Source organism: Rhineura floridana, chromosome 3 (genome assembly GCF_030035675.1).
Source record: "Rhineura floridana isolate rRhiFlo1 chromosome 3, rRhiFlo1.hap2, whole genome shotgun sequence".
Taxonomy (NCBI): domain Eukaryota; kingdom Metazoa; phylum Chordata; class Lepidosauria; order Squamata; family Rhineuridae; genus Rhineura; species Rhineura floridana.
In genome coordinates, this window is record NC_084482.1 from 210,485,741 (window position 1) to 210,547,997 (window position 62,257).

At 45.6% G+C, this 62,257-nt stretch overlaps 1 protein-coding gene across 1 annotated transcript; it reads left to right on the forward strand.

The window, feature by feature from the left end:
• Nucleotides 1–1,954: 1,954 nt before the first annotated feature.
• On the forward strand, nt 1,955–52,743 carry LOC133378935 (zinc finger protein 91-like). The gene is made up of 15 exons (XM_061613548.1): nt 1,955–2,260; nt 7,288–7,370; nt 7,491–7,633; nt 7,906–8,032; nt 18,490–18,572; nt 19,078–19,204; nt 20,566–20,643; nt 22,466–22,549; nt 23,333–25,662; nt 41,001–41,088; nt 41,382–41,438; nt 43,923–44,005; nt 44,498–44,624; nt 47,497–47,574; nt 49,082–52,743. Exons 1-15 carry the CDS (start codon nt 2,070–2,072, stop codon nt 51,382–51,384), a joined length of 5,982 nt encoding a protein of 1,993 aa, XP_061469532.1. The 5' UTR covers nt 1,955–2,069; the 3' UTR covers nt 51,385–52,743.
• Nucleotides 52,744–62,257: the final 9,514 nt, after the last annotated feature.

Genomic DNA, 62,257 nt, shown 5'->3' on the forward strand with positions numbered 1-62,257 from the left:
GCAGCAGATGTCACGGGAAAGTCTACTGTTTCAGGACAGCGGTCAGGTCTGTGGAGAGCATGCCCATCTCTTCGTGCAGGTTTCGCAACGTGTAAGCGCAAGAACATAAGAGCCCTGCAGCTGGGTAAGGCCAAAGGCCCATCTAGTTTAAGACTCACCCCCTTGATGGTGATGGTGATCTGAGTCTCGGAAGACCAATCTATGGACTCCTTTATCATGAACAGATCACCACCTGGTCAGGTTTAGGCTGACAGGGACTCCTAAGCTATGCAGGCCTTGATGAGCTAAGGAGAAAGGTCTGCCCCTGGAGTCTGATGGGTCTGGATGCTTTCCCGACTGCTCCGGGGGATTTCATTTGCCATTTCAGCAGGCGCTTCTGCCCAAGATCTGGCCCATCCCAGGAAGAGGAAAATACTAACAGAAGTGAAGGTCACCAGAACATCACCTCTTCCGGTTGGTTTGATCAAATTAGGAGTGCCAGTTACGCACTGCCAGAAAATTAGACAAAAGAAGACATACATTTGCCTAAAACTGACATATACTAATTTATATGCTTAGATATGAAAATTTAGAAATAATTAGGCATTTAGATGGCAGCTAAAACCATCCTTAATATTCTAATGTAGGTATCAGAAAATGTAACACATTCCCCAAATATTAGAGCGTCTGCTTTGTACCCAGAAGGTCCCAGGTTCAACCCCCCCCCCCATCTCCAGGTAGGGCTGAAAGAGAAGCTTCTCTGAAATTCTGAAGAGTTGCTGCCTGTCAGTGTAGGAAATATTGGCCTAGGTAAGACCCGTGGTCTGACTCAGTATAAGGCAGCTTCCTAGCCTCCTAGACAGAAAATGCAAAATGACTTCACCAAATTGCAGCACTAGCTGGGAGCATGAATGAATGAATGAACAAGGCTGGCTGCTGGCTGCACAACTGGGGGATCAAATGGCTCCTGCTGATGCAAAATCACACCCATCAACTTAACTGAAGCCGAGGAAGTGAAGTGTGCTTAGTTCAGCCTGACCCAAGTCCCAATCCTGATGTTTGATCATCACAGGCAGGAGGAACTTAGCCCAGATTTGCATCAAAACCAGGGAGATCAGAGACCTGAAAGGGGGGACAGAGCTAGGATTTTTGTTGCTACAAAAGCTCACCTCCCCCCCCCAACCTCAGTGCGGTCCAGTGTTCTTGAAACCAGTAGCAAAAACCTGAAGCAGGGGGTCAAAGGAAGGGGTCCCCTTGCAGCTGGAAGGAGGGAGGGAGCCTAGGAGTCGCCCGCCCCACTGATCACCCCCCCCAGATCACCCCCAGCCCCACTTATCCGCCGGGCCCCTTTCAATTCCAGACAAAGAGCAAAAGCGCATCCCAGAAGGGAAAGAGCTGGAAATGCAAGGGGTGCCCAGAGTGATGGCGGGGGGATGGCCAAATGTGTACACCCAAGAGCCCCAACACGACAGCAGGGAGGAGGATTAAACTGGTGGGGAAGGAGGGGATCTCAGCTCCAATAAATAAGCAGGGGGGGGAAGGAGGAAATCTCCAGCTTTCAAAGGGTGGGGGCTCCTGCCATTCAGTCCTCCAATGGGTCAAGGAACCGAGCTCTGGCTCCTAGAGAGGCAGGAAGTTTTAGAGGAGGAGGAGGAGAGAGAATAGTGAAGGGGAGGGGGTGGGGAGGCCTCCCTTTGTCACCCGGGGAGAGAATTAAGCCTGGAGAGGAGGAGGAGGAGAGGAGGAGGAGACTCGGGCTCCCAGAGGACAAAAAGGTGCAACATGCGGGGGGGGGGGAAAGGATTTTTCGGTTTTCTGCAGACAGTGGAAAGGGGAGGGGAGAGCAAAAGGGTTGAGGGAAAAGGTGGGAAGGAACTCTCCCCCCCTCCCTGTGGCAACCCTGACGAAGTACAAGCATCACGGCGGGTGTGGCGCGGGAGGACGGGAGAGGCTCTTCCCGGCCTTCTGAAAAGCTTCGAGGCGGAGGCTTGGAGGAATAAATAAACACACGCGCCTCCCTCAGCTGGACCTGGGGGGGGGGTGTTAAAGGGCCTTCTCCAGCCCTCCCCTTCGGAGCCTGTTGGAAGGGAATGTCACAGCCCCCGCCCGGGTGGATCTCGGGCGGAGGGGCCGCCTGTGCTGGCGCTGCCCGCCTCCCTTCTGCCCGGCTTCACCCCTTGCCTTGGGAACAGCCACGCTGGCGGGAGGGTCTTCCAGGTGCTATAGCGGGTCCGTCCACCGTACAATGCCTAGCAGGCAATGCTTGCAACAACCCTGTGAGGTGAGCCCGGGTGAAAGGCTGGGTATAATGCCCCTGGGCTAGTGCAGGTGTGGGAAACCATTCCGGCCTGAGGGCCACATTCCTTCACGAGCAGCCTTCCAGGGGCCACTTTCCAGTGGTGGGCGAGGCCAGAGGCAAAAGGGGGTGGAGCAATGTGTGACTCTTACAGTAGAGTAAATTTTAACCCGAGGCAGAAAGTGTATACACACACACACACACACAGAGAGAGAGAGAGAACGCTTTAGGAGGGTGCAGAGTAATACACTTCGATTGGGGGATGGGGTAGAGATGTGACAGCTGGGGGGCAGGGGAAATCAGAAGAAAGATAGTTCTTCCCCTCGTATTTTTCCAGGCATTTTCATCTCTACCAGGAAGACCCAGAATCAAACCTCCGTACTCAGCTGCACAGCTCTCTGGGTCACCCTGGGCCAGTGACTATTTCTAAGCCCAGTCTACCTCACTGGGTTGTTGTGAGGTTAAAAGTGGATAACTTTTATCTCCCGCTGTAAATTTTGAACATAGTGGACATCTCTGTAAGTGTGTGTGTTATTATTAGAATTACTTTCCAGGTTCAAATCACCGCTTAGGAGTGAAACTCAGTTGTTGACCTCAGCCCAGAGATAGTGTTGTTGTGTAGACAACGGGAGGAGGAGTCAACTTATGTTGCCCACTCCTAGATCCTTTGAGGAAGGCCTGTGAAAAATATTAAAACATAATGAAAATACTGCTACAAATATATGTAAATAAATCTCTTATCTTAGTCACCAAAACTACAACCCTGTAAGGTAGGCAAAAATGCTGTTAAGCTGTCCACCTTGTATACCACCTGCTCAACTTGGAACTGAATTCTGCAACTTGGTGCCCTCCAGTTGTTAATGGATTGCAACCCCCATCGCCCCAGCCACCGTGGTCAGTGGCTAGGGATGATGGGAGTTGTAGTCCACAACATCTAAAGCAGGTGTGAGGAACTACAACTCCCGTGATCTCTGACCATTGGCCATGTTTGCTGGGGGTGATGGCAGTTGCAATTTAGTAAAGGCTTCCCCATGCTTGATCTAAAGTATAACTCAGATTATACAAAAAGATGATACCAGCCATTTGCCCTGCGGTTTTTAGAGTAGATATATTGCTCGGACACTTTTCATTGGCCAGTGGGGTGGACCGGACTGAATGCAGCTTAGTGTTCCTTTCCCCATATTTCTGATGGAAGGGGTGGAGGCCTTCCCCATCCCCGGGTAGCTCCAAGATGGTGCCATTGACCTCATCCACTCTTACTTTGCAATATGTACAAAGAATACTCACTGCCAACTCTCAGGAACCCCATACTTGATTGATATGCACACAGGTTAAGTTTTTAATAACAGTGTTATGGGATTGTGGGGTGGGGATGGATAATGTCTTCGGGTCCCCTTTCCAGCCTCTGACTTGGAATCTTTACAGCAGGAATAGTGGCAAAGAAACCTGCTCCACTAGTCAGACTAGTTCCTTTCATAAGCTAATGGATCCAACCAGGTTTGTTAAGTGGCCCCCATTAGCATGTGTCAAGATTTGGCAGTGGGGCAAAGTGTTGCCATAGGAACTCTTTCAGGAGAGAGGGCCCCCTTCCCCCCTCCCCTCTGGGTGGAGGCACCCTCATTCTAGAGCTAAGAACTGGTCTGTGCTAGAGTTAGTCTGAGGTGAAGCTGGAAAGACACACAGGGAGGCCTGCTCCCTGCTCAGTCCCAAAGCTATGGCTTTGGGGGACTCCCCTAGAAACCTGATGGGGAACCAAAATCTGTTGAACTGTTAATGCTGAGAACTCCATCTTATGCTCAGGTTGTATATATGCGTAAATTAAACCATATATACTAAAGACACCACAGTGTCCACTGACCTTCATTCTGGGAAAACCAAATGCTGGGGAAGCAGTGGAGCCTCTGGAGGTCTCTCATTGCACGGAGATTGGGGTGCGTGCAAAAATATGCAGAAGAGACAAAGCGGTGGTGGGCAGGAAAGAGACGTTTTGCAGACAACGGAGTGGAGACGAGATGGGGGGAACCAAGATGGCTGCTTTGACTGAGGGTGGTGAAGGAGGTGAGCATGGAGGCTAGTCTGGAAAAAACTGGGGAGGGGTCTGAGAGAGATTTGGGGCCTAAAGGCCTTTTGTAGGGCAGACATCCAGAAGCAAACTGAGCATGAAGGGAAACAGCAGAGGAAAGTGACGTCCCTTTTATTTGTTTGAGTTTTTACTGTTTTGCACAATCTTTGGGCCACTTATAATATTTTCAGCCCTTACCTCCACATTTGCATAAAAGAGACCATTCCTCCTATCTACGGTTGCCAGACCTCCGTTTTTCAGCCTGAGACTCCGGGTTTTGGGGGTCGCCTCCGGCTCTCCAGCTGACTCACCTTAATATCCGGACTTTCAGCTTTCAGCTAAAAAAAAATTAAGTTTCTAGGTGGTCTGGTTCCAGAGATACGCACCAAAACGTCAGCCGCCACCCCCACCCCAACTTCTTGGTTGCTCTAAGTTCTGCTCTAATCCCTGCCCCTGCAGGTTTTTAGCCAATAAGAAATCAGGGTTGTGATTGACAAGGATAAAGCCAAAAATGTAGAGTCAAATTGAATTGTCTGCCTTAAGTCGATTCTGAATTATGGCGACCCTATGAACAGCGTTTTCATGGTAAGAGGTATTCAGAGGGGGTTTACCATTGCCTCCTTCTGAGGCTGAGAGGCAGTGACTGGCCCAAGACTCAGAAACGTGATTTTTCCTGCTTTTCTGAACATCTCACAGATTGAATAAGTAAGCTTTCAGTCTTTCTCTCTCCTGTGTGTAGGAGTCAGACAGGTTTAAATTTTGAAGAGGGTAGTGTTTTGCAAACTTCCCAAATTGAAGCTTTAACCCTCTTTTCTCTTTTCCCAGGTATTTTAACAGCATTTGAATAACATGTGTTTTTAACTTGCTTATCTGTTTTTATGGGTTTTAATGGTTTAAATTTATATACTTGTTTTTAATGTTTTTAATTGTTGTAAACCATCCAGAGAACTTTGGCTATGGGGCAGTATATAAATGCAATAAACAACAAGAACAATAATCTAGTACTTGATTTTCCAGAGTAAACATACCCAGAGTAAACCCCATTGAATTCAATAGGACTTCCTTTTGAGTAGACATGGTTAGGATTGTGCTGTAAATTGATGGGACTTTTGAGTGAACATAGGAAAGAATTGTGTTTGTGTTGTATATCTTTCCTCCTCCAATCCTATTTTTAAAGCAATTAGGCAGGGCTTACTTAGGTATCACTGTTTTTATTATGTTGGAAACTAATACTGATTTAATTTTTTTAATGTTCTGCAATGAACAACTGGTTTTGACAATAAACTATTATATGGGGTGTATGTATTTTTACATTTCCAATGTGTGTGTGTATATGGGAATCTTTCCAACAACGCTGTGAGGTAGGGGTGCAGTCTGGAAACCAAGGCAGCTCACAATAAGAAATAAATCCCTTTAAAATCCTATAACCATAAAAACAAGTATAAACAGTTGCAAAACAGCTTAGAGTGGCATGATTCTGAATTTTGGGTTGTGTGAATGAAGTTGCTTATCGCTTGAGGTTGCAGTTCTGTCCCTGTTTGAGTGAGCCCCAGTGAATACACTGGGACTTGCTTCTGAATAAATAAACGTAGGATTGCACTATAAATATCTTTACAGGTTGTGTAAATAATAAATATATTTGATAGTCTGCTTATACAAATATTTCTTCATTTATCATATTTTTGATTTTTGGTTAGGAATCCTGACTGGTTGTGAGGTGCTTAGTTTTCTGCCTTACTCATAGGAATCTTGTGGTTGGTATGGTATTGCATTTAAGAAATCATCACTGTCTTTTGTTCTTTTTTTTCTGTTTGCATTTCATTTACCTTTATCCTCACTCCCTTTCATCCATAGAAGCAACAACAGTGGTTCCATGCGCTCCGCTCAACCTTCTTAAACCCACTGATGATTCACCTTGTTGTTTGTTTCTTGTCCAATAGTGGTAAAAGAGAATTCACATACTGGGCAGCTTAGCTGCAATTCTTGTTGTTCCTAAGCTACTGTCTATGAAGGTAGACCAAATCATGTGTGCTTTCTCTCTGTCAATTATATTCACTGGAATTGGGATGGCTGCTAAAGTGAGTTTATAGCAGCCCACAAGAGAGACAGAAAAGGGTAGAGAATCTTCTTACTCTTACTCATTTCTCAGACCTCTTTCTAAAGTGAAGTGTGAAATCTATAAAGAAATTTGGATGTTAAAAGGTAGGGGCAGGGCATTCCAGGCAGGGTGTTGCCAACCCTACTTGGATATGGATATCTTTGCAGAGGATCCCTTGTCAAGCTTTACCAACAACACAATCTAAACCATATCTACTGAGAAGTAAGTCCTATTGAGTTCTATGGGGCTTAGTCCCTCTATAAATGAGTTTAGAATTGCAGCTCTTTGGGGGCATCCATCTTTATTCCTGGGTGCTCCCATCTAATCTCCACAACACTAGGCTCCTTTCTTCCTACAGTGGCCTTCTGGTGACTGGCCTGGCCTGAGGGCACTTGAACCCTTTTTGCCAGAAGCTAATTGGCTAGATTAAATGTTCCCTACCCAGGCTCCATCTTTTAGCTAAGATTTCTAAATTTCCAATCAGATGAATGTTTTTGTATGAATTGTATGTGCCAAGCAACTGTGGTTGATGCTTAATGTATCATGCTTAATGACATCACTTGGACCCGCCCCATAATGTCATTTGGACCTGCCCAATGATGTCACTTGAACCCACCCTGTGACATCACTTGGACCTGCCCCATGACATCACTTGGACCCGTCCCATGACATCATTTGGGCCCGACCCCAAAATTTCAGGGTTTGGGATGCTTCTGACCTGGCAACCCTACTCCCATCTTCTGTCGCTCCCCTGCAGGCTCTTGAGAGCTGCTTCCCATCGTGGCAAAATTTTTGAGAGTCCCAGAGGTGGCCTAGTTGACGTCTCCTCCTCCTCTTCTGTCTTCCCCACAGGCAGCGCAATGGCCTCACAGGCACTGTCCGGATCATCTCTTCTTTGGGGCAGAGTGGAAAGAGGTGCTGGGCGCCCACCTCAGGTAAGGGAAAGTTCTCCGGGAAAAAGATAGAAGGGAGATCCTGGGCACCTCTCTCTGTGGTGAGCGGGAAGGAGCTCTGAAAGAATCTGCCTTTTTGTCTCTACTTTTAACGCTACCTAGGAACAGCCCTAGGACCAGGCCAAAGGCGCATCTCATCCAGCATCCTCTTCTCACACTGGCCAACCAGATGCCTACGGGAAGCCCCTGAGCAAGCAGAACCTGAGAGCAACAGCACTCTCCCCTCTTGTGATTCCCAGCAACTGGTATTCAGAGGCATACCGCATCCAACAATGGAGTTAGAAAATAGCCATTGTGACTAGTAGCCATTGATAGCCTTATCCTCCATAAATTTGCCTAATCTTTTAAAGCCGTCCAAGTTGGAGGCTGTCAATGCAAGATCACAAAGTGGCCTAGTTATAGAGGCTGATACATCAACAAAAGCCAACATGCAACTACCCTGTGACCCCATCCCCTTTCAGACTGGGAGGATGGTGCATGTTGGAGAAATTACATTTTCCTCCTCTTCTTCTTCCAGGCTCCCTTGACCTTTGGGGAGGTGGCTGTGTATTTCTCCGAGGAGGAGTGGGCTCTGCTGGATCCTGAGCAGAGAGCTCTGCATAGGGAAGTCATGGAGGAGAATTACAAGACGGTGGCCTCTCTAGGTAAGGGCACTCTTTGGTTTCTTGCCTGATAAATGTGGAAGGTGTGAATTTATCGTTTCTGCAATTGAATCCTGCACTGCAGGGGTGTCTGCAGGGGGGTGATAGCAGCTCACTGGGAGAGCACCTGCTTTGCATGGAGAAAATTCTTGGTTCAATAGCTGGCATCTCCGCTGGGGTGGGGTGGGGGAATGAACAGGTAGCAGGTGGTGAGTAAGGTCTTTGCCTGAGCTCCTGGAGATCCCTTGTCAGTTGCAGTAGACAAGGCAGGACTAGATGGAGAAAGACTCTGTCCTGCTCTAATGCAGCTTCCTAAATTCTTAAATTCCAAAGACCTAAGGCAAAAAGGCCCGTGAGGCTGTGCAGGGGGAGAGGGGCAGGGCCTTGCAGAGAGGGAGGGGGAGCTCCTGCCATTCAGTCCTCCAACAGGTCAAGGAATCTAGCTCTGGCTCCTAGAGAGGCAGGATGGTTTAGCGGAGAGGGGAAGAGTATATTAGGGAAGGAGGGACTCGGGCTCTTCATTCCTAACCCAGGAAAAAAAAGGGATGACAGACTCGCTTGTGGAATCAGTCCTTCCAGATAAACATCTTTGGGGCTGGGTGTTGGAGATTTCTCAACCTGTCTAACAGTCTGCCAGCTAACTGTCCTCCAAGCTCTAGGGAAGGCTGAGAGGATGTACTAAAGCTTTCTGCCAGCAGGTCTTTCCTTGGCCTTGCTTCCCCATGAAGCTCCAGGACAGTGCGGGGCCTGGAGCGCGCAGAGGTGTGGCATGTGGGGGGTGGGGCGAGAGAACAGATTCGCTTTCCCCCCTCCTGAATCCGCAGGCACTGCAGTGGAGAACGGAGAAAAGGGGCAAAAGAAAAAGAGGGGGTTTGGGATCAAAGGAAGGAAGGGACTCCCCCACTTGGGGATTGGGTCAGAGCTCAGGGGCAGACTGCCTACTTTGCATGCAGAAGATCCTACCCACGGCATCCATCTCTGGGCAGGGCTGGGAGAACTGCTGCCTGTCAGTGTCGGCACTGAGCTACATGGACTGCAATGCTCCGACTCTGCAGGTTCCCTGCCCCCTTTCATAGGCACAGGGAGGCCCTGATCCATGCAGGCCCGCTGTAAAGGGCCCCATGGGCTGCAGGGTCTCCAATGCAGGGTCCTTCTTTTGAAGAGATCAGCCCAGCCAGCCCTCCCCTCAGGGGATCTGCAGCCCCAGGGGGAGGGGGCAAGGGCCCCTTGATGCAGAGGAAGCACTCTTCTTGGGAGGCACTTCCTGGGGTACGGATGCCGCTGTGCCTCGTTTGCCCCCCCCCCACAGCTGGGATAGACGCACCTTTGGATTCCAAGAAAGGAAGGAGAAATTAAATGGGGGGGAGGAATAGGGAGAAATTGGGAGGGGCATTGGCCTTGTGAGATTCCTTGGCAAATGGGGGAAGGTTGAGGGGCCAAGAATATGCTGTGAGGTGGGCCAGGGAGAAAGGCTAGGTATAATGCCATAGTGCAGGTGGGGGAGAGCTTTCTCCAGCCTGAGGGCCACATACCTTCATGAGCAGCCTTCCAGGGGCCACTTTCCAGTGGTGGGCGGGGCAGAGGCAAAAATGGGTGGAGCAAAGGATGTGATGCTTACAGTGGGCTTCATTTTAGCCATTCAAAAGTCAGAAGGTTTGTCTGTACATACACGCACTGGAGCCCTGGAGGAGCCCCGGAGGAGGGTGCAGAGTACTGTACTTGGACCCGGGATTAGAGATGCGAAGGCTCAGGGGGAAAATCAGGGGAAAAACTTCCCCCCCTGCTATTTTTCCAGACATTCCCATCTCTACCAGGGAGACCCAGAATTAACCCCCCTACTGAGTTCCTCAGCTGCCTGGGTCACCTTGGGCCAGTGACTATTTCTAAGCTCAACCTACCTCACTAGGATGCCACTAGAGACCTCCTAGGATGCACACCTTTACTTGGTGCGGGGGTTTGAGAGTGTTGAAGAAGCTGAGAGCAATGCAGTCAGGAGTCCAAGGAGACCAAGAGGCTAGACTCCTAGCAGGGGCATCCAAGGCGGAATGGTCAAAGCTGAGACACCAGGCTAAGATGCATCCAGACTCAGAGAAAGGCAATGGCAAACCATTTCTGAATACCTCTTACCAGGAAAACCCTATGAACAGAGTATCCAAAATGCAACACGAGATAGTGCTGGAAGATGAGACCCCCAGGTCAGAAGGCACTCATCCAGCTACTGGGGAAGAACAAAGGACAAGTACGAGTAGCACTATGGCTAATCACACAGCTGGGTCAAAGCCGAAAGGAAGCCCAGAGGCTGATGCGCACAGATGCGAAAGGAGACTTCGGAGTTGTACGACGCACACAATAGGAACATGGAATGTGAGAAGCATGAACCAGGGAAAGTTAGAAATTGTCATGCAAGAAATGGAATGCAAAAACATTACAATACTTGGCATGAGTGAATTAAAAAATGGACGAGAATAGGACATTTTCAATCAGGCAACTACAAAATATTTTATGCAGGAAATGAGAAATTAAGAAACGGTTGCTTTAATAGTGCAAAGTTATGTAGCAAAAGCAATTAGGAGTTATAACACAAGGTCTGAGCGAGTGATATCAATGAGATGTAACAGGAAACTTATTAATATTTTTAATACATTTTTAACCCTTTTTTAAAGATGTTTTTAAAGCTTTTTTAAAAAGTTTTTAACGTTGTTTTGTTTCAGTATTTTAAGGTCTGTTTTTATGATGTTTTAAAGTGTTCTTAGCGTTTCTGTTTGCTGCCCTGGGCTCCTGCTGGGAGGAAGGGCGGGATATAAATCAAATAATTAATAAAGAAATAAATAATAATACAACGATCATGCAAGTTTATGCTCCAGTGGCAAACACAGAATAAGAGGAATTGGAGAGATTTTACGAGAAGTCCAGGAAGAAATTGATCACACACCAAAACAAGATGTTCTGATAGTCATGGGGGACTGGAATGCAAAAGTAGGGAACAGAGAAGAACTAGGAATTGTGGGGAAATGGGGCTTAGGAGATGGAAATGAAGCAGGAGAAAAACTTACTAAATTCTGTGAATCATTAATTTGTTTCTTGCAAACACATATTTTGAGCAACCAAAAAGATGTCTGTATACGTGGACATCACCAAATGGTCAATATAGGAATCAAATTGATTATATAATTGGTAGCAGAAGATGGTCTTCTTTGTCTGCGAAAAAGGAGCAGACTGCAGTACAGATCATGAACTGGATTGAAAATCAGAGTAAAGCTAAAGAAGAACAACAAAACAATCATAATTCCAAAATACAATTTAAATAACATCCCAGAAGAAGAGAAAGATCAAATAAGGAACAGATTTGAGGCTTTAAACTTGGTTGATAAAGAACCAGACGAACTATAGATTGAAGTCAGAGACATTATCAGGGAAGAATGTAAAAGGACAATACCTCTAATTAAATGGATGACTGACAAAACTCTTTAAAATGGTTAAAGAGAGAAGGAAAGCAAAAGCAAAAGGAGACAGAAACATGGTTAGAACCCTAAATGCAATAATACAGCGACTAGTACGTAGGGACAAAGAGAACTATTACAATAGTTATTGTATAGAAATAGAAGAGAACAACAAAACGGGAAGAAGAGCTCTATTCCAAAAAAAAAAAAAATTGCCTTCAAGTCGATCCCGACTCAGAGGGGGTTTACCATTGCCTTCCTCTGAGGCTGAGAGGCAGTGACTGGCCCAAGGTCACCCAGTGAGATTCATGACTGTGTGGGGATTTGAACCCAGGTCTCCCAGATTGTAGTTCAACACTCTAACTACTACACCACACTCCAAAGGTTAGAGAAATTAAAGGGAAATTTAAGAGTACGGATGTTGAATAATCCACAGGGGAACACACTGACTGACCAAGATAAAATAAAAGATGGAAGCAATACACTGAATAACTCTATAAAAGAGATGCAAGGATGACAGATTCATTCATGGAGGAACCCTATGATGAAGAACCAGAAATTTTAGAATTTGAGGTGGAAGCGGCTCTTAAAATACTTGGAAGAAACAAATCACCAGGAATAGATGGCATACTACTACAGTTGCTACAAGTGACTGAGACTGATTCTGTCCAAATGTTGACAAAAAATTGTCAGCAAATATGGAAAACTAAACAATGGTGAACAGACTGGGAGTGTTCAATATACATCCCAATTCCAAAGAAAGGGGATCCTAGGGAATGCAGTAATTATCAAACTATTGCCTTAATATCCCATGCAAGTAAAGTAATGCTCAAGATTCTACAACAAAGGCTCTTACCATATATGGAGCGAGAAATGCCAGATGTCCAAGCTGGATTCAGAAAGGGAAGAGGTACCACAGATCACACTGCAAGCATACGTTGGATAATGGAACGGAGCCAGGAATTACAAAATAAAATCACCCTGTGCTTTATAGATTATAGCAAAGCCTTTAATTGTATAGATCACGAAAAACTACGGAATGCTTTAAAAGAAGTGGCGGTGCCACAGCATCTGATTGTCCTGATGTGCAACCTATACTCTGGACGAGAGGCTACTGTAAGGACAGAATATGGAGAAACCGATTGGTTCCCAATAGAAAAGGGTGTGAGACAGGGGTGTATTTTATCACCCTGTTTGTTTAATCTGTATGCAGAACATATCATACGGAAAGAGGGATTGGACCAAGATGAAAGAGGTGTGAAAATTGGAGGGAGAAATATCAATAATTAAGATATGCAGATGGTACCATACTCTTAGCAGAAACCAGTAATGATTTGAAACGAATGTTGTTGAAAGTTAAAGAGGAAAGCTGACTTCCCAGGAGGATCCCTACGCCTGTGCAGCCTCTGAGACGAGCTCCGTCTTGGATGAAACTTTTCCAGTTTAAATTCAGTCAGAAGGCTCTTTTCTGACTGGGAATAATTTCTTCCGGTTAAAGAAGAAACGTGAGATTTCCCACATAGCTTTGTTTTGATTGTTGGAGTCTGGAATTTGTCAGAATTGTCTGTCTTCCAGCAGCTCAGACAGAGCGAGGATTTTTATGCTAGCTCAGCTGGATAAGTGACCCGTTTTTTTTTATACGGACTAACAGGCAAACATCCTCCATCATTTTCTTATCTATACAGCTAAAGAGATTTGTCAAAGTAACAGCAATTGAGATAACCTAGGTGAGGTAAGACTTTCCTTTTTTTATTCACGGAACTAAGGGGGAAGAAAATATAAATAGCTTATCTTTGTTTTTTTTTACTGCAAAAAGCTGACATGGAAAATAGCATTTTAAAGGTTACAACGGACGAGAGATTTCTGATTGGAAGAGATAAGAAATCTTTTTGATGTATGGCTGGGACTATTTTTTCTGATCTACTTTTTTTTTGACGAATCTGCTCATTCTCTCTGCTACTAGCTATTTCGACGCTGTGAACTAAAGCCGTTCTTACACTTCCGGGCAGATAAGAGATAAGGGCTGTCTAGCATGTGACGTTAGTTTGTTGGAAAGATTAACTCCTTTGTAACTGGTTAAAGAAATAAGCTGCTCTTTGTTTGGGACATTGAAAATTGAAGGAGTTTTGTTCCTTTGGCTTTAAGAATGACAATTAAGAAGATCAGGGATGTACAAGAAGGGACTTTATCTCTAGACATGTTTCAGAAAATAATGAATGGGATTAACTCAATAAAACAAGAACTGAGAAATAGACAAGCGTGGAGAATTGAATTTCACGAAATGAGACAGGAGCTGAAAGAAACTCAGGATTCTATGAGAAAGGAGAATAAAGATAGATCTGGAAAACAAAAAAAGGATGAAAGAGAAATTAAAGGCAAGGTTCAAACTATGGAGATTGGCTTAATTATGGACATGAAAAAAGATTTGGATTTTCTGGCTGTGATGGATCCTGGAGACAAATATTACAGTTTGGAATTCAGCGCTGTCCCTGAAGGAATTGAAGAGATTGGAGATAAAGATATTATCGGTTCAAAAAAATTCTTGGACTGGAAGGATTTGATGGAACTTGAAATGGAGAAAGTTAACAGAATTAATCCCTGTTTTGTGTGAATGGAAAAACCTTCAAGAGATGTACTAGTGTATCATGTGGAAAAGAGGAACAGAGATGCGGCTTTGCAACAATACTTCAGTGATACGTTTGGATTTGATGGCAAGAAAATATCTGTGATGGAGGAAATTCCTATCAGACTTTTATTATATGACTATGACAGCAAGATTTTTGGGTGCGTAAAGATGGAAGATGGAAGATGGACCCAATATGGATAATGACAGATGAGCGATTTAAAATTACTGGACTTAGTAGATTTGATGAGTTGGATTAATTGATATGTTTATTTAGAAAAAAAATTGATTGACATATATCTCAAGGATTGGAAACTTCTCTTGACTTTTTGTGGAAGATTAAAATGATATGATGTTAATGAGATTTGAAACCAACTAAGATAACCGTTGGAGGAAGGTGATTTTATAATCTATTAAGAGTTAGGTTTGTTATATATTATAGATTTATAGCTGAACTATGACAAATCGGAAGTCAATATTCTTTCTTTTTTATATATATATATATATTTCTTTTTGCATTGTACTAGTTATTGATTTGTGTTGTTTTCTTTTTGTATTGTTTTGGTTTTGAAAATTGGAATAAAAATTAATTGAAAAAAAAAAAAGAAAGTTAAAGAGGAAAGCACAAAAGCAGGACTACAGCTGAACGTCAAGAAGGCTAAAGTAATGACAACAGAAGATTTATTCAACTTTACAGTTGACAATGAGGACATTGAACTTGTCAAGGATTGTCAATACCTCGGCACAGTCATTAACCAAAGTGGAGACAATAGTCCAGAAATCAGAAGAAGGCTAGGACTGGGGAGGGCAGCTATGAGAGAACTAGAAAAGCTCCTCAAATGCAAAGATGTATCACTGACCACTAAAGTCAGGATCATTCAGACCATGGTATTCCCGATCTCTATGTATGGATGTGAAAGTTGGACAGTGAAAAAGGCGGATAAGAGAAAAATCAACTCATTTGAAATGTGTTGGAGGAGAGCTTTGCGGATACCATGGGCCATGAAAAAGACAAATAATTGGGTGTTAGAACAAATTAAACCAGAACTATCACGAGAAGCTAAAATGATGAAACTGAGGTGATCATACTTTAGACACACAATGAGAAGACATGATTCACTAGAAAAGACAATAATGCTGGGAAATACAGAAGGGAGTAGAAAAAGTGGAAGACCAAACAAGAGGTTAATTGATTCCATAAAGGAAGCCACAGACCTGAACTTACAAGATCTGAACAGGGTGGTTTATAACAGATGCTATTGGAGGGCGCTGATTCATAGAGTTGCCATAAGTCATGACTGAGTTGAAGGCATATAACAACAAAACCTCACATTATTGTTGTGAGGTTAAAGGTGGATACCTTTATCTCCCACTCTATATTCTGGACATAGTGGATATCTCTGCAAGTGTGTGTGTGTGTGCGCACATGCGCGTGCGTGTGCAGGGCCGGCACCAGAGGGTGGCCAGATTGGGCCCTGGCCAAGTGCCCCTTTGGCCCAGAGGGGCCCCTCCTTAAGGTGGGGTAGCGCTGCCAGTCTGTGATCCTTGGCAGGGTTGACTCCCAACACTTCCACAGATCACAGAAAGAGACCTCCCAGTCTCCCCCTCAGACAGTGGGCCCATGGCGCCTACCTGCTCCATCTACCTCTCCTCTTTTTCTGTGAATGCCCTGTATGCTGTGTGGACAGCTGCCATCCACCAAGGTGGCGGCAGAGGCTTCTCTTAGGAGCTTGTTGATGGTAGGCATGTGCGTGCAAGTAGTGTAGCATGCATGCATGCCATCAACCAAGATGGCAGTGGGGCCATCAGCCCCTTAGAGAAGCCGCCACTGCCATTTAGTTGATGGTAGCAGCCTGCGTGCATAGCGCACAGGCCTTTCAGAAGAGAGGTAGGTGGAGCGGGCAGGTGCTGTGGGTCTGCACAGTCTGAAGGGGGTTGATGGGGGCCCAGGGGGGCTGGGAGCAGAGGGGGGTGCCATGGACCCAGCGTAGGCTGGCACCCAAGGACCCAGATGTGGGTCTTCCTCTGTTGGTGCTGCCCGCCTCCCTCCTGCCCGGCTTCACCCCTTGCCTTGGGAACACCTGCATTGGTGAGAGGGCCTCCAGATTCTACAGAGGGTCCACGGTACAATGCCTAGTGGGCAATGCTTGCAACAACACTGTGAGGTAGGCCCGGGTGAAAGGCTGGACGTAATGCAGTGGTTAGTGCAGGTGGGAGAGAGCTTTCTCTAGACTGAGGGCCACACTCCTTCATGAGCAGCCTTCCAGGGGCCACTTTGCAGTGCCGGGCAGGGCCAGAGGCAAAAGTGGGTGAAGCGAAGGGTGTGATGCTTACAGTGGGCTGCATTTTAGCCATGCCAAAGTCAGAAAGTTTGTCTGTACACAAACTCACTGGAGCACTGGAAGAGGGTGCAGAGTACTGCACTTGGACCAAGGAGTAGAGATGTGAAGACTTAGGGGGGAAATCAGGATAAAAAGTCATCGTCCCCCCCCCCCATCTCTCCCAGGGACACCCAGAATGAAACCTCCGTATGCAGCTCTCTGGGTCACCTTGGGCCAGTGACTATTTTTAAGCCCAACCTACCTCACTGGACTGTTGTGAGGTTAAAAGTGGATAACTTTATCTCCCACTCTAAATATTGGACATATTGGACATCTCTGTAAGCATGTGTGTGTCTTATTATTAGAATTACTTACAATTTAATACTGAACTATGTCCTGAAGGACCCAGATTCAGATCCCCACTCAGGAGTGAAATTCAGTTGGTGACCTCGGCCCAGTGACAGTGTTGCTATGAAGACAAAGTGGGGGGGGGGAGTCAAATTATATTTCCCACTGTCGGGAACAATTTTAAAACATAATTTAAAATGGTGCTAAATATACACTTGAACTTCTTATCTTAATCTGCCCAACTTCAACCCTATAAGGTTGGCAAGAATGCTGTTTTGTACCACGCACATCCCCTGCTGAACTCTGAACCGCGTTCTGCAACTTGTTGCCCTCCAGTTGTTGCTGGACTGCAGCCCCAGCCAGCATGGCCAATGGCTATTGATGATGGGAGTTGTATGTGGCCAGCAGTTCAAATGTTTTCATTGCCCAGTGGGCTGGACTGGACTGTATGCAGCTCAGTATTCCTCTCCCCATATTTCCGCTGAAAGGAGTCAGGGCTTCCCCATCCCTGGGAAGCTCCAAGATGGAGCCATTGACCTCATCCACTCCTACCTTGCAATAGCGTCCTGACTGCCAACTGTCAGGGACCTGATATTTGATTGATATGCACAAAAGGGTTAAGTTTTTAATGACAGTGTAATATTACTATGGGGTTTGGAAAGAATTATGTCTTTGGGTCTCCTTTCCAGCCTCTGACTTGGAATCTGTACAGCAAAGAAACCTGCAATAATAGTCAAACTAGTTCATTTCAGAAGCTAATGGGTCCTACCAAGTTTGTCAAGTGGTCCCCATCAGCATGTGTAAAGATTCGGCCAGCAAAGCAATGTGTTGCCATAGGAACACTTTCAATAGAGAGGTCCTTGTGCCCCCCTCCCCTGGGTGGAGGCCACCTCATCCTAGAGCTAAGAAGTGGTCTGTGTTAGAGTTAGGTTGAGGTGAATCTGGAAAGATACAAAGAGAGGCCTGCTTTCTGTGTTTAGTCCCAAAGCTATGGCTTTGGGGGACTCCTCTAGGAACCTGATGGGGAGCCAAGATCTGTTGGATTGTTAATGCTGAGAAGCCCTCCATCTTACGCTCAGGTCGTATATTTGTGTAAATAAAACCACATATGCTAAAAATAGCACAGTCTCTGCTGACCTTCACTCCAGGGAAATCAAATCCTGGGTAAGCAGTGGAGTCTCTGGAAGTCCCTCACCGCTTGGAGAAAGGGGTGCACACAAAAATATGCATGAGACATGAAGAGGGTCCAATAACACAGCCTGAAACAGCTGAGAAGGTGGAGGAGAGACTCTGTGGTGGGCAGGCAGGAAAACCTCCAGAGGGGAGATGAGATATTGGGGCGGGAGGGAACCGAGTGGGTTGATTGGAGGTGGCAGAGGAGGCGAGACCCCCTCCCCGCCCACAGGCATGGACAAAAGAAACTGAGGAAGGGTCTGAAAGAGACTTATTGGCTAAAAGTTTTTAGGACAGGCATCCGGAAGCAAACTGAGCATGAAGGGAAGAGCCAAGGAAAGTGACATGCCTCATATTTGATTATGGCCTTTATCTCTCCGCACAGCCTTTGGGACGCTTATAATATTTATACCCTTCACCTTTATAAAGGAGGAGATTCCTCCCATGCCCTGTATCTCCCCTGCAGGCTCTTCAGAGCTGTTCCATATTGTGGCAAAAGCTATGACAGTCCCAGAGGTGGCCTAGTTGACGTCTCCTCCTCCATTTCCCCCACAGGCAGCCCAATGGCCTCAGATGCACCATCCGGATCGTCTCTTCCTTGGAGAAGAGTGGGAAGAGGTGCTGGGTGGCTGCCTCAGGTAAGGGAAAGATCACTGGGTGAGAGACAGAGAGGACAGCCCAGGTGCCTCTCTCTGGGTTGGGTGGCAGGGAGAGAATCTTCCTTTTTGCCTCTACTTTTAACGCTGTCTAAGAAGAGCCCCGAAGCTGGACCAGCCAAAGGCCCACCTAGTCCAGCATCTTGTTCTCACAGTGGCCGACCAGGTGCCTACGGGAAGCCCCTGAGGAATCAGGACCCGAGAGCAACAGCACTCTCCCCTCTTGTGATTCCCAGCAACTGGTATTCAGAGGTAGAACATTGCCATCGTGGCTAGTAGCCATTGATAGCCTCATCCTCCATAAACTTGCCTAATCTTTTAAAGCCATCCAAGTTGGCACCTTCACTGCAAGATCTCAAAGTGACCTAGTTATAGGGGCTGATACATTAACAAAAGCCCTCCTGCAACTGCCCTGTGGCCCCGTCCCCTTTCAGACTGGGAGAATGGAGCATGTTGGAGATACTGCATTTTCCTCTTCTTCTTCCAGGCTCTCTTGACCTTTGAGGAGGTGGCTGTATATTTCACCGAGGAGGAGTGGGCTCTGCTGGATCTTGAGCAAAGAGCTCTGCATAGGGAAGTCATGGAGGACAATTACAGGATGGTGGCCTCACTGGGTAAGGGCACTCTTTGTTTTCTTGCCTGATAAATGTGAAAGGTGTGAATTTGATATTTCTACCATTGAATCCTGCACTGCAAGGCATGCCTGCGGGAGAAAATGAAAAAATAATCAGCTAATAGCAGAGCTGAAAAAGACAGCAAAATGATCAATTAATAATAGTTGATTACATCATATTATTACACAGATATTATTACACAATATCATTATTCTTTACTTCCTGAATAGCAGCAGCAATGTATGTGCATGTGAGTGTGTTGCAGGATATCATTTAGTGTCCATGTGTTATGTGTGAAAAATTATGTGTGCAGGATAAAAGAGCTAAACTACCGCCATTTCCTCAGTTGCTTCTGTGTCTATGATCTTCCCCACTGCACTTCCTGGCTGACTCTCTCAGCTGCCACCGGGAAATCTTCACCCCAGTCTCCCACCCTACAGCACCTTCCTTCCGTGACTCCCACTCAGGGATCCCTCCATCTTCAGTCCATCAGCTATTCTCAGAAAGGTGCCACATTTGAGTTGCTCTTGAAGTAATACTGTCCAACCTTGCAGAAATCACGGTTCAGGTGGCTGTGAACTGGCATCCGCTGTTGTTATTGATGGGAGTAGGGGCAGCAGACATTGCAAAGATCCCCTGCAAGGATGGGAGATGGGGCAGTTCCTGCTGCCTTGGCTGTTGCTGGTTCCTCTGAAACTGCTCCACTGTTTAAGATGGGAGCATTCATATGAAATGTGCCATTTTTTCTCTTTCAGAAATCTAACATGTAAGTTTTTCCTTACGTACTTTGCTTCCTCTATGTCTCCTCTTCTATCCATATATATATTATATATACATACGCACATGCACGCACTCACCACAAACATATACATATTTCTAGTGCTGCGACTGATTTTTTTTCATACCAAGACTCCAAAAAGCTGATGGTGTTGATTGGAGCATTTGTGGCTACGTAAACATGTTGCAGCAGCTTAGATCTTAATTGCCATGAAAAAGATTTCCCCAGAATTACCGATTTGACATGCACTACTGGCTTGCTAATTGGGGGAAGAGGAGGGACAGCTCTCAGGGTGATTTTGGCTGTTGGTGTATAAAATTAAAGGGCCAAAACAAAACACCTGGCTTTGCAAAGTTCCGCAGTGTCATCCCCAACAGACCTTTCAAACTGAGCTTTAAGCCCAGTGAGTGCATGTTCACAAGTCCCAGACTGATCCTGCTGGGTACCTCGGGACCTATTCTATTTATCAGGTGCAGGAGTTACACAGTCAAAATTATACCTCTTCTTCCCTTTGAACAACTCTGTTTGGAATGGCTGAATACTTTGGGTCAAAAATAACTAGCTTTGTCCATTTCCTTGAAAGTATTGGACCTCAATTCCTGTTGGGAAGAAGGACAAGATCTGGTGATGCATGGTCCCAAAGAAGAGGAGGCCACAGCAGGTAGATGCTTAGTTGTGTTGTAGGGCCCTTTTTGGGAATTGAAGGATTTGTCAGTTCCTGTTTGATATCACTCATGGTAGATTAACCCATTAGATTGTGAGTTCTCCTGGAGGAAATCTTAGATGTCTGTACGAACACAAGGATGTCCCATCAAGTGGAGCATCTAGTCCTCACAGTGGCCAACCAGAGGACTATGAGAAGTGTGCAAGCAGGACGTGAACACAACAGTTGACCCACTGGGAGCACAGTGACTGTCTTAAAGGTGCAAAGCCTCTTTGAAGCAGCCTCCTCCCTCCTTTAAAAGAGTGGTGTTTAAATGAGGGGGGAGGCTACCTGAAAGGCCGCTTTTGCTGATCTAGAAGAGGACTGCTCCCCTTATTCCATGATTGCTAAGCTTACTCATGAATCTTTGGTGAGATACTTCATCAGAAACTTTGAAAATTCCAAGTACCCTGTGTCCACTGGATCACCTCTATCTATGTGCTTGTTTCAAAGAAGTCAGATAGGATTTTTCCCTTGCAGAAACTATGCTGAAACTACAGCGAGCCATGTTCTTCCATACACTTGGCGATTCTATCTTTAACAGTTACTTTCCACCAGTTTTACCAGGACAAGCATTAAAATAACCAGCCTGCTATTTCCACGATTCCCTTTGGTTACTGATGTATTTAACTATTTTTCTTGTTGGTCTTTATGTTTTTAGCAATATCCTCATATTCTTCTTTAGCATCTCATTTTGTCTGCTTGCATTTCTTTTGCCAGGGTTTGTGTTCCTTTTTATTCTCCTCATTCGGACAAGTGTTCCATTTTTTGAAGGAAGCCTTCTTGCCTCTAATAGACCCTTTGACTCTGATTGTTAGCCACGCTGGCATCCTCTTGGCCCTGATGGTACCTTTCCTCATCTGCAGGATACACTCCAGTTGAGCTTCTGATATTGTGATTTTAAACAACTCCCAAACATTTTGGAATTACTTCATCCTCTTGACTTTCCCTTTCAACTTTCTTTTTACCAATCCCTTCATTTTTGGAAAGTTCCCTCTTTTGAAATCAAATGTGACCCTGTTTGATTTTCTTGACAATTGGCCATTTACAGGAAAGTTTAATATCACCATGGTTACTGCTTCCAGTTGGTTTGACAACATTTACATCTCGCACAAGGTCCTGTGTGTCACTTCTGATTAAGTCCAGGGTCACCATCCCTCTGGTTGGTTCCATGACTAACCATTCTAGGACACAGTCATTTAGGGTCTCTAGAGATTTTACCAATTTCTTGTGAGTGGAACACAAATGTACCCTGTCTAGGTGAGGGTAGTAGAATTCACCCATTACTACAGCAATTGCTCTTTTGGGTGCTTCCTTGATTTCTTTATTTATTTGAAAACCTTTTAGATATTTGCTACCTCTCAATCGGGGAGAGCAGCTGGAAAGGGGTGGTACCTTTATGGCCTCCCTGTGGACTTCTAAGAGAATGCTTCCACTCAGGCACTGTGAGGATGCTGGACTAGATGGGCTTTTGATCTGATCCAGCAGGGCTGTTCTTATAAAGAGGAGAGGTGGCCTCCAGGTTGAAGTTTCCATATCCTGAGAACATCCCCTAATTACAGTAGCTGGATTGGATTCCTTAGTGCCACTAAATGGAGCTGTACGAGTAGTTGCCTGTTCACAAGTGCCAATTGGATCCACATACCTTGTCCTATTTATCATCAGGAGATCTAAGAACTTGCCTTCCTTTGCTTTTGGGAGGGGGCCATAGCAATGGGTGGACATGAAATATCTGGGAATTTAGGTTCACAAGTAACTAGCTTGTCTGTTTCTTGGAAAGAAATTTCAAAACTGGATTTCATCTCTTGCCTGGAAGGACAAGATCCAATTGGATGGGGCTGTGATGAAGCGGAGAGACCAGCAAGTATGGATTTTAAAAATAATTTGGGAACAGTTATACTGGGAACACTATGATGCAATACCTGTGGCTAAATCCAGAAGTTGCCAATGAAATATGTATCCCGCTGTGTGTTAACTGTTGAGGTATTCCCCTGACAGTTCAGAGCATCATTGCAAACTCATGTAATATTGGTCTTGGGCCATTTCTAGCTCAATGATTGAGTACATAAGTTATGTGAAGAAGTTCCTACGTTTAATCGTTGGAATCTTCAGGTAGATCTCAGAAGAGTCCTCATCTGAACCCTGCAGAGCAGCTACCAGCCCGTGTTACAGTACCTGAGTTACAGGTACTTACAGTCTGATTCAGTATCGGGCAACTTCCTGTGTTTCTGTATTTCTGTCTGACCACCACTCTTGACTGCCATCAAATTCATGGGAACCAATAAGCAGTGAGCAGTGCCCAGTTTGCCTCTTCGGCAGCCTTGCTGCCCTTCTCTTCCCCCTCACCCCGCTTCATGTTGCATATTATTTTAGAAATGTATACTGCTGTTGCAGTGGGAGGAAAAACCACACACATCTGGGCTTAGTAACATCAAGTGGAATGTGGAGCAGAAAGGAATTCATGCTGTCATGTAATACTTTAGAATATTAAGGTAACTTCTGTTGCAGCTGGGCATACAAGGAGAAATGAGAATTTTGGAGATGTAAAAATCTGAGAAACAGCTAATTGGGGTTGATCTGTGATGAGATCCTATGTTTTTGGCTTGAAACTCCAACACGTATTTCTTTTCTCCTTGCTCCTCCTCAGCAGGTGATGGGCAGAACAATGAAAATTATGCGGAACTATTTAATGACATGGAATGTGAAAATAGCTTCAGCCACAGTATTACACTTACTGTACATCAAAGAACCCACACGGGAGAGAAACTATATAAATGCATAGTGTGTGGAAAGAGCTTCAGACACAGCAGTTCACTTACTGTACATCAAAGAACCCACACAGGGGAGAAACCATTTAAATGCATAGCTTGTGGAAAGAGCTTCAGGAAGAGCAGTTCACTTACTGTACATAAAAGAACCCATACAGGGGAGAAACCATTTAAATGCATGGAGTGCGGAAAGAGTTTCAGAGGGAGTTATGAGCTTACTTTACATCAACGAACACACACAGGGGAGAAACCATTTAAGTGCACAGAATGTGGAAAGAGCTTCAGACAGAGCATTTCACTTACTTCACATCAAAGAACCCACACAGGGGAGAAACCATTTAAATGCATAGCTTGTGGAAAGAGCTTCAGCCAGAGAGGTCAACTTACTGTACATCAAAGAACTCACACAGGGGAGAAACCATTTAAGTGCACAGAATGTGGAAAGAGCTTCAGGCAGAGCATTTCACTTACTTCACATCAAAGAACCCACACAGGGGAGAAACCATTTAAGTGCATGGAATGTGGAAAGACCTTCACTGGCAGCAGTAGTCTTAACTCACATCAAAGAACCCACATAGGCGAGAAACCATTCAAGTGCATGGAATGTGGGAAAAGCTTCATCCAGAGAAGTAAACTTACTGTACATGAAAGAACCCACACTGGGGAGAAACCATATAAATGCATGGAGTGTGGAAAGAGCTTCAGGGAAAGCAGTTCACTTACTTCACATCAAAGAGCCCACACTGGGGAGAAACCATTTAAATGCATGGAGTGTGGAAAGAGCTTCTGCTGGAGCAATGCACTTGTTTCACATCGAAGAACCCACACAGAGGAGAAACCATTTAAATGTATGGAGTGTGGAAAAAGCTTCAGTATGAAAAATTACCTTGCTTCACATCAAAGAACCCACACAGGGGAGAAACCATTTAAATGTATCGTATGTGTAAAGACTTTCAGCCATAGCAGTAGCCTGACTTTACATCAAAGAATTCACACTGGGGAGAAACCATTTAACTGCATGGAATGTGGAAAGAGCTTCAGTTTCAGCAGTAGCCTTAATTCACATCAAAGAACTCACACAGGGGAAAGACCATTTAAGTGCATGGAATGTGGAAAGAGTTTCATCCAGAGAGGTCAACTTACTGTACATCAGAGAACCCATACAGGAGAGAAACCGTATAAATGCATGGAGTGTGGGAAGAGTTTCAGGGAAAGCAGTTCCCTTACTTCGCATCAAAGGACCCACACAGGGGAGAAACCATTTAAATGCTTAGCATGTGGAAAGAGCTTCAGGGAGAGTAGTTCACTTACTTCACATCAAAGAACCCACACAGAGAAACCATTTATGTGCATGGAATGTGGAAAGAGCTTCAGGCACAGCATTTCACTTACTGAACATAAAAGAACTCACGCAGGGGAGAAACCATTTAAATGCATGGAGTGTGGAAAGAGCTTCAGTATGAAGCATCATCTTACTTCACATCAAAGAACCCACACAGGGGAGAAACCATTTAAATGCATGGTGTGTGGAAAGACCTTGAGCCATAGCAATAGCCTGACTTTACATCAAAGAATTCACACTGGGGAGAAACCATTTAAATGCACAGAATGTGGAAAGAGCTTTAGCTGGAGCAGTGCACTTACTTCACATCAAAAAACCCACACAGAGGAGAAACCATTTAAATGTATGGAGTGTGGAAAAAGCTTCAGTATAAAGCATCATCTTACTTCACATCAAAGAACCCACACAGGGGAGAAACCATTTAAATGCATGGTGTGTGGAAAGAGCTTCAGCCAGTGCAGCACCCTGACTTTACACCAAAGAACACACACAGGGGAGAAACCCTTTAAATGCACAGAATGTGGAAAGAGCTTCAGTGGCAGCAGTAGCCTTCATTCACATCAAAGAACCCACACAAGGGAGAAACCATTTAAGTGCATGGAATGTGGAAAGAGCTTCAGCCGGAGAGGTCAACTTACTGTTCATCAAACAACCCACATTGGGAGAAACCATTTAAATGCATGGAATGTGGAAAGAGCTTCAGGGGGAGCAGTTCATTTACTTCACATCAAAGAACCCCCACAGGAGAGAAACCATTTAAATGTATGGAGTGTGGAAAGAGCTTCAGCCAGAGAGGTGCACTTACTGTACATCAAAGAACCTCCACAGGAGAGAAACCATTTAAATGTATGGAGTGTGGAAAGAGCTTCAGTGTAAGCCGTAGCCTTACTTCACATCATAGAACACACACGGGAGAAACCATTTAAATGCATGGAATGTGGAAAGAGCTTCAGTGGGAGCAGTAGCCTTATTTCACAATAAAGAACCCACGCAGGAGAGAAACAATTTAAATGCATTGACTGTGGACTGAGTTCCAGCGTAAGCAGTAGCCTTACTAGAAATGACAGGCCCACACACAGGGAAGAAGCCATTGAAATGCATGGAATGTGGAAAGAACTTCAGTGTGAAACTCACTTTAAATCTTTGACCTAGAAGACTGAAGGAATTTAGGTGGGCCAATGTACGGAAACTGTCATGCAAGTTGAGAAGGATTGCACGTACATTTCTACATCATGCTTTATTGTGGGCCACCAATATTCTTGCAGTGGGGGTATCATGACACTGTAATAGAACCTTGGCCCTAAACTCCTTGGGGGGGGGCACGTACTAAGCCTAGTAGTGGCAGAGCAATCCCCCTGTGTTGGAGAAGCCAGGGTCCCGGTCTTGAGTGCACTCTTGTAACTCTCATACCCGTTCTTGAACAAATGGATCCTGCACCTGGGCAGCTTACAGCTCTTTGATCTTGGAGTTGGCACAGGTGGCTGCCACAGTCTTATCAAATGGTATGATATGAGGTGGGGTGGTTCATGCTGGAGCATCATCATGTTCTGGCTTACGAGAAATGCATCAGCCCTATGGTTTTGTGCATGAGGGACATAGGTGATGTGAAAGTGGAACCTGGCGAAAAATTGGGACCAATGCATTTGCCGCTGGTTCAGTTTGTGGGCCATTTAGAGGCTCTCAAGCTTCCGGTGATCTGTGTGAATATCCACAATGTTCCATGCCCCTTTTGGGGGATATTGCCATGTTTCAAAAGTGTCTCAGATGGCTAGCATTTCCTTCTCCCATACAGTTTAATTTTGCTCAGTCAGTGTATGGGAGAAATATGCACTGGGGTGTAGGTCCCTCGCTTTTTGGAGGGTTGTATCAACTCTGCCCCAATTGCTACATCTGAGGCATCGGTCTCCACCACAAAAGGTCGGTGGGGGTCAGCATGTTGTAATATTGGTTCAGAGGAAAACAACATTTTAAGTTGCTCAAAAGCCTTAGTGTTGTCCACTGAAAAGGTCCAAATCTAAGATAGTCTGTTAAAGGGGTAGTCATGTTGGAGAAGGAAGTGATAAATCATCTCTAGTAACTGGTGAATCTGAAGAAGTGTTCTAAGTCCTTTTGGTATTGGGGTGTGTGTGCCAAGTGCACACTACGCACCTTACCCAGGTCCATCTCCACCCCGGCTGGGGTAACACCATAGCCTAAAAAGTCCAGAGTCCAACCCACACTTCTCCAGCTTAGCATGCAGGGGTTGCTCTCTCAGCCTCTGCAATACTGCTCTCATATGTGCCTCATGCTGTTCTAGGAAGTCTGAGTAAATAAGGATGTCATCCAAGTAAACGATCACAAAGCAATCCAGATCGTCTCGAAAGACGTCATTCATAAAATGTTGGAGGACAGCCAGAATATTCAATAATCCGAAGGGCACAACCAGTTATTCGAAGTGGCCATAGTGAGTCTTGAAAGCAGTTTTCCACTCATCCCTTTCCCGGATTCTGCCGGATTCTGATGACATTGTAAGCCCTACGCAGGTCTAACTTGGTGTATATTTTTGCCGTTCACAGATGCTCCAGCATCTCGTTTATAATGGGGAGGGTTGCTGCTGGGGCTGGTGATCTTATTCAGCTCCCTTTTCTTGACGAAAAGTAGGGGGCCCTGGCCAAGGATTTAGAGGGGCAAATGAACCCCTGCTTCAAGCTGATGTCAAGGAAGTCCCTTTCAGCAGCAAGCTCTGGCTCAGACAGTGAGTAGATGCAGCCAGAAGGGATCTGAGTCTCCGGGAGTAAGTGTATGGCACAGTCATAAGGTCGGGGGGGGGGCAGCCGGTGAGCCTCTTTCTTGTCAAAACACATCACAAAAGTCCTGGTACATATAGGGTAGGGGAGTTGGCCTAGAAGGAGGCATGGTGATTGCTGCCACCACTGCTGCTGTCCCAACTGGCTGGCAATGCCATTTGCACTAGTCAGACTGTAACATCACAAAGGCTTCATCCCATGACATCGTAGGATTGTGTTGTGTCAACCAGTCATCCTCAGAACCACCAGGAAGCTAGGTAAGATGGCAAGGTAGAAAGACCGTGTTTACAATGCTAAGGCAGCTCCACTGTCAGTCTCACAGTGGCCTGCATGACTGCCCCTGAAGTTAGGGGCCATCCATTAGTGGTCTCTACAGCTAAATGTGCCTCCAGCAAGGTGATGCTTGTCAAAAATGCCAGGGTCAACTCCCGATCCCTGGGCAATTGAACCCAGCCAGGTACATCCCATGCCTCCCTTACCAGGGCTGAGTAAAACCAACCCTGTAAGGTAGGTAGACTGCCGCTAACCCTTAACTTGGTCTCACTCTGAGTCAAGGGGAAACCCAGAGTGTCGCCTGGCAGAGATTCCCAAGAAAAAGAGCCAAATGTTATACTCACTGCTCTGGAGCCTCAAGCCAAGCAAACTCGGCAATCGGTGCTGGATTCAGAGCCACTGGTTTCCAAGTGACACACACCTGTTAGTAGAAGGTAATTTATTAATTAAAATATAAGTGCGTATAAGAAGAGCAGCATACAATTCCTTTAAGCCAAATACTCTTTAACAGAGGCATGAGCAACACCCATGCAAAAATACAGTGAGAAGGTTCAATAGAGAGACAAAATAACAAAGCTTACCTAGCCTAAGCCAAATAGTCACAAACAGGAAAGTATAAGAGCCTGTCCCCTTGGCTCCTTATACCAGCAAACATCACACGGGGCACCTTGCTGAAGAATAACCCCTCTTTTTATGAGAATATGCTCAGAAACAGTGAGGGCCAATTAGCCATTCATGACACCTCTGGATGATGGAATAGTCCAGACATTCACCACAAGGGCATGCCTACTAATTTGCAGCTACTCAGGCCTTCTGACTTTGGTACCAGGCAGTACCAAGTAAATAGAATCTTTTCCCTTAAATAAGCATCAGGATTCCCTTTGTTCAGTTTCCTTGATGACAAAACAGCTTTCAACCCTGCTTCTAAAGCACTGGGTTGCAAAATATCAAGAGCAACAGCATTTGGAATCTGCAGAAAGTTCTGTGCAGAAGTTTGTCTTTCCTGCCTCCTCCAATGAAATTAACCTTAGGAATGACAGAAGAAGTTAGCAGTTCAGATTTATAATCAGAATTGCAAATGACATCAACATTGGATTACCCCCCCCCCAACAGTAGCATTAGAGTCATAAGACATCACATGGTTCAGTTTCTGAGGAACACAAGGTCTGTTACATACATCAGATTGAAAGAAATACAGTGCCGATGTCACGTCCGGGACAGACTTCAAAGGATCTTGCCAAAGTATCTCAGTAGAAAAAGACAATCTCGGTTGGGAGAGTGGTTGCATGTTCAGATGAAACTAGGACCAGGCTCTCATTCCTAACGTGGCTAAGGAGTTGAACCACAGACAACCCTTGCCTCAGGCTAGGAAGAACAGCCTTCCCCAGGGTCTGTGCAACAGAATACTCGGCCGCACTATCACTCAGGTCTAGGGCAAGTAGGTCACCAGGCACAAGTCTTGCAAGTTGTGGCACAGGATCAGAGCAATCAACCTTGTCCAAACTCTGACTCTGGGTGTCACATTCAGGATAGTTCTGAGACTCTTCCAAGTCTGACACAGTCTTCCCCAGGGGGTTTAAGCTTCCTTCCTCCCCCCCCCCTCTTAGCCACAGATGATACAATCTCACGGTACAAACCCAGTTCCGATGCTAACCTTTCTGGCAAAGCAGAGTCTGGATGAGCTGCACTCTCTAAGGCTGTCAGCCTGTCCATAAAGAAGGGGCTGGTATTCTCCCACTTCTTGTTGCTGGAGCAGCTCTCCTGCACAGATGCCAGAAATGCTTTGCTGAACCATAAACTTAATTCTTGCAACAGGAGACTCCTCAAAAGTTATCAACATTGCGTTTCTTACCAGCTCCTGTATAGCAGGGTCAACACCTTCTTGGTGCTCCACAATTCCATGATTTGTCTTTGATAAAGGGGTCTTTTTCAACACAGCTATGGCAACAGGGAGGCAGTTTGTTCTCTCACTCCCAAGCTGACTATTTCTGGTCGAAGTCACATCCCTTAGTGTCTTGGGACCACATGCCTTCGCCTGCTAACAGGCAGACATACTCTCAGGTTCTGGGCATGAAATCTCTTCACATTCTGCCACAATTTGGGACACTCGTAAGGGTGCTTTAGGATGATCTCTTGGGCACCGAACTCTCTGACACACATCACAAGTCCCACAGAACTCACGTACAGCTTTTGTCACTAGGGGCCAATAAAAACACTTGGTGATTCAGGCTAGAGTTCTTTTAATCCCCATGTGGGCTCCAGAACCCAGCTCGTGGCCAGTTGCAACACAGAGGCCTTATAGACTTGGGGTAGAACCAGTTGCCTCATGAGGGCAAACTCTACTGAATTACCTTGGGGACTAAATTCGTGATACAGTACTCCATCTTCCCAATGGAAATGGTCTCACAGATTCTGACAAAGTCGCTGGGCATTAGCAGCCCACTTGCAACATTCCACCAAACTTGAATCAGTTTGCAAAGCTTGTTGAAACTCAGCAGAATTCACAGTTCCATTTTTTAGCAGTTTCTTTCCATCCCCGGCAATAATTCATTAGCACAGGAATTTACAGCCTCTAGGCCAGCCTTTCCCGACCAGTGTGCCTCCAGATGTTGTTGGACCACAGTTCCCATCTTTCCTGACCATTGGCAATGCTGGCTGAGGCTGATGGGAGTTGTGGTCCAACAACATCTGGAGGCACACTGGTTGGGAAAGGCTGCTCTAGGCTATCTCCCCCCTTCTCTTCAGCCTCTTCACACCTAGCTAGTGTTGCTAAGGAAACGAACCTCTCAGGCAGGGAGTCCTGAGGAAGCAACTCTTTCTGGCTGATTTTGGGGACCTGGGAGACCAGGGTTCGAATACCCACATAGCCATGATGCTCACTGGGTGACCTTGGGCCAGTCACTGCCTCTCAGCCTCATGAAAACCCTGTTAATAGGGTCGCCATACGTCGGAATCGACTTGAAGGCAGTACATTTACATTTTTAAAAGCGTCCTCCAACTGCTTGCCTTGACTTTGAATTATGGAATTGGCCACACTTGATATTTCTGTTGTACTATCTCTGTAGTTTCTCCAAGAATTTGGTTCATATGAATCATCTCACTAAACTGGGCATTCAACCATGCTGTCTAACTGGGCTGAATTGTGTACATAGAAGCAGTCTTGGGACTAGAAGAAGCTTGTGAAGTCCCTTTCCCATCTGGTACCTTCTCCTACTGACTATCTTTGAAGTCCCCTGACTTCTTAAAACGACTGGGGCCGGCTGATCTCTGTCCCGCTCTCTCAATGGGCAGGAAGCTTATCAGCAAGCACGCCGGCTTCCCAAATAGTTTTGGGTCTCTGGTCCCAGACTATAACTGCTAGCTCCACAGGGAGTCCCTCATAAAACTTCTCTCTAGCTAATAAGTCCATAAACTCCTCCAGGGTTGTAATGTCTGCAGCATCCCACCACAGATGCAGGGCTTTGATAGGCCTTGATGAAAAAGCAACATGCTCTCTTTAGGTTTCTTTTGAATATTCTCAAATTTGCAATGACAAAACTGAGCATTCGAAGCAAAATGCTCCTGAGCCATTGTCTTGTAAGGAGAGTCATCTACTTCCTCCTGGGACAACGTTCCCAACAGCTCCCTGCTTGCTTAACCACAAAGTAGTTTCATCCATAGCTCCAGGGGGATTTTACAGTCTTCGCAAGACTACTCAAAGACCTGGAAGAATGCTTAGATGTACCAGCAAACATCACATGAGTAAAATGAAATGGGGCAACTAGCTGAAGATAATCCCTCTTTTTATGGGAATTTGCCCAGCAACAGGGCCAGTTAACCAATTATGACACTTCTGGGTGATGGAATGGTCCTGAAGTTCACCACAAGGATAGGCCTACACATTTATGGCTACTCAGAGCTTCTGACCTTGTTACCAGGCAGTACAGATAAGATACAGCTGCCTCCCCTCCTAAAAAAACAAGCTTCAGCTGGACTGTATGAGATGCCCTAATTTCCCCCAGATTAAAGTATCCCAGGCACCAATGCAAGATATTCCCCACAATCCCTCAGGTTCAAGCTATTTTACTTTTGCCAACTTCAGCTGTTCTTGAGAATGGGGATGTTGTTCTGTTTTGCAAAGCCAAAGTCCATAATATTGCTGGACCATAGCTTGTACTTTGATGGTCTGACCCGAAGGTAACTCAGGTGCAGCAGTAGATGTAAAGCTGGCTTTGATGGGATAGGAACATGGTGAGGTCCTTTGCTCACAGTTGATCCCAGCTCATGGACCTCTATGAGAGTGGGGATTCGGAGTTTTCTTGCACGGGGTTTTTCTTGGACTTGGATGGGCAGTCCTTTGCAAGGTGTCCTGCCTTCCCACAATGTAGGCACAGCCCCTGTTGATGCCACTTCTCTTTCTCTGCCTCTGTCAGGTGTGGCTGTGCTTCTCTGAACTGCATGGGCTCCTCCCCCAACTGAGCGGAGGTTCCCAGCCTGGGAGAGAAGCGCTTGTGGAGGAGATGTATGGGGGATAACTGACGAGCTAAAGAAGCCTTGTGCCTTCAGGCCTTCTGTCAATCAGTGCTTTTCTTGAATAGGTTCATGAAAACATTTCAGTTCAGAAGGCTTCATGAATCAGCTTACAGTTTACATAGGGTTCAGCATCTTTACTAGGGTAGGGTAGACACGACTACACACCACTAAGACATTGTTACTGCAACTAGGCACCCCCCCTCACCCGGCTTAAGTAAGGTTGGGTCAGCACCCTTCTTAGGTAAACTGAGTGTGACTGTTGGGATGCACCCGAGAGCTCTGCCTCAGGGGAGCTGTTGGGGCACGTTTTTCTTGCCAGCGCTGGCGCCTGTGTAGGTAAGATGCCTCAGAAGGACCCTCCTCTTTAAAGGGAGAGGTGATGTGCTAGGAGGATGGCAGAGCAGATGTCATGGATGGAATAGATGAATGGTTCCTCTTGCTTTCTTCGATGCCCCACTCCAGCAGAGCTGAAGGGTAATGAGTGCTATGAAACCTGGCCTTTTATACACTTTCTTATCAAAGGGAAGGCATGTTCCCGTGGCCTTATCTGCTACTGCCTGTTCTTGCACTCTTTATTGCACCGCTCTGTATGCAACCTCTTCGGGCACTTCATCAGGTCTTGTAGTAGGCCCTTTTAAATAATGTATGCATCATGTAAGTCTATATAGTTAAGAGTGTTTTGCCCCTTCAGAGTTGAAATAAAATGTACTTTTAAAAAGACAAGTGTTCCTGTACCCATTCCCCCCCCCCCGAAGTCTGGGTGTACAGCCAGAGTGTAGCTCTTAAATCAATAAGTCTGAGCTTAATCATAAACAGTTGATGAGTCTGGGAAAATACCTTATTAGGTCGGCTTATCTGAGCCCCCATGGGTGAGTTTTAAATTGTCATTTTTTTCAGTCTATGTGTTAAGAGATCTAGACAGTATAAGTATATTGTGTGAAATTCTTAAAGCATATATTAATAACCTTTGGTTTTGTGTTGTATTATTAATTCTGATTTATTAGTTTACTGACTATGGCTAGATTTATGTATGCTCATATATATCCATATAGAAATGTGTAGTCAATAAAGAGCATTATCTCCTTCCGCTGCGGAACTCTTGTTCTTTTTTACCTTGATGTGTCCCCAGTCCTGAGATAAGTCTCTGGTGGGAGTTTCCTCTTTAAGTCTGCCTGTTTAGATATATTGCTGGGGCAATGGCTCAAGCCTTGAGGCTCATCCACACGGGGATTTAGTGTGTATCTGGTGCTACTTGCATCCCTTTGTAATTCTCATGGTTCACATGACGTTGCAGGCAAGCAGAAGCTATAATGCAGTTTTCCCCTTTAAATCAATATAAACCCAGTCCAATTATAATGCAAAAGGAAAGGAAAAACCGTCTCACCTTCACCGCACTCCTCCATGTAGGCGCTTTGCTTCTATGTTTTTTTTTAGTGGATGGGCTTGTGATGTTCCTATATATTAGTGTATATATGGTAAGTGCTGGTTGTTTAGAGTATACTTGGTAAGTAGTGAAAGAGGAGGGGGAGTGAATGGGCAATAGAATGCTTGATGATTGGCTGAATGTTTAAAATGGCTGACAGTATAAATGAAAGGATGACAGGTAAATCTGGGTGAATGTGAGGTGGTAAATTGTGGAATAGGGGGGAGAAGAGAAAGAGTGGATTGCTTGGTGGGGTTTGAGAGAGTTGTTTGCCAGGAGAGCGTGAAGAAGGAGGGAGGTGGAGTTCGGATTAGTATTGAGTAAAACCATATGCTTATGTGCCTTAAGAAGAAATCTTGTTAATCTTGTTAGCTTTGTTATCTTTAATAAATACTTAATTTGGTTTACCAAAGGCCTGATCCTTGGCTGGGGTTTCACAGACCAGAAGGGAGGGTAAGGTAATGACCAAGGCTGAAGGGGAACTGTAACAAATGGTGGCAGCGGTGAAGAGAATAACAATACCAGTATTCAGAGTCTCTGGGAATACTAGTATTGGGACGTTACTGGTGGTTGCCTAGCAGGGGGATCTGTTGAGATCTGTGCTAGAGCGGGGAGAGAAATCATAAGAGAGAGCGGTCCGGACTGGTGGAGTCCCTGGTGGTGCCTAGAGACAGGCAGTAACCACGAGCAGGTAGGAACCTGACAGGGAGAGCCAGAGAAGGAAGCATCACAGGGCTCTCTTATGCCCCATTGCCCGCTCCCTCTCTCTCTGCCGCTCGCAAAATCTACCGCAGCTACTCCCTACTTTGCCTTTCACTCCCCCCTGTATTCAGTTTCATATTTCAATTGCACTCCAACACTCTCCCAGGCGAGAGGCATGCAATTGACAAGAAACAATGAAACTGACAGAAAAAAACCCTTCCCCTCTCCATTAGCAATAGGGAGTAAGCATGTAAAATTGGGAGTGGGGCCATGTTGAGCCTCAACTCTCCCAGAAGGGACAGGAAGGGGGGAGGCATGAGTTTCAGGCGCCTCCGCTGCCAGGAGACACAGAAGACTTGGGAGTTGTTGAGTCTGAGCAGGACCTTGGGGGGGGGGGGAAGCTAGCCTGAATTCCAGCCAGTTCCCATGGATGGCACGATCTCCGAGGAGAGTGCGTCGCCCCCAGTTGCTGCTGAGGACCTGTTGGGGGAAGCTCCAGCGAAAGTGCCAACTCCTCCCTTACCAAGCAGTTCCCAGGATGCCACCAGCGTGACGCAGCCGCCTGACCTCAAGCCCGTTACTCAGGAGCAGGTGTCTTCTGATGAGCCGTTAGAGACACGCCCCCGGCACCTTGCTCCCGCCGCCACAAGAAACGGACAGGGCAGAGACAGGACTTGCGAAGGTGTCAGAGATTACGATCAAAAACGTTCCCTACTTAAGCTTGCCACTCACAGTGGGGAGCTGCCGAGTCAACTTCCTTCATACGCCGCAGAGCATGTCTAGAGTATAGTTAGGGATTTTAGTGCAGGTTTTTCCATGAAGTGCAATGCCTTTGATGTATCCATTACTTTAATAAAATGAGATTTAATTGCACCCGTGTCTCAGCTTCGTAGTTCCGGCTCTGGACGGGACAGGCCGCAAGGAAACATCTATACTAAATCTTTCCAGAGGAACGCCTACTTGTGTGAAAGGAAAACAGTCGATTGGAAGCTACCATTGAGCAAGGAGTGTGGACCTTGAAAAGCTATTGTGATGGTAAAAGCAGCTTCTTTAGTACGAAGTTAGGCTCCCGTGTGGATAAGCCATAGGTTAGTGCAGTGGCGAAATACAAGGACTCTGAACAGCTCTAGGCTTATGGGAAAGTGAAGAACCGTTGAATCTGTGCATGGGCGCGTACGAGGTAGTACATAGCAACAACAAAACTCCACAACTAGTTAGCTTAACTTCTCCATATAAGGAACTTCTTTATCTAAACAGCCGGAGTGTTGGCTAGCTGTGTATTTATTTATTTATTTAATTAATTTAATTTAATTTATATACCGCCCTAAGCCCGAAGGCTCTCTGGGCGGTGTATAAGTGTAGACTCCTTATCTCCATGTATGTTCCAGCTGTGGAAGCAAGGGGGCAGTGCCAGTTTTAAACTAGTCCTTTTGTACTGTTTGGTTCTTATGCATTATATATACATTGCTACAAGCAGATTATATAAGCTATAAATAAAGCAATTTAAACAAATAGAAGCAAACTTAAATGATTCCAGCACATCTTTCGGCCCAGTATATCTGAAGGAACGCCTCCAGAATCACCGATTGTGCCGCCTGACGAGATCAGCCTCGCAAGACCTTCTCTCGGTCCCACCGGTGAGAACAGCTAGGCTGGTGCGGACCAGAGAGAGGGCCTTCTCTGTTGTGGCCCCCACCCTCTGGAACTCTCTCCCTTTCGATCTCAGACATGCTCCCTCCCTGTCCAGCTATCGCCGAGCCTTGAAGACCTGGCTGTTCAGGCAGGCCTACAAGATTGGGACAGATTAACTTATGTTACAATTGAATTAATGAATGGTTTTTTAGCTTAAAATTTGATTATGTTGATCTATATGTATTGTTTTTATTCTTGTTGTTCGTCGCCTAGAGTGTCCCTAACCCAGACAGATAGGCGGCTGAAAAATAAATTTTATTATTATTATTATTATTATTATTATTATCTTATGCACATTTGAAGCCTTTATCTGGGCTGGTCCATTTTTATTTTATTTATTATTTGATTTATATCCCGCCCTTCCTCCCAGCAGGAGCCCAGGGCAGCAAACAAAAGCACTAAAAAGACTTTAAAACATCATAAAAACAGACTTTAAAATACATTAAAACAAAACATCTTTAAAAACTTTTTTAACAAAAGCTTTCAAAACATCTTCTAAAAAAGATTTAAAAAATTACACCTTTATTGGGAGAAGGACAGGGGGAGTGCAACCCTGTTACTTTTACTTGATCTCTCAGCGACTTTTAATACCATTGACCATGATATCCTTCTGGGCCGACGTGGTGAGATGGGTATGGGAGGCGCTGTTTTACAGTGGTTCCAATCCTACCTCCAGGGTTGTTTTTCAGAGAATAGCATTGGGTGACTGTCTTTTGGCCCCCTGCCAGTTGTGCTGTGAGGTGCCACAGGGTACCATCTTGTCCCTACTGCTGTTTAACATCTATATGAAGCCCTTGGGAGCAGTCATCAGGAGATTTGAGGTGAGGTATCAGCAGTAGGCTGATGCTACCCAGCTCAATTTCTCTGTAACATCTGAATTGGGAGAGGCCGTGCAAGCCCTGGACTGGTGCCTGAATTCAGTTGTGGGCTGGATGAAGGGCAATAAACGGAATCTAAATCCTAGCAAGACAGAGATGCTGTGAGTTGGTGGTTCCCGAGTTCAGATAATTGGTCAGTTACCTGCTTCGGATGGAGTTGTACTCCCTCTGAAAGAGCAGGTTTGTAGTCTGGGGGTGCTGCTGGATCCATCTTTGTTGCTAGAGGCCCAGGTGACCTCAATGGCTAGAAGTGCCTTTTACCAGCTTCAGTTGGTAAGACAGCTGCAGCCATTTCTGGACTGGGATAGCCTGACCACTGTTGTCCAGGCACTGGTAATCTCTAGGCTGGGTTACAGTAATGCGCTTTATGTGGTACTGCCCTTTAAGTTGATCTGGAAGCTGCAGCTGGTGCAAAATGCTGCAGCGTGACTGCTCACGAGACACATCACCCCACTGCTGAAAGAATTGTACTGGCTGCCTGTTACTTACTGGCCAAGTTCAAGGTTCTGGTTTTGATTTACAAAGATATACAGCTTGGGACCAGGATACATGAAAGATCATCTTACCTCTTATATACCCACTGCTCTCTGCAGGTGAGGACCTCCTGTAGATATCATCTTATCAGGAGGTCCATTGCACACAACATAGGAGGCTGACCTTTAGTGTAGTGGCCCCTACCCTTTGGAAATCCCCTTAAATATTAGACAGGCACCATCTCTGTTACCTTTTCAACACCTACTGAAGACCTTCCTCTTTCAACAAGCCTTTTAAGTAGAGACCTATTCCAGTCTGTCTTTGTTGGAAGTGATTTTTAAGATGTTTTAAAAGCTTTTTTTTAAAATATGTTTTTAAAAATGTTTTGTTTTAATATGTTTTTTAAATATGTTTTGTTGTAATATATTTTAAACTCTGTTTAGTGTTTTTGTTTGCAGCCCTGGGCTCCAACTGGGAGGTAGGGAGGGATATAAATTTAATAAACTGAAAACCACCCAGAGAGATTTGGCTATGGGGCGGTATATAAATGTAATATATAAATGAATAAATAAATAAATAATTCAAGAACACATATCAAAGCAGATTACAACATACATCAACATCTGGGGGAAAAACACCTGAAAATTTAAAATCAGAAATCAGCTATTGCAAATGATATTGTCTCAATTGCTTGCATGAGCCTGGTGAGATAGAATTTAGAGCAGGTGTTTAAAAATCTGCTCCACCAGCTGCAGCTTCCGATATCATGGTCAACGGTATTAAAAGTCACTGAGACATGGAGCAGAATCAGGGTTGCACTCCCTCTGTCTCCCTCACGATAAAGGTTGTGTGTCAGGGTGACCAAGGCTGATTCAACTCCGACGTGTGTCTTACAGAAAGTTAGGGTAAGTGGTCATTACAATTCCAATTTATGCAAAAAAAACCTTTTTTATATTTTTTTTTTAAAAAAGGTTTTTTACTACATACAATAACAAACACTAAATTCATACATATAAGGTTTGTAAAGAGACAGGAAGAGTATCTCCTGAATCAAAAGTGTCTAAGTCTTTATTCCATACTCATGAATGAATACATACATAGCTGCTATAGTGCTTTTTATATAAACTGCTGGTACTCTTGCTTGTAGACTTTAAATCTGTATCTCAATGGAACAAGATGCGTATGTTATGGCCAGACGCGTTTTGACTTGTGTGTCTTTCTCAATGGCCTTTCAAGCATATACTATACAGAATAAAAATGTACATTATATATTCATAGAGCTTCAATTTATATGACTAATTTAATTAAAAATTATTACCTACAATTTCTTAAGGAATAGTGGAAAACACTTACTTAACAGATTTTCACTTGGATGAAAAGTAATAGGTGCAGGATAGATGCATTTCCATTAGTTCTGTAGCCAAAGTAAATTACAATTAATTTTCAATATAGGAATAGATATTTTCATTCCCATTAATAATTATTTCTTAAACTGCTTACCATTTTTTATCCAGTTCCTCTGGACAGTTTTTATCAGCAGCATTCATATAGAAAACCCCTCAAAATACATGGGAGTTGAATGCAAATGCCTGCTCAAGGTATTTAAAAGGACTACTTGTTAAGTGAATTCAGCTGTAGAAATTATCTTAAAGTGATATCATAAAAAATTGCTCTTGCTGGTTTCCAAATATCCCATAAGATTACTTGATAATCCATAATTATGTAATAACTCAGCATGATTCAACTCCGACACCAGGTCTGAACCAGGTCTTACCAGGTGGTAGTGGATCTAGGTAATCAGTCTCATCCAGGAATGCTTGAAGTGACTCCACAACCACCCCCTTTCCCAAGAAAAGGAGTGTTGCTGACTGGTCTAAAGTTATTTCAATCAATTTGGTCCAGACTTTTAAAGAAGTGGATGCACTATTGCCTCTAATAGAGGAGAATGTGCATGTAGAAATTAGTGTCCTGTACAAAGGGAAAATTTACAACCACTGTTCCACCCACTTTTGCCTCTGGCCCATCCGCCAGTGGTTGCAGGAAGGTTGCAGAGAAATAAATGCGCCCCCTGAGTGAAAAAGATTCCCCATCCCTGGGTTAGTGTCAGACTAGGAATGCGGAGACCCAGGTTTGAATTCCCACTCACTCATGATGTTTCCCACTCACTCATGATGTTTGGTTGGCCACCAATCACTACCACCCAGCCTAACCTACGTCCTAGGGTTGTAGTGAAGATAAAATAAAGAAGGGAAAAATTTGCACATGGCCACAAACTCTATGGAGGGATGACATCTACAAATTCGAACACCTGAAGTGATTCTTCTTTTTGCATTGACAAGAGAGGGGCAGTGATGAGACCAGACAAGCACAGAGGTGGATTGGGTCATAGAGGATTCTTGCACAAAGGAGGAGCATCCAGTTGGTTGCAAGGGTTGAGCGAGGTCCTCTGGTTAGCTTTCCCAGCAGCAGATGTCAGGGCAAAGTCTAGTGTTTCAGGATAGAGGTCAGGTCTGTGGAGAGCATGTCCATCTCTTTGTGCAGGTTTTGCAATGTGTACGTGTAAGAACATCGGAAGAGCCCTGCAGCTGGGTATGGCCAAAGGCCCATCTAGTTCAAGACCCACCTTGAACTTGATGATGAAGACACCCCCCCTTGGTGATGATGATCTGGGTCTGGAAGACCTATTTGCTAATTTATATGCTTAGATATGAAAATTTAGAAATAACTAGGCATTTAGATGTACAAAACAGCTAAAACCATCTTCAGCGTTTTAATGCAGATATGAGAAAATTTAACAATATATCCCCCAGACGCTGAAAATGGATTGGTAATAGCCATAGCTAAGTGGTAGCGCATCTGCTTTGTACCCAGAAGGTCCCAGGTTCAGTGCCCCCCCCCATCTCCAGGTAAGGCTGCAAGAGAAGCTTCTCTGAAATTCTGGAAAGTCTCTGCCTGTCAGTGTAGGAAGTATTGACCTAGATAAGACCCGTGGTCTGACTCAGTATAAGGCAGCTTCCTGGCCTCCTAGACAGAAAATACAAAATGTCTTCACCAAATTGCAGCACTACTTGGGAGAATGAATGAATGAATAAACAAGGCTGGTCGCTGGTTGCGCTACTGGGGGATCAAATGGCTCCTGTTGATGCAAGATGTTACACAAGCTGAGGCAGCAAAGGCAGCCCCCTGTGCTCAGTTCAGCGTGACCCAAGTCCCAACCCTGATGTTCGATCATCACAGGCAGGAGGAACTTAGCAGGGCGGTCAGAGAGCTGAAAGGGAGAAGGGAGGGCAGAGCCGGATTTTTTTGCTGCTGCAAACGCTCATTCCCCCCCCCCAGCAAACCTCAGTGGGGTCCAGTGTTTTGAAACCAGCAGCAAAGGCCTGAGGCCGGGGTCCCCTTGCAGCTGGAAGGAGGGACGCAGGGAGCCTGGGAGACGCCAGCCCCACTGATCACCTCCTCCCCCAGCCCCGCTTAGCCACCATCGCCTGCCGCCGGGACAAAGAGCAAAAGCGGATCCCAGAAGGGAAAGCGCTGGAAATGCAGGGGGTGCCCAGTGTGATGGGGGGCTGGCCAAACGTACACCCTCAGGAGCCCCAACACGACAGACGGGAGAATTAAACTGGCGGGCGCGGGAGGGAGGAGATCTCAGCTCGACTGACCAAACGGGGGGGGGGGGAGGAAATCTTTGGCTTTCAAAGGGGCGGCTCCTGTCATTCAGTCCTCCAAAGGTCAAGGAACCGAGCACTGGCTCCTAGAGGGGCAGGAAGTTTTAGAGGAGGAGGGAGGGAGGGAGGGAGAATAGAGAAGGGGAGGGGTCGGGGAGGTCTCCTTTCATCATCCGGTGAGAGAAATCAGACCGGAAAGGAGGAGGAGGAGAGACTGGGGCGCCCAGAGGACCCAGAGGTGCAACATGGGAGGAGAGAGAAAAATGATTTTTGGAGGGGTTGAGGGAAAAGGAGGGCAGATGCTCCCCCTTTCCCTCTGGGAGTCTTGAGGCGCAGGAGGAAAAAGCAGCGTGTGAAGGCCCTTCCTGGCCTTCTAACAAGGCTCGTGGCAGAGGCTGAACGACTTAAATAAAGCAATTAACACGCCCCCTCCGCTGGACCGGGGGGGGGGATAATGGCCTCCAGATCTCCCCTTCGGAGTGTGTTGGAGGCGAAGGTCAAAGCCTCCGAGATGGATCTGAGCCTCTCTGGCAGGATTGGCCCAGCGGAGGGTCTTCCTCTGCTGGCGCTGCCCGCCTCCCTCCTGCCCGGCTTCGCCCCTTGCCTTGGGAACAGCCACGCTGGCGGGAGGGCCTCCGGGAGCTACGGAAGGTCCAGCTTACAATGCCTAGTGGGCAATGCTCTCAACAACCCTGTGAAGTGGGCCCGGGTGAACAGCTGGGTGTAATGCTGTGGTTAGTGCAGGTGGGGTAGTGCTTTCTCCAGCCTGAGGGCCACATTCCTTCATGAGCAGCCTTCCAGGGGCCACTTTCCAATACAGAGAAAGGGAGAGAATGCTTTAGGAGGGTGGGTGGTTTTTCCTGATATTTCTCTAGGCATTCACCCTACCAGGATAACTCAGAATGAAATCCCCATATTCACCTACACAGCTCGCTGAGCCACCTTGGACCAGTGACTATTTCTAAGCCTAACTTACCTCACTGGATTGTTGTGAGGTTAAAGGTGGATAATTTTATCTCCTACTCTAAAATCTGGGCTTCGTGGACATCTTTCTCTTTCTCTCGTCTCTCTCTGTTTTTATTATTAGTATTACTCCAGTTTCAGATCCCTGCTCAGGAGTCAAATTCAGGTGGTGACCTCTGCCCAGTGACAGTGTTGTGTGAAAACCAAAGGACAGCGGGTCAAATTATACTTCCCACTGGTAGCTCCTTAGAAGAAGGCCTGGGAAAAATATTAAAACATAATAAAAATGCTGCTACAAATATATGTAAATAAACCTCTTCTCTTAGTCACCCAAATCCTATAACGTAGGCAAGAATGCTGTTAAGCTCTCCATTTCGTATACTATCTGCTCAGCTTGGAACTGACTTCTGCAACTTGGTCCCCTCCAGTTGTTAATGGACTGCAACCCCCATCAGCCCCAGCCAGCATGGCCAATGGGCAGGATGATGGGAGTTGCAGTCCACAGCATTTAAAGCAGGCGTGAGGAAGCTTTGGCCCTCCAGATGTTGCTGAATTGCAACTCCTATCATCCCTGGCCATTGGCCATGTTTGCTGGGGCTGATGGGAGTTGCAGTTCAGTAAAAGCTTCCCCACACTATCTAAAGGTTAATTCAGATTATACGAGTAGATGATAGTGGCCATTTCTAAAGTAGACTGTATTTTTATTGCACGCTTTATTGTACACTTTTATTGCCCAGTGGTCTGGAGTAGACTGTATGCAGCTCAGTATCCCTTTCCCTATGTTTCTGATTGCAGGGGAGGAATCTCTGTTCATGTGTAAAGATTTGGCAGTGGAGCAATGTGTTGCCATAGGAACTCTTTCAGAAGAGACACCCTGCTTCCCCTCCTCTGGCTGGAGACTCCCTCATCCTAGAGCTAAGAAGTGGCCTGTGCTAGAGTTAGTCTGAGGTGAAGCTGGAAAGACACAGGGAGGCCTGCTCTCTGGGCTCAGTCCCAAAGTTATGGCTTGGGGGGACTCCTCTAGAAACTTGATGGGGAGCGGAAATCTGTTGGAATGTTAATGCTGAGAACCTCTTTATCTTAAGCTCAGGTTGTATATATGTGTAAATGAAACCATATATACTAAAGACACCTCAGGCTCCGCTGACCTTCATTCCAGGGAAACCAAACCCTGGGTAAGCAGTGAAGCCTCTGGAGGTCCCTGGAGATTGGGGTGCCTGCAAAAATATGCATAAGATATGATGAGGAGGGCCCAGTAACAAAGCCTGGAATGGTTGACACGTTGAAGGAGAGACTCTGTGGTGGGCAAGAAGGAAAGGCTTTGAGGATGCCAAAGTGGAGACAAGATGGGGGGACCAAGATGGGTGGCTTGACTGAGGGTGGTGAAGAAGATGAGACCCCATCCCCACATGGAGGACAGTCTGGAAGAAACTGGGGAGGGGTCTGGGAGAGATTTGGGGCCTAAAAGTTAAGGCTTTTTTTGGTCAGGCATCCAGAAGCAAACTGGGCATGAAGGGAAACAGCTGATGACCTTTTTTGTTTTAGAGCCTTTACTGTCCCATACAAGCTTTGGGCTGTGTAATATTTATACTCATCTCCACATCCCATCCACTGTCTTTCCCCTGCAGGTTCTCCATACTTTGGACACATAATGTTGCATGTACTGCCTCTCCCCTGCAGGCTGTTCCCCATTGTGGCAAAAACTATGCGAGTCCCAGAGGTGGCTTAGTTTATTCCTCATTCTCTGTCTTCCCCACAGGCAGCGCAATGGCCTCAGAGGCATCGTGCGGATCACCCCTTTCTTGGGACAGAGTGGAAACAGGTGCTGAGCAATCACCTCAGGTAAGGGAAAGATCTCTTGGGGAAAGGCAGAAGAGACAGCCTGGGCATCTCCCTCTGTGCTGAGCGGGAAGAAGCTCTGAAGGAATCTGCCTTTTTGTCTCTACTTTTAACACTACTGAACAAGAAGCCTGAAGCTGGACCAGGCCAAAGTGTCTTGTTCTCACAGTGGCCAACCAGATGCCTGTGGGAAGCCCACAGGCAAGCATAACCCGAAAGCAACTGGTATTCAGCAACATACTGCATCTGAAAATGGAGGTAGCACATAGCCATTGTGGCTAGTAGCCATTGATAGCCTTATCCTTCATAATATGTGTAATATTTAAAGCCATCCAAGTAGGAGGACATCACGGCAAGATCACAAAGTGACCTAGTAATAGGGGCTGATACATCAGCAAAGGCCCTCATACAACTACCCTGTAACCACGTCCCCTTTCAGACTGGGAGAATGGTGCATGCTGGAGAAATTACATTTTCCTCTTCTTCCTCTTCCAGGCTGTCTTGACCTTTGAGGAGGTGGCTGTGTATTTCTCCGAGGAGGAGTGGGCTCTGCTGGATCCTGAGCAGAGAGCTCTGCATAGGGAAGTCATGGAGGAGAATTACAAGACGGTGGCCTCTCTAGGTAAGGGCACTCTTTGGTTTCTTGCCTGATAAATGTTGAAAGTATGCATTTCGTTTTTCTGCCATAGAATCTTGCACTACAGGGGTGCTATGATGGAAATGGGTGTCTGGACCTGAGTGGGAGAGCAGCTGCTTTGCATGCAGAAGATTCTTGGTTCAATACCTGGCATCTCCAGCAGGAGGATGGGGGGGATGAACAAGTAGCAAGTTCATTTGTTTAATTTATATACCGCAAGAGATGAGAAAGGTCTTTTCCTGAACTCCTAGAGATCCGCTGCTAGTTGCAGTAGATGAGGCTGGACTAGATGGAGAAAGACTCTGACCTGATATAGTGCAGCTTCCTAAATTCCGTGTGTGGGGGGGGGTAGGGTGGGGGTGGTGGGGTGGTGGTGGTTCATTCCGTATGACCTGATCTGTGCTTCCTGCTATTACAAATTGTCATTCAGTGAGAATTCTGTAATTGCAGAAGAGAATGGTGATGGAAAAGCAGAAAGCAGTACTGAAGCCTGGCCAGATTATTCAATGATCTTAGAGGGGGGCATGGTTGTGAAGAGACCCTGCACTTCTCTACACCCTGATTTTTTAATTGATTTTTTAATATTTGTACCTACTTGTTTTTATTTATTTTTATTTCATTTTATTTATTATTTGATTTATATCCCGCCCTTCCTCCCAGCAGGAGCCCAGCACGGCACAGAAACACTAAAAACACTCCAAAACATCATAAAAAGACCTTAAAATACATTAAAACAAAACAACGTTTAAAACATTTTTTAAAAAAGCTTTAAAAACATCTTTAAAAATAAAATTTAAAAAAGGATTAAAAAAATATTATTAAAGAAAACATTTATTTCAAACTGTCCTGTGGACTGTGCAAACGGTGTTATGCACAGTCATCATAGTAAATAAAAATAAAATTTAAAAGATCAGTTTATAGGAGAGCTGAAAAAAATACAACAAAATGATCAACTAATCATAGTTTATTATTACACTGATATCATTACGCAATATCATTACTCTTCTCTCTTTACTCCCTGAGTAGCAGCAGCAATATATGTACATGTGAGTGTGTTGCAGGATATAGATCATTTAGTGTCTGTGTGTTATATGTGAAAAGGGGATGTGTGCAGGATAAAAGAGCTAAACTGCCACCATTTCCACAGTTGCTTCCGGAACCTGTGGCTGTGACATTCACCACAGCACTTCCTCCCCACCCTGGCTGACTCTCTCAGCTCCCACCTGGGAGGCTTCACCCCAGTCTCCCACCCTATCACACCTTCCTTCTGCGACTCCCACACAGGGAACCCTCCATCTTTAACCCATCAACCATTCTCAGAAAGGTGCCACATCCTCATTGCCCTTGAAGTAACACTGCCCCTCCTCGTAGCCATCACTGTTCAGGTGGCTGTGAACTGGCATCCGTTGTTGTTATTGATGGGAGTAGGGGGAGCAGACGTTGCAAAGGTCCCTTACCTGCTCCTGCTGCCTCTGACACTGCTCCACTGTTTAAGGCAGGAGCATTTATGTGAAATGTCATTTTTTTCTCTTTCAGAAATCTAACAGGTAAGTTTTCTCTTATGTACTTTGCTTCATCTGTGTCTCCTCTTCTCTCCATATATATACACATAATAAACACACACCTGCATGCACAAACTATAACCATTATATACATACCGTATATTCCGGCGTATAAGACGACTGGGCGTATAAGACGACCCCCAATTTTTGACCCTGATCCCCATTTAAAAAGCCAGCGTCCCTCTCCCCTTTCTTCCCTGCGTGGCCAGCGCCCCCTCGCCCCATAGCCCGCACCGACCTGTGGGCGGGGATGCGCTGCGCCCCGGCGCGGCCTTTGCCCACCAAAAAGTGGACGTCGCTGAGCACCTCGTTGTTGAAGAGGAAGGCAAAGCGCTCCTGCACTGTCGGCTTCATCGCCTGCCAGTTGTAGGCCGGCTCCCGTGGCGCCAGCGGGCCGGAGACGGTGGCGGAGGGCGCCGAGGAGGAGGCCGCAGGGGCAGCTGTCGGCAGCGTGTTCCCGCCTCCGCCGCCTCCCGCTGCTGCTGCTGCCGCTGCCGCCGCCTGGTGGTTGTGCGTCAGCGGAGGCGTCGGCGCAGCCTGCGGCGGCGAGAGCAGCAAAAGCGGCCCGCCGTTGGCCGCCCGAGGAGGAGCAGCCGCCGCTGCCGCGGCCCCGTCGCTCACCTGAGCAGCCGCGGGCGGAGGAGCAGCAGCAGCGGTGGGAGGCGGCGCAGGCGAGGCCACCACGGAGGAGAAGGACACGGGGGGGCTGCTGCTGCTGCTGCTCCCCACCCCGGCCGCCATTTTGCGACGGCGGAGGAGGCCGCGCAGGGCGCCGCCTTCGCCGCGGTGGAGGAGGCGGAGATGGCGGGGACGGAGGAGCAATGGGGATTCCCCTCAGGGGAGGGGACGCCGGGCCAGGCTGCGAGCAGGAGAAATATTCCGGCGTATAAGACGACCCCCAACTTTTGAGAGGATTTTTTTGGGTTAAAAAGTCGTCTTATACGCTGGAATATACGGTACTGTATTTCTAGTACTGCAACTGATTTTATTTTCATACCAAGACTCCAAAGAGCTGATAATGTTGATGGGAATATTTCTGGATATGTAAATATGTTGCAGTGGCTCTGATATTAATTGCAATGAAACAAAATTTCTCCAGAATTACTGATTAGAAGTGCACCCCTGACATGCTAATTGGGGGAAGAGGAGGGACAGCTGCCAGGGTAATTTTGGCTTTCGGTGGCTAAAAGTTATACACTCAAAATGATACTTCTCCTTACCTTTAAACAGTTCTGTTTGATATTGCTGAATATTTTGGGATCAAAAGTAACTAGTCTTGTCTGTTTCCTTGAAAGAATCGGACCTCAATGCCTGTTGGAAAGAAGGAGAAGATCCGGTGATCCAGGATCCCAAAGAAGAGGAGACCTCAGCAGGTAGATGCTTAGCTGTTTTGTGGAGCCCTTTTTAGTCTGCGAATTGAAGGGTTTTTCAGTTCCTGTTTGATATTATGCATCACAGATTAATCCGTTAGGTTGTAAGTTATCCTGGACAACATCTTAGAAGCAGCTAGAGAGGGTAGTGCCTTTATGGCCTCCCTGTGGACTTGCGAGGGAGTGCTTCTACTCAGGCACTGTGAGGATGCTGGACTAGATGAGCTTGTGATCTGATCCAGCAGGGCTGTTCTTATAAAGAGGAGAGGTGGCCTCCAGGTTGAAGTTTCCATCTCCTGAGAACATCCCCTAATTACAGTAGCTGGATTGGCTTCCTTAGTGCCACTGAATGGAGCTGTACGTATACAGGGTAGATGTCTGTTTAAAAATGCTAATTGACTCCATGTACGTCATCCTATTTATCTCCAGGAGATCTGTGTTATTGCCTCCCTTTGCATTTGGGAGCGGGTCATAGAAATGAGTGGACATGCAATGCCTGGGCATTTGGGTTCAGAATTAGCTAGCTTGTCTGTTTTTGGAAAGAAATTTCAAAACTGAATTTCATCCCTCGTCTGGAAGGACAAGATCCAATTGGATGGGGCTCTTATGAAGGGGAGAGACCAGCAGATACAGATTTTAAAACTAACTTGGGAAAGGTGATACTGGAACAAAATGATACAATACCTGTGGCTAAATTCAAAACTTGCCAGCTGTGTGTTAACTGTTGAGGGATTCACCTCACAGTTCAGAGCATCACTGAAAACTCCTGTAATAGTCTTGGGCCATCCCTGTCTTAGCTCAGCGATGGAGTACATGAGTTTTATGAAGAAGTTCCTACTTTTAATCCCTGGAATTGTCAGATAGATCTTGGAAGGGTCCTCATCTGAACAGATTAACAAATGGGTAATGCATCTTAACTTTAATACACCAGGTTTTATTTTTTTAAGATTGTTTATATATAAGTTATATAATTTAACTTGTTTACTTGTTTATATGTAATTCTTCTGCCTTTCTGTGTTTAAATATTTGTACCTGTATCTCTGGTCAATGACTGCAAACAATAAAGATGAAGATGATATTTCTATCTGACCACCATTTTTGACTGCCATCAAATTCCTAGGAATCCATGAGCAGTGCTCAGTTTGCCTCTTCCACAGCCTTGCTGCCCTTCTCTTTCCCCTCACCCCTCTTCTGGTTGCATGTTATTTTAGAAATCTATACTGCAGTTGCATTCCAGTTGGAGGAAAAACCAGACACATCTGCACTTAGTGACATCAAGTGGTATGTGGAGCAGAAAGGAATTCATGTTGTCGTGTGAAACTTTAGAATATTAGGGTAACCTTTGTTTCAGCTGGGCATACAGGGAGAAATGGGGAGAATTTTGGAGATGCAAAAATCTGAGAAGCAGCTAACGGGTTGATCTGTGATGGAGTGTGTTGGAGGGGAAGGTCAAAGATGTTTTTGGCTTGAAAGTCCAACATACATTTATTTTCTCCTTGTTCCTCCTCAGCAGATGATGGCCAGAAGAATGAGAACTATACAGAACTACAGATGATGTCATTGGTAATAAGCAAGTGTGAAGCACAAACAGAGAAGTTTCGAATTGATGGGGGACCAAAAAAATCTGAAACAAACCAATCAAAGGATGGGAAGAAGGAATCCTCTACTTCTCAGGCTTTGCATCGAAGAACCCACACAGGGGAGAAACCATTCAAATGCATGGCATGTGGGAAGACCTTCAGCCAGAGCAGTAGCCTAACTTTACATCAAAGAATACATACAGGGGAGAAACCAGTTAAATGCACGGTATGTGGAAAGAGCTTCAGAACCAGCAGTAACCTTAATTCACATCGAAGAACCCACACAGGGGAGAAACCATTTAAGTGCATGGACTGTGGAAAGAGCTTCAGCCGGAGAGATCAACTTACTGTACATCGAAGAACTCACACAGGAGAGAAACCATTTAAATGCATGGAATGTGGAAAGAGTTTCATTTTGAGCAGTTTACTTACTTCACATCAAAGAACCCACACAGGGGAGAAACCATTTACATGTATGGAGTGTGGAAAAAGCTTTAGCCAGGGAGGTCAACTTACTATACATGAAAGAATTCACACAGGAGAGAAACCATTTAAATGTATGGAGTGTGGAAAGAGCTTCTGCCAGAGAGGTCAACTTACTATACATCAAAGAACCCACACAGGGGAGAAACCATTTAAATGCATGGAATGTGGAAAATGCTTCAGCTGCAGCTATCAACTTACTTTACATCAAAGAACTCACACAGGGGAGAAACCATTTAAATGCATGGAGTGCGGAAAGAGCTACATGTTGAACAGTTCACTTACTTCACATCAAAGAACCCACACAGGAGAGAAACCATTTAAATGTATGGAGTGTGGAAAGAGCTTTAGCCGGGGAGGTCAACTTACTATACATCAAAGAACCCACACAGGAGAGAAACCATTTAAATGTATGGAGTGTGGAAAGAGCTTCTGCCAGAGAGGTCAACTTACTGTACATCGAAGAACTCACACAGGAGAGAAACCATTTAAATGCATGGAATGTGGAAAGAGTTTCATTTTGAGCAGTTTACTTACTTCACATCAAAGAACCCACACAGGGGAGAAACCATTTAAGTGCATGGACTGTGGAAAGAGCTTCAGCCGGAGAGATCAACTTACTGTACATCGAAGAACTCACACAGGAGAGAAACCATTTAAATGCATGGAATGTGGAAAGAGTTTCATTTTGAGCAGTTTACTTACTTCACATCAAAGAACCCACACAGGGGAGAAACCATTTACATGTATGGAGTGTGGAAAGAGCTTTAGCCGGGGAGGTCAACTTACTATACATCAAAGAACCCACACAGGGGAGAAACCTTTTAAATGTATGGAGTGTGGAAAGAGCTTCTGCCAGAGAGGTCAACTTACTTCACATCATAGAACACACACAGGAGAGAAACCTTTTAAGTGCATGGAATGTGGAAAATGCTTCAGCTGCAGCTATCAACTTACTTTACATCAAAGAACTCACACAGGAGAGAAACCATTTAAATGCATGGAGTGCGGAAAGAGCTTCATGTTGAGCAGTTCACTTACTTCACATCAAAGAACCCACACAGGAGAGAAACCATTTAAATGTATGGAGTGTGGAAAGAGCTTTAGCCGGGGAGGTCAACTTACTATACATCAAAGAACCCACACAGAAGAGAAACCATTTAAATGTATGGAGTGTGGAAAGACCTTCTGCCAGAGAGGTCAACTTACTATACATCAAAGAACCCACACAGGGGAGAAACCTTTTAAATGTATGGAGTGTGGAAAGAGCTTTAGCCGGGGAGGTCAACTTACTATACATCAAAGAACCCACACAGAAGAGAAACCATTTAAATGTATGGAGTGTGGAAAGAGCTTCTGCCAGAGAGGTCAACTTACTATACATCAAAGAACCCACACAGGGGAGAAACCTTTTAAATGTATGCAGTGTGGAAAGAGCTTTAGCCGGGGAGGTCAACTTACTATACATCAAAGAACCCACACAGAAGAGAAACCATTTAAATGTATGGAGTGTGGAAAGAGCTTCTGCCAGAGATGTCAACTTACTATACATCACAGAACCCACACAGGAGAGAAACCATTTAAATGTGTTGAGTGTGGAAAGAGCTTTAGCCGGGGAGGTCAACTTACTATACATCAAAGAACCCACACAAGGGAGAAACCATTTGAATGTATGGAGTGTGGAAAGAGCTTCAGCCATAGCAATAGCATGATGTTACTTCAAAGAACACACACGGGAGAAACCATTTAAATGTATGGAGTGTGGAAAGAGCTTCGGCAAAGAGGTCAACTTACTATACATCAAAGAACCCACACAGGTGAAAATCCATTTAAATGCATGGATGGGGAAAGAGCTTCATGTTGAGCAGTTCACTTACTTCACATCAAAGAACCTACAAGGAGAGAAAACATTTAAATGTATGGAATGTTGAAAGAGCTTCTGCCAGAGACATCAACTTACTATACATCAAGGAACCCTCACAGGAGAGTAACTTTTTAAGTGCATGGAATGTGGAAAATGCTTCAGCTGCAGCTATCAACTTACTTTACATCGACGAACACAGACAGAGGAGAAACCATTTAAGTGCATGGTGTGTGGAAAGAGCCAGTGGCGTCACTAGGATTGGTTGCCCCAAGAGGTCTTCTGTATCTTTAAAAGTTGTGCAGGGGGGAGGGAGACCGCCTTGTGGTTTTTCCCATTACAGAGTTGCAAGAACACCTGCACTTGGCTAACCTTCTCTTCTCCTAAAGATACAGGATCAGTCTCAGGCCATGGACCTGGCAACCTTAGCTTCCACAGGCATCTGGTTGGCCGCTATGAGAACAAGATGCTGAATTAGATGGGCCTTTGCCCTGATCCAGCAGGGCTCTTCATATGTTTTTTTGTTGTCCAACCAGCAAGCAAGAAGCAATCATCAGTTTTTCTGGGGGTCAGAGCACCTCAGACAGCCTCAGTCATGAACTTCTTAAGATGTACTGATGTCTGGAGCTAAGCTTGGTGTTCATTTGTTTTTTCATGTTCTTTCCTGCTGTGCTGTCCCATAATGGCCCACTTACAGCTCTCAGAAGTGTATCCCTGCAAAGAGACTATTAAGTTGCAGAAGGCCAAGGCAGTGCCTAGCAACCATCTGCTGTACCCTGCGAGTACTTACCTGTTTTTATCGGCCTACCTGCTTGTCAGTCTGTTTTCAGGCAGAATTGTTTCCACCTGCAGCTCTCAGAGGTGTGGCCTAGCAAGAGGATATGTAGCTGCAGAAGCCCAAGGCAGTAGCTAACGGACAGTGCCTGTTTGGTGCCAATGAGGGACCATGCTTATACAAAGCTGGCAGGTTCTACCTCAGCTGGGGTGAAAGGCTTCTGCTGGTGTAGGTATATCCTAGTTCCCTCAGCCTGGCATAAATACAAGTTGGATTGCACCTTAATTTGTCTGAATGTATGTCCATTTAAAACTGCCTTGAATATTGAGGACAAAGATGAAAAAGAGGACAGACCTCCTGTACCTTTAATTAATATCATTTGTAGACCACTTCCCATCCAGGATCCCAAAGTGGCATACAGAATAAACTCCAACATTAACATGTTAAAAACATATAAAATCAAACAAGTACTGAAATATATATAACATTAAAATATCAACAGCAAAGAACAAACAAATGCCAGGGATATGCAGAGTATCTAAAGTGGGCCAGTGACCCAGCTGGGGAAAGCCTGAGCAATCCAATGTGCTTTTCACACTTTTTCAGAAGCACTCTGCTGTGGATGCCTCCCCTATAGGAGTGGGGGAAAGAGCATTCCAAAGCATGAGTGCCACTACAGAGAAGGCTTGTTTCTATGTCATCAACAAGCAACACATCATAAAGTGGGATGACCCTAACAAGGTCTCTTCGATGACCTTTATGTCCTAGAAGGTGTACAAGGTGCTCTTCTAGGTATCCAAGTCCCGAGTTCTTTAGGGCTTCATACATCAGCAACAAAACTTTTAAAATGGTTCAATAGCTAATAGGTAGCCAGTGCAGTGCTTTTAGCACAGGCGTAACATGTGCATGACTGGATTGCAACAAACACCTTTTCCATGGCCTCAAGCCTCAAAAACTGAAACAGATCCCATAAAACTAGGTAAGACTCCATTGAACATCCATCTGATACTGTATCAATAGTATCAATTCAAGTTGGCATAGGTTTTATCTTCAAAGTGTTTTAAAATTTGTCACAGCATGACTCAAGAGTGCAAGCATTCAATTTGCTGGGGTATATGAGAATAATCACCGCACCACTTGGAAAAGCAATGCTGGATGGCTACTCAAGGCTGTGATGGAAGCAGCAAAACAAGCTTCTCTGTAGCCTTCACTGCCATGCAGTAGGTGCAATTATGCACTCTAGCACATGTCCAGTTGGCTTCACTTTGAATCTTACACCACTTGCACTTTAGTTTTCATTGTCCTGGTATATCACAGAAAACCAGGAAGCAATCTGGGGTCTACAGTGCAGGACAGGACAATTGGGAGCAATCATGTCAAGCGCCCACCCCCATCCGCATTCCATAGTGACACAAAGACCTCACCAGGATCACCACCGGCTTTGGTTTTGGATTCCATAAGTCTCCAAGGGCAGACCATCTTAATAGGTCCTCCAATTCTACTGAAGGTGACTAGTACTATAGGTCCAAGCTTTACCAGAGAGTGGTCTGACAGTAACAATGGGGTGAGTTAAGCCCCCCTCAATGTCCAGATTGCCCTGTTCACACACTGAGGCAAAGACCAAAACAAAGGTATGCCCTTCCTTACACTTTGGCCCAGACAGACAGCCCCATGGTTGCAGGCCATGAAATTCCAATGCAGCTTCAGTGTGGATACTGAAGTCCCTCAAAACAAATGTAATGGGGTTCTCAAGCCTGAGACCATCTCTGCCTGCTCAGATAGGGTGGGCAGTACACCAACAGCATCCCCAGTCTGTCTCATTGCCCCCGTGTCATGTACAGACCCTCACAGCCAACAGCAAACCTCCCCACCTGTGTCTCTCTTACAGCCCTGCCTCTAACAATGGCCCAATATAGAGGGCTGCTGGAAACAGCTGATTCACTTGTAGTCCCCTCCAACAGAAGCCCTCTGACCAGTTCAGTAAGTCTACTCAAGAGGAAGAAGATGCCACAAAGAGGTAGCAAGCAAATAACAAGCACAGTCTCTCAGTTCAGGCGGCTGGTCTTACTTCTTTCCCTCCTGCTGCTCTGGCTTGAAGCTACACCTGCTGAAATTCCTTCTTTTACACAACTTTTAAAGGTGACATAACCCTGCCCTTTATTGTGGATCTGGCCACTCTAGTGACAAAATGAAATGTAAAAATCAAACAGATTTATAATTGGTTTTCAAAGCACTGCCCTCTCCAACAGCCCAGGGTCTGACTGTGTGTTACACACAAGAGAAAAAAAAAACTTTAACCCATATTCTTACTTACTCAAACTGAAGACCTGAAAACCACCATTTTTGACGTTGTAATGAAGCCTAAGCACTTCCTGGATCAACAAATCACAAGCCTGGCTCCCCTTATTGGCTACAATCCTGAAAGGGCGGGATTAAAGGCCAGAGCCTGGAAAAGTTATTTTTTGAACTACAACTCCCATCAGCCCAATCCAGTGGCCATGCTGGCTGGGGCTGATGGGAGCTGTAGTTTTAAAAAGTAACTTTTCCAAGCTCTGGCTAAAAGCTGCTATACAGATAGGTTAAAAAACAGATTAAACAGTTGGGGGGGGCTGACGTTTTGGTGTATATCTTGGGAACCAGACAACCTAAAAATTTAGTTGTTTTTTTAAATTGAAGCTGAGAGTCTGGAGATTAAGGTAGGGGCGGCTCTGGGTGTCACCCCCTTCTCGGTGTCACCCGGGTGTGCTCTGCACCCCCCGCACCTGCTTAGTGATGCCCCTGTGTATGAGGATAGTGCACTTCAATTCCCTTTAGAAGGTACCTTTGATTTGGACAAATTAACATATTTGAGAGGGTTCCTGGAAGATCCACACCTCACCCAGATGGACTATTTTTTCTCTGGGATGATCAGGCCACCAAATTAAGAGTTAAAAGCATAATGGCTAGCCAAAAGGACTCTCTTGAGAAAATGCAGAAACAATTGGCTGAGATGAAAATGCAGTTAAAAAATATGAATCGCTCTGGCGCCGCTCCCTCAGCTGCTTCCTCAACCCCTTCCATTCCCAACGATGCCGCTTTCAAAATTCTTTCACTTAAATTGAAATGAAGTGTTGTCTAAATAATGCTGTGAGAAAGTTTTCCTGCTGTCTGACTCATGAACAAAACAGGTTTGCCTAGGTGATTTGAGAATGTATCTGAAGCATGTGTAATGGTGGATAGAGTTAGAGACCAGGGAACTGTGTTAAAACATTCCCTATGAAGAACAGAAGACAAAGTCATCAGTTGGTGCAAAAGCTAGGTATTTTCTAAATATTTAAGTCCCATGGGCTCATTACAGGGAAGGGGATGTTAAGGCTATAAACGGTTGGGATACGGTATGTCGTGAAGAAGACGTGTGGAAAAGGCTGGAGAGCTAAGCTGAAGGATTAGGAAATGTAACTATTTTTCTGCTTATCTTACTTTGCAGGTAACAAAGATTTGGAAGGTTTAAGAAATGTTTTATTGGCAAACATTAATTAAAAAGGGAGATGGCAAGAGAACGGGTTAATGCCAACAGTTCAACTCCTCCTCTTCCCCCACTCTCTGGAGGGAGGCTTGAGATCAGTAAATAATTGCAAGTGAAAGGCTGAGAGTAAAGGGGAGCATCTTTCCACCAGCAACCCCTTCTTTCCCCAGCCCATTTCAAAACAATATGGTTGTATTTGTTTTTATTTTTAATTTGCTCTGAAGAACATTTCGGTATACAAATTGAAAATTTTTTTTTCATTGAGTTAGTCTTTGACTACAAGTGAGCCAGATGCTGGCACCTTGATATGGGTATTCCAGAGCAACTTTTCATGTGCAACACTTTTGCATGGTCAGAAGATGTAGGCTCCCAAAAGCCCAGAAAATTAGAATTTGTCATTTGGGGGGGGGGAATGATATCTATATAAATTTGTATATTGGAAGTCTGTACTTATACTTTTATCCACACTTAGTATTTAATTACAGGACGGAAAAACAAGGTAATAACTCCAGCTCTCTAGTGTTAGAGCATCTCTGCTCTCTCCTTCTTGGGCTCCTGCTCTGCACGTGGGCACCTTGCAGGACCAGGCTCCAGGTGGCGCTTTTCCTGGGAAGAAGAATGGTTTGAGAGCTGCGTTGGTGCGCATGGAGCACGGGACTGTGGTTGTTGTGTAGACCTGAATGGAATGAGTGGATGTTTGTATGACTGTATGTTGTGAGTGTGTGTGTATTTTTATTTTATTTTTATTTTATTTTATTATGTGCCTGGGCGGGAGGATAGGGTATTGGGAGGGGGGACCAGAGGGGGCCCCTGTTAGCGTAGTGACGGGTAATGGGAGGTATGGCGTTGTGAGGAGGACATGCCGGTTGAGGGGAACTCGGCCCAGACAATTGGTGGCTGTACCGTGTTCCGGTCCTCCCCACATCCACAGGATTGCTGGTAGTTCTATCAGCCATCTCTCGGATCTCCAGTTGCTGCTTCTTAATGCCAGATCGGTAAATAATAAAGCTTCCCTCATCCATGATTTAATTGTGGATGAGGCGGCCGATCTGGCGTTTATTACTGAGACATGGGTGAGCGATCTGGGAGGCATTAATCTCTCCCAGCTGTGCCCACCTGGGTACTCGGTTCAGCATCTGGGTAGATCCGAGGGTCGGGGAGGGGGAATCGCTGTGGTCTATAGAAGTTCCATCCCTCTCATTAGGCACCCTATCCAGGTAGCTAATGGTCTGGAGTGTCTCCATATTACGTTGGGTCAGCGAGACAGACTGGGAATACTGTTGGTGTACCGTCCACCCTGCTGCCCAACAGCCTCCCTAACTGAGCTGACGGAGGTGGTCTCGGGTTTGGTGTTGCGATCCCCCAAATTTATGGTATTGGGGGATCTCAACATTCATGCCGAGACCGCTTTGTCTGGGGTGGCTCAGGACTTCATGGCTTCCATGACAGCCATGGGGCTGTCTCAATTTGTTACTGGCCCTACGCATATTTCGGGGCACACTCTAGACTTAATTTTTGCTACTGGAGCAGGGGATGGTGATCTGGGAGTGAGGGATTTTACATCTATTCCTCTGTCATGGACAGATCATCGCCTATTGAGGTGTAGGCTCACAATGTTTTCTCCCCTCTGCAAGGGTGGAGGACCAATTAAGATGGTCCGCCCCCGGAGACTAATGAATCCTGAAGGTTTTCAGAAGGCTCTGGGGAGTTTTCCGGCTGATAAAACTGACGCTCCTGTCGAAACCCTGGTCAATCTGTGGAATACGGAAATGACCCGGGCAGTTGACACGATCGCCCCGGTGCGCCCTCTCCTCTGCAGAGCTCAATTGGCTCCGTGGTTTACCCCGGAGCTAAGAGTGATGAAGCAAGAAAGGAGACGGCTTGAGTGCAAATGGAGACGAACTCCCGACGGCTGTGGTCTTGCACTTGTGAAGATCTCTACCAAGCTCTATGTGAAGGCGGTGAGGGCAGCGAAGAAGCAGTACTTTGCTGCCTCCATTCAGTCATCTTCTAACCGCCCAGCGGAACTTTATAAGGTTGTTCGGGGACTTTTACACTCTGGTCCTCAGAACGCAATAATACCATCAATAGCCCGCTGTAATGAGTTTGCGAGACACTTCCAAGATAAGATCACAAACATCCGCCGGGACCTTGACTCCAATATTGTAGCAGTTGAGCCTAATGAGGTGTCCGGAGCACAGTCTTGTCCTGTTTTATTGGATGAATTTCAGTTGGTTCAGCTCGAGGACGTGGACAAGGTGCTTGGACAGGTGCGGGCGACCACTTCTGCTCTGGATCCGTGCCCCTCATGGCTAATAAAAGCTAGCAGGAACGGAACAGCTGGATGGGCCAAGGAGGTGATCGATGCCTCTTTACAAGAGGGAGTGGTACCACCCTGCCTGAAACAGGCGGTGGTGAGACCGCTCCTAAAGAAACCCTCCTTGGACCCTGAAAATCTTGACAACTATAGACCGGTAGCAAATGTTCCATTCCTGGGCAAGGTTTTAGAGCGTGTGGTCGCTCACCAGCTCCAGGCTCTCTTGGATGAAACTGATTATCTGGATCCATGTCAATCGGGCTTTCGGCCGGGGTTTGGTACAGAAACAGCCTTGGTCGCCCTGTATGATGACCTCTGTCGGGAGAAAGACAGAGGGAGTGTAACTCTGTTGGTTCTCCTTGATCTCTCAGCGGCTTTTGATACCATCGACCATGGTATCCTTCTGGGACGTCTTGCGGACTTAGGAGTTGGAGGCACTGCTTGGCGGTGGCTGTGCTCCTACCTCAAGAATCGTCTCCAGAAGTTGGTGCTTGGGGAGCATTACTCGAGTCCCTGGATACTCCAATATGGGGTCCCACAGGGTTCAGTTCTGTCCCCCATGCTCTTTAATATCTATATGAAGCCGCTGGGCGAGGTCATTAGGAGATTTGGAGTGCGTTTCCAGCAATATGCTGATGATACGCAGCTCTACTTCTCCTTTTCATCTTCTTCAGGTGAGGCTGTTAATGTACTAAACCACTGCCTGGCCGCGATAATGGACTGGATGAGAGCTAATAAACTGAGACTCAATCCTGACAAGACTGAGATGCTGTTGGTGGGGGGGCTCTCTGCCCAGATGGTTGATGTCCGACCTGCCCTAGATGGGGTTACACTCCCCCTAAAGGAGCAGGTCCGTAGTTTGGGGGTCTTATTAGATCCGCTCCTGTCACTGGAGGCTCAAGTAGCCTTGGTGGCACGGAATGCGTTCTACCAGCTTCGGCTGGTAGCCCAACTACGACCCTATCTGGATAGGGAGAACCTTGCCACAGTTATCCATGCTCTGGTAACCTCTAGATTGGACTACTGTAATGCACTCTACGTAGGGTTACCTCTGAAGACGGTTCGGAAACTTCAGCTGGTGCAGAATGCTGCGGCCAGAGTTCTTACTGGGACAAAAAAAATTGATCATATAACACCTGTCCTGGCCCAGCTGCAGTGGCTACCAATATGTTTCCGGGCCAGATTCAAAGTGTTGGTTCTTACCTATAAAGCCCTTAACGGCATGGGACCGCAATACCTGGCGGAACGCCTCTCCGGCTATGTACCTACCCGGTCGCTGCGCTCGACGTCGAAGGCCCTTCTCCGTGTCCCAACGCATAGGGAGGCACGGAGAACGATAACTAGAGCTAGGGCCTTCTCAGTGGTGGCCCCCGAACTATGGAACGCCCTCCCTGATGAGATACGCCTGGCGCCTTCTTTGTTATCTTTTTGGCGCCAGGTAAAGACCTACCTCTTCGCCCAGGCATTTTAAAAATTTTAAAAATTTTAAAATTTGAATTTAAAATTGAAAATTTTTAATTATGTTTTATTGTGTATTTACATCCACTTGTATTTTAACCTGTTTTATTATGCTGTACACCGCCCTGGGAGCTTATTGCTATAGGGCGGTCTAAAAATGTAATAAAATAAATAAATAAATAAATAAAGAAAGAAAGAAAGAAACAAAGGTATTTAACAACACAATGCCTATATGGGTCTGTTTAGGAAAAGCCAAATTTACATTTTCAGAAAATAATGCAGTCTTCATAAACTGTGCTAATTCTTTTCAGCCAGGTCATGACCAAAGAAGAAGAATTTGGGGGGCGGGGGGTTGTAAATGTCTTATTACTGTTTTTTGTTTGTCTGTTATATAGCTACAAAATGTTTCACTTAATGTTTGCTTGTTTATTTCATCAACAGTGCTAAGTGAGGCTTCTCTTCCTCCCTGTTTCTTCTACAGATGAATTTCCCCCTCTCTTAGCACCTTGCAAAGAGAGGCTTAATTTTTCCTCTGGAGCTCCTTTCTCTTGTTAGTATTTTTTTTACCTTCTGAGCTCTTGAATGTGGATTTTTAATTACATATAAGTACAGCACTGCTAAAATTGTTTAAAGTTAATGGTGAATCAATATATATCTATATCCCAACACCAAAGCTTTGGTTTCTTATGAAAAGAGTGGTTATGCTGTTTGTTCCCAACATGAAATAATAGAATGCTTCTGGTACAGTGCATGATTATAGGCAACTCTGGAAATGTGGCTTCCTCACCTCAGAGGGAGTAAAAGATTAGCAATGGTTCATATGTAAATGCTCTACTTGATGCTTTGCTATTGCCTTCTGAAATTGCTCTTGTCAAATGTGTTGCTCATCAAGTCTCTTATGATAAAGTTCTACACCTCAGGCCACTTCTGATTACCTCTCAACCATGATCCAGTCTCCAAGGCAACCAATAAAGATCAGGCCCCAGATTTTGAAAAAGACAAATGGAGACTAGCAGTGTGCCTCTAGCACCTGGACCAATTGGGGGGCTATCTAGACAGCTGCTTGGTAGCGCCCATGGTCCTTCTTCCTTATTTTTCTGGAATGCACCACAGTGTGGCCCGCTCTAGAAAAGAAAGAATGATACATGTAAAACAGCAAGATTGGCATGCTCCAAATTTTCCAACTGTGGCCCAGCATATTGCCACACCTGCCCTGTTTGCCAACCCACAATGTGGGTAAAGCTGTAAGGACGAGAGGACAGCCCATCCCCTACCATGGGGACCTTTTGTAAATGTTCAGGTTGATTTTATTTAAATGCAAAAATGTTGTTCTTATGAATTTGTTCTTGTCATTGTATGCATGAATTCTGGATGGATTGAGGCCTATCGTAGATCAAAGGCCAACACCATCACAATTACCAAAAGACTGTTGAAGGAATTCATTTGGTATTTATTTATTTATTTTATTTATTAGATTTTTATACCGCCCGACTAGCAATAGCTCTCTGGGCGGTGTACAACAGAAAATACAAAATACATCTCATAAAAAGTGCATAATAAATATTACAAAAACGTATAAAGTGCAAAAATCAGATTACATAATTTTTTAAAATTTAAGTTAAAACGCCATAGAAAAGAGGCAGGTCTTAAGCTGGTGCCGAAAAGACAGCAGCATCGGCGCCGTACACACCTCAACGGGGAGACTATTCCAGAGTTCGGGGGCCACCACTGAGAAGGCCCTAGTTCTTGTCACCACCCTCCGAGCCTCTCTATGAGTCGGGACTTGGAGGAGGGCCTTCGATGTAGAGCGCAGTGTCTGAGCAGGTTCATATCGGGAGAGGCGTTCCGACAGGTATTGTGGTCCCGCGCCGTATAGGGCTTTATAGGTTAAAACCAACACTTTGAATCTGGCCCGGAAGCATATTGGCAGCCAATGTAAGCGAGCCAGAACAGGTGTTATGTGTTCTGACCGCTTGGTCCTCGTTATTAATCTGGCCGCCGCATTTTGGACAAGCTGTAGCTTCCGAACTGTCTTCAAAGGCAGCCCAACGTAGAGCGCATTGCAGTAGTCTAAACGCGAGGTTACCAGAGCATGTACAACTGATGTAAGGTCCCCTCTGCTCAGGTAGGGACGTAGCTGGGCTACCAACCGAAGTTGGTAGAACGCATTCCGAGCCACCGAGGCCACTTGAGCCTCAAGTGACAGGGAAGGATCTAAGAAAACTCCCAGACTACGAACCTGCTCCTTTAGGGGGAGTGTAACCCCATCCAGGGCAGGATAAATATCCACCACCTGGTCAGAGAAACCATCCACGAGCAGCATCTCAGTCTTGTCTGGATTGAGCCTCAGTTTGTTAGCTCCCATCCAGTCCATTATCGCGGCCAGGCAGCAGTTCAGCACATTGACAGCCTCACCTGAAGAAGATGAAAAGGAGAAGTAGAGCTGCGTGTCATCAGCGTACTGATGACAACACACTCCAAAACGCCTGATGACCGCACCCAACGGCTTCATGTATTTATTTATTTATTTATTTAATTTAATTTCTATACCGCCCAAAGCCAAAAGGCTCTCTGGGCGGTGTACATAAGAGTAAAACAGCAACATAAAATACAAAAATATAGAAATAAATAGCAAACTCAACAGAACAAATAATTAAATAGCATTATAATACAATAGCAGCAGTCCAGCAGGAAGGGGGGTGGTGGT

Excerpts from the sequence above, each read along its gene's own strand:
- LOC133378935 (XM_061613548.1), top strand. The coding sequence starts at position 2,070 with ATGTCACAGCCCCCGCCCGGGTGGATCTCGGGCGGAGGGGCCGCCTGT. Across the intron at positions 7,371-7,490 it reads GTGCTGGGCGCCCACCTCAG|GAACAGCCCTAGGACCAGGC; the intron begins GTAAGGGAAAGT and ends AACGCTACCTAG. Across the intron at positions 19,205-20,565 it reads CAGGATGGTGGCCTCACTGG|TATTGGACCTCAATTCCTGT; the intron begins GTAAGGGCACTC and ends TTTCCTTGAAAG.